This window comes from Tachyglossus aculeatus, chromosome X4 (assembly GCF_015852505.1).
Source record: "Tachyglossus aculeatus isolate mTacAcu1 chromosome X4, mTacAcu1.pri, whole genome shotgun sequence".
Lineage (NCBI taxonomy): Eukaryota > Metazoa > Chordata > Mammalia > Monotremata > Tachyglossidae > Tachyglossus > Tachyglossus aculeatus.
In genome coordinates, this window is record NC_052098.1 from 46,118,573 (window position 1) to 46,190,661 (window position 72,089).

The window sequence follows — 72,089 nt, forward strand, 5'->3', positions numbered from 1 at the left end:
TTCTGCCAGGAGTGCTGAGCAGCTAACGGGCAGTCGAGGGGTTGTATCCCAGGGAGAAAGGATCGGCTCTCCAATTCTCTTGGGTTTCGTTTGAAACCCACTTGCCTTGGCTCCCCTGGGAGGCCCCTGATCCCGAGGGTCTTAAGGAGACTGCTCAGTTCTGGACCCGCCAATCCAAGGATCCTTTGGGATCTAGGCCGTCCCGGAGGGGCCTGGAATCACTCCAGACTCCCAGGGGCCTTTGGAGAACCCAGGACTGGATCGGTTCCAATGTGAACCCAGTGGATTCAGATGGGACCGACCCTTTGGTTTCTCCCGCCCGATTCTGCTCTCTCAGACCCTAGCTGGGGAATAAAAGCAACAGTATGAATCATGGATCCGGCTACGCTTCTGATATTTCCATCGGCTTTCCCCCTCCTTCCTCACCTCGCTTCTCTTCTACAACCCAGCCCTCGCACTTTGCTCCTCCAGCGCTCACCTTCTCACCGGGCCGTGATCTCGCCGCCACGTCCTGCCTCTGGCCCGGAATACCCTCCCTCCTCAAATCCAAGAATCGCTCTCCTCCCACTCAAAGACACATTTCCTCCAAGAGGCCGTCCCAGATCAAGCCCCTCCTGTCATTTATTTATTTGTACTGATGTCTGTCTCCCCCGCTCTAGACTGTAAAGTTGTTGTGGGCGGGGAATGTGTCTGTTTACTGTTGTATCGTACTCTCCCAAGCACTTAGTACGGTGCTCTGCACACAGTAAGCGCTCAATTAAATGAATGAATATTCCAGCGGAGAGAGTGCATGAAGACAGTGACTGGCTGTAGCTTGTGGAAGAAGGGCTGATCAAATGGGGTCCTGAAATGTTCTGAAAAGTGGAGAATCTTCACGCTTGGCCCCTGGATTTGGCGGGCCAGACGGAGACCGCCACTGGGATTTGCCTGGCCTAAACCAGGTCGATAAGTCGATAGGAGCCAGCGGCGAAGTCTGAGCCACGAGTGGAGAAACCTATTGGTGTGAGTTGGAAGGATGGGCTCTTTACTTACCCAATCAATTGTATTTATCGAGTGCTTACCGTGTGCAGAGCACTGTACTAAGCGCATGGGAGAGTACAGTAGTACAGAGTCTGGACCTGTTCCCTGCCCACGTTGAGGTTACAGCTGGTTGCACTGCCTTGCAGCCTGAAGTACGACGCTTGGGTTGAGGATGGCTTTCCAAGTGTCCGGTGCCCTCAGGGCGTCTTGATTCTCTGCTCTCTTCTTGCCAACGCATCCCCACCCCCCAATCCTACCCCCCCATTTCTTCTAGGGCCTCTCCCCTTTCTCAAACAGTCTCACCCTATTTTTAGGGACGATGAGTCGTACGTGGGTGGGGTTGACAGGGCAGTTCAGCAAGGATGGAGTCCAGTGGCGAGTGGTGTCTTCGCGGCTGAATCACGTAGCCCTCCTCCAGGCTATCCTGCCCTCACTTTGGTTTACCTAATCCGCTCCTGCCCTTCTTCCATTAGTCCCTCCCTGCCCACCCACCCCATTTCCCATGATTACCGTACTCATCTTTTTCTCTCCTCTAATCCCCTGCTGACAAATCACTCTCCTTGACTAGAATTCAATTTTCGGGTCTAGGAATTCTGTCCGTCTCAGATCCAGCTGCTGTTCCCAAGCATGGACTCTCAGGTTGCTGACCCGGGGTTGTTGTTGGAGGGGGAGGGAGTAACCAGCTGGTGACAGGACTAAGAGACCTCAGGAACGTGAGTTTCACATCCGTTGGGCGGAGGGGGCTGTTATTTTATTTGTACATATTTATTCTATTTATTTTATTTTGTTAATTTGTTTTGTTCTCTGTCTCCCCCTTCTAGACTGTGAGCCCGCTGTTGGGTAGGGACCGTCTCTATATGTTGCCAACTTGGACTTCCCAAGCGCTTAGTACAGTGCTCTGCACACAGTAAGCGCTCAATAAATACGACTGACTGACTGAATGAATGAATGACCAATGCAAATTGTTGGGATTAGGCACATTTCATGCCATAATTCAGATCAATGTGCATATTCCTTTAGCCACGATCTAAAAAACCTAATAGTTGCTAGGCACTTCGCAAATATAACATGTACTGGATGATAACGAGAAGCAGCGTGGCCTCGTGGATAGAGAACAGGCCTGAGAGTCAAAAGGACCTGGTTTTAAATCCCAGCTCCGTCGCTTGTCAGCTGTGTGACCTTGGGCAAGTCACTTAACTTCTCTGTGCCTCGGTTACCTCATCTGTAAAATGGGGATTAAGACTGTGAGCCCCACGTGGGGCCACCTGATCACCCCAGCACTTGGAACAGTGCTTTCCACATAGTAAGCACTTAACAAATGCCATTATTATTATTATTATTAACAAATGCCATTAAAAATATATATCTTGGTATAACACAAGCTTTCTGTCATGCCATAAATGACTGCAGATTTGGAGTTCATCTGGCAGGCTGCAGAATTGTTCCTAGAGATTATTTTGGCCTCGAAAAAAGTCTACAACCTTGTGGAGCACAATTGAAACTGATCCCATGCCCCACAGACTTCCATGTAACCCGAACGCCATGAAATTACCCGTTTGCCTCCAGGGATTTTTTGATTTTAACCCAGAGACTCCCTTGTTACAAAATGCAACCGATTTCCAATTTTCCTTCTCTGGCTCACCTCTAGAAAAAGTTGAACGAAAAGTGCAGAAGAACCCCGATTCATAATGTGAAGAGAAAAGCAGGAAATGCTGCTTAATGAGAGTTGACCAAAAGAACAAAAACGCCCCTGGAATAGAATAGAAAGCCATTTCGGTTAACGGACCGGTAATAATAAGAATAATAATAATAATAGTCGTGGTATTCTTTAAGCACTTACTGTTTGTCAGACACCGTACTGAGCGCTTGGGTGGATACAAGCAAATTGGGATACAAGCCCACATGGGGCTCACAGTCTTCATCCCCATTTCACAGATGGGGGAACTGAGGCCCGGAGAAGTAAAGTGAAGTGAAGGTCACACAGCAGACAAGTGGCAGAGCCGGGATTAGAACCCGGGTCCTTTTGGCTTTGTCCACTCGGCCGCATTGCAGCCATGCAGCATCCATGGTCTCAAATCCCCAGAATAATAATGTGCCTGAGAAACAGAAGTTGGGTTATTTATTGTTCATTCATTCAATCGTATTTATTCAGCGCTTACTGTGTGCGGAGCACTGTACTAAGCGCTTGTTCTTGGTACAACACATTTTTAAATGACACTGGACACGCTACGAGTACATACTCCCCTCCCCTGGTGCCTGAATAGCACAAACTTGCCATTGTCCATTACTGAGATTGAGCCTTTTCCTAAACGAATGATTACCAAACTAATTTTGGGATTAAGGACTTGAAAACCACACTTTCAAAATCAGGACTCTCCCTGGCCGCTCCCTTTTTTTTTTCAGGTCTAGCCCAAGATAATCAACCCAGGGCCAGTGGTCCCCAGCTAACCTAACTCTCCACATACCCGCCGACGAGAAAGAGTCAAAGAATGGGAACGTAGTGGGCAAACTTGGACAAATAGTGGACAGATAATGGTGATGCGAGAGGCGATTGAACTAGACGGACAAACTGCTTTGAAAAATCACGCTTTCTCCAAACTTCTCTTCAGCATGTAAAACTGGGCTTGACCTGGCCCAGATTTATCAGGAGCAGAAGTTCAGTGTTTACGCTTAGCAGGAGGGCTCTGCCTCTGTGGTGGGTAGGTAGCCACTCACATGGCCATTTAGTCAATACACTCAGAGTCTAGAAAAATATTGTCAACAAGAGGACAGGATTAAAGTCTACAAAACCGTGAAGGGCAAGGACAGGGTGATCACGAAACTGTCATCCATCCAAACCCACCCCACCAGGATGAGGGGGCATTCATTCAAACGTATTTACTGAGCGCTTACTGTGTGCAGAGCACTGTACTAAGTGCTTGGAAAGTACAATAAAGCAGTAAGGAGAGACAATCACTGCCCACAACGGGCTTACAGTCTAGAGGGGCAGCTAGACTGTGAGCCCGTTGTGGGCAAGGAACGTGTCTATTAACTTTGTTGTATTGTACTCTCCCAAGTGCTTAATACAGTGCTGTGCACACAGTAAGCACCCAATAAAGACCACTGATTGATCGATTGATTTGAAGCTTGAGGGTCATGCGTTCAAAGCACGTTAAAGGAATCGCTGCACACAGCAGCTGCTAAGCATACAGATCCACTATCACAGGGAGCTGGGGAGCTGAAAATATTAGCGGGCTCACAAGGGATTTGGATAAATTCGTAGATGGACTCACCATAATGGGTTACTCGAAGGGAAAATCGGGATGTAGAGGGGAAGGTGAGGGCTGTTAGGTGGCCGATCCCTAACCGCGAGGATGGCTGTCTGGGGGGGCAACTATCGTATGGTTCCCCCAAACACTCTGTTACTGCTATCAGGGACAGAAACTGGATCAATCAATCAAATGTATTGGGCGCTTACTGTGTGCGCACACACAGTAGAGTAGAACGGAGTTGGTAGACTCGTTCCCTTTCCCACGACAAGGTTACAGTCTAGAGTACCAGATTTGACCTTTGTTCTGACCGAGCATGGCATTTCTCAAGGCCTCTCGTTCTTTGTTCCCCCGAAACGAAGAATGCCATGAAAACCAAATACAGTGAGTGTAGACGGGAGAGGTAAAACATATTTCCACTCTCTGATTCTCATTTTATCTAAGCCCTGGACATGTACTTTCACGGCTGCTCTCTTGACCTAGCTATCCTTCAGCTGTATAGCTAGGAAGCCTGTCGAGAGGTCAACTCGAGAGATTTGGGTTGCGTGGGCAAACAGCCAGAGGGCAACGGGGCTTTGGAAACCGTAGCAAGATGGTCAGCTCTCCGGCCCTGATCTGGGTTTATTCCTGTCCGGCACAGAGAGAATATTGAAATGACTCACTTGGACATCAGTGGAAGCTTATTCCTCGACGTGATGAGCTTTCCAAAATTTCTGGGGTTAAGAGATGGCTGTGCTTGGGATTTAATAAAATCCTTTCCTGCCAATTTCCATCAGTTTCCAAAAGATCTGTACCCGGGAGATCCCTGAATAAGCCCGAAATGAATATTCATAGTTGTTCCCTACAATCACAATAGAACAACACTGTTTTCCAACCTGTTCACAGTGTACTACCGGAGGATTTCCCATTAATCACATGGCAAGGTTTTTACTACCGAGACGGTTTCAATAGATCGTCCCTAAACACGTCAGGGGAAAAGAACACCATTCCAATTCCCGTGATTTATTTGCCAAAGTTCTAGAGGTTTCAGGAAGGAAAAGAGTTTCAGGGTTCAGAAACCACGGTCTTTGTCCCTAAGGCTTCAAAGCCGTTGTCTTCCGAGGCCAAATCTGGCTGAGGCAGAGGAGACGGGGAGACCGGGCAGTTCTTTACAATCCCTCCTCTTTTCACTTTATCTTTTCACAGCCCAGAAGTGTGCTCTCCTGCATCCCTGCCTGGCTATCGACCCTCTCCGATTCTCTGAAGTACCAGCGCTGGCGTTTCCTCAAGAACCTGTGTGGTCTCCTTGGACAGAGCAGGAGCCAAGGATTCAGAAGACCTGTGCGCTGCCATTTGTCTGCCGTGCCGCTTGGTTATGTCAGTCCACTTCTCTGTGCCTCAACTGTAAGATGGGGCTCTTGCATATCTTTAAATGATATTACAAATTATGTATTTATATTAACGCCTGTATCCCCGTCTGAGTTTGTAAGCTCGTTTCGGGCAGGGCATGTGCCCACTAAGTCTGTTATATCATGCTCTCTTTGGTGCTTAGAACAACGTTCTGTGCATTGAGAAGCAGCTCGTGGCTCAGTGGGAAGAGCCCGGGCTTTGGAGTCAGAGGCCATGGGTTCAAATCCCGGCTCTGCCAACTGTCAGCTGTGTGACTTTGGGCAAGTCACTTCACTTCTCTGTGCCTCAGTTACCTCATCTGTAAAATGAGGATTAAGACTGTCCCTGTGGGACAACCTGACCACCTTGTAACCTCCCCGGCGCTTAGAACAGTGCTTTGCACATAGTAAGCGCTTAAAAATTGCCATCATCATTATTATTATTATGGAAAGCGCTCAATAAATACCATTGATTAATTTTGAAAAAGCCAGTTTCATGTCCTCTTCCTCACTGCTTTCATTTCCAAATTCGGCAGCTGCCCTGCTCTAACTTTCCTCCTAAACAATAACTCTGCCCGTGACTATCTAATAGTCCGCTGCCATCTCCAAAGGAAGAGTTTGGTGATTTAATAATGCCAGTGAGAGGTGGCACGCCTAAATCTTGCTTTTGTAATCAATCATCAATCGATAATACTATAAAGTTCCTACTATGAGCAGAGCATTGTACTTGGAACTTGGAAGAGTACAATAGGCATAAAAGACGCAGTCCCTGCCCTCAAGAATCTTATACACTAATTAATCAGTCGATGGTATTTGTTGGATGCTTACTGTGCGCAGAACACTCTACTAAGCACTTGGGAGACTATGCTATAACAGTGCAACAGGCACATTCCCTGCCCACAGCGAGCTTACAGTCTAGAGGGGGAGGCAGACATTAATACAAACAAATAAAATTACAAATATGTACATCAGTGCTGTGGGGCTGGGAGGGGGGTTGAATAAAGAGAGCAAGTCAAGGCGGCACAGAGGGGAGTAGAAGAGGAAAGGAGGGCTTAATTCATTCATTCAGTCGTATTTATTGAGCGCTTACTGTGTGCAGAGCACTGTACTAAGCGCTTGGGAAGTACAAGTTGGCAACATATAGAGACGGTCCCCACCCAACAGTGGGCTCACAGTCTAGAATCAGGGAAGACCTCTTGGAGGAGATGTACCTTCAATAATTGTCTTTTGGATATGAATAAATACGGATATATATCCATGTATGGATATAAATTCAATAAATATGACTGAATGAATGAATAGAAAGAGGGAGGGCATTCCAGGCCAGAGGCAGGACATAGGCGAGGGGTCGGCATTGAGATTGTTGTATTGTACTCTCCCGAGTGCTTAGTACAGTGCTTTGCACACAGTAAGCACTCAGTAAATATGATTGAATGAATAGATGAGATTGAGGTACAGTTAGAAGGTTGGCATTAGAAGAGAGAAAAGTGAGGGATATATATATATATATATATAATGGCATTTATTAAGCACTTACTATGTGCAGAGCACTGTTCTAAGCGCTGGGGAGGTTACAAGGTGATCAGGTTGTCCCACGTGGGGCTCACAGTCTTAAACCCCATTTGACAGATGAGGTAACTGAGGCCCAGAGAAGTGAAGTGACTTTCCCAAAGTCACCCAGCTGACAATTGTTGGAGCCGGGATTCGAACCCCTGACCTCTGACTCTAAATCCCGGGCTCTTTCCACGAGCCACACTGCTTCTCTAAGGCTAGGTTGTAATAGGCGAGTAGCAAGGTGAGGTAAGAGGGGACAAGGTGATTGAGTGCTTTGAAGCCGATGGTGAAGAGCTTCTGTAAGATGTGGATGGAGGTGGATGGCAACCGCTGGAGGTTCGTGAGGAGTGGGGAAACATGGACTGAACGTTTTTGTAGAAAAATAGCCCGGGCAGCGGAGTGAAGTATAGATTGCAATGGGGAGAGACAGCTGACGGGGAGGTCAGCAAGGAGTAATCAAAGCGGGATAGGAGAAGTGCTTGGATTAACGTGGTAGCATCTTATCAGCACCACGATCGATCAATCAGCGTTATCTATCGAGTGCTTACTGTGTGCAGAGCACCGTACTAAGCGCTTGGGAGAGTACAATATAACGGAGTTGGTGGACAGGTTCCCTGGCTACGACGAGATGAGACGCTGTAGTACGATTACGAATCTTTGCGGGAGACTGCCAAAGTATGGGTTTGTTCTTTTGACTGCGGTAGTGGTTTTTCAACTTTAATGAAGGACGTATCCAAGTTCGGTTAAACAGCAGCCTTCTCCTTGCCTTCGCTAAGTACGGTGTAGCGGTCCGACGCCCTATCACCACCTCTCCGGCAGGATCTTCAAGTCTTTTAAAAGAGCATTTCTTGTCTTGAAAATTGAGGCAAGACTTCTCAATCCCCAGAGCATAACCTACTTTGGCATCTTGCAAGGATGCCTCAGATTGACAAGGAGTCAAACAAAGCCAGCTTTTTCCCCGGTGGCATGTAGCTGTCGTGGGAAGGCTGTGACCTAATCGGTCAGTCGGTCGATCGTATTTATTGAGCGTTTACTGTGTGCAGAGCACTGTATTAAGTGCTTGGGAGAGAACAATGAAACAATAAACAGACACAATCCCTTCCCACAACTAGCTTAGGTCTGCGTGGAACTGAGGGAGGTCCTTCTCTGCCTCAGTCAATCAAGGGCATTTATTGAGCACTTTCTGTGGGCAGAGCACTGAACCGAGCGTTTGGGAGAGTACGATAGAAGATGACCCCGTCCCTACCCTCACGGATCTTATAATTTAGCTGGGGAGGCAGACTTAAAAAGAATTTGCAAACAGGAGGGAGAAGCGCGCAAATAGAAGATGTAAAATGGACTGTACGGAAGTGCCGCGGGAAGTAGTGAGTGTCGAAATGCTAAGCTGCTGTGAAAACGTTGAGTTGATCGTAGGGGGACTGGGACCTGGGGAGAAGAAAAGGGAATCTGGGAAAGCCTCCGGGACTAGGTGGGATTTCTGAGGTGCCTCCTCAGATACTTCCTGTCCAAGTTGGAGTTTCTGATTTCTGATTGACGGCCCAATTCCTCCCAGTCGCCTCCTAGCAAGAAGCCTACAGCCATCTCAGGGGTGGGGCGGTCGGGGGATGGCGAGGCAAGCTTAGTACAGTGCTTCGCACTCAGTAGATACTCCGTATTCATTCATTTATTCGAGTGTATTTATTGAGCGCTTACCGTGTGCAGAGCACTGTGCTAAGCACTTAAATAGCATTCAATGCTCCATAAATAGCACTGATTGATTGAGAATGGAGGAGGCAGGGTTGGGCTCGGCATAATAGCATGTGCATGCAGCATCATGATATGATGACATGATAATGTGACATCATACCCTAGACACCTCAGTACACTGCGACATTACCCCAGACCCCACCAAATCCCTGTCTGCCCTGCTTTGCGATCGACGTTCGAGTCCTGCGGATCGTATGTATGGAAGTTCTCTCTCTGCTGAATTTTCTGAGTAGAGAGGGGACGGGACTCCTAGGGGGAAGGCAGAACACCGCTGCAAAGAATCCCCCTCCCATTGCTCAGTACGTATCTCTTTCACCAGAGGAAGTTACAGTCCTTTCCCTGGGGCAACAGTCTCGCTGAGGCCTCTTAGCCAACTGATTCCTGTCCCGGCATTCTCCCCTCTGTGCCGCCTGCAGAGGAGAATCCTGAAAAGAGGGGTCACAGAACGTGCTCTCTGCTTGACTGCGTGCAAAGCGAGCCCACCATCTTCAGGAAATCAGTGCCCTTATGATCGTTAAATATTTCCATGCCAGGTAGATAGCAGCGCTGAGGAATTTAAACGCTTACCTTTTGTTGGTTTACAATTGCGCTCCGCCACAAAATCCGCAGCATCCCACTAGGTGAATTCCCAGCCACAGGTGTGGAAGGAGCAGATTTTAACCCGCTGGGCCTCTCGAGCTTCGTTTCAGGGGACTGCATCTAACTGGAGTCGATCTGAACCAAAAAAAAATGTGACTCGCCGTGTAGTTTATGGAATCGGCCAGAATGATTGGATCCCCTCCGGCTCGGAGTTTGGCATTTCTCCCAGAAAATAGAAATTGCGGGGAAGATTCAAGTTGGGCAAATCAGAATTGGATGATGTTAAATGCACTTGGGTGGCCAAATGGGATAGTCTACTTCAATGACATTCAGAATGTCTCAAGTTGGGCAAATCAGAATTAGATGATGTTAAATGCACTTGGGCGGCCAAATGGGATAGTCTACTTCAATGACATTCCGAATGTCCTTGGTTTCCACCTTGAAGGCCCAGGCATGAAGGGTGAGAAGAAACGAAGAGTGTTTCCTGGCGATCATCTGGAAAATAGCTGCTCTGAGGGTGTGTCGGCTTTGTTAACGTGGGTCTGGAGGTGAGGAGCTTGTTTTGTTGTTGGATTTTTTTTTTCCAGAGTAGGGAATTAAAGGCTGTGGAAAGAAAACACAATGAGATCACATGGAATGATGAGGGAAATGAATACACTGCTCAACCTGCAGTCCTGAGCGAAAGCCCCCGCATGCTCAGATTCTATAGTAACAGCACTAGTATTTCTCAAGTACCTACTGCTTCCAAGAGAAGCAGCATGGCTCAGTGGTTTTGGAGTCAGAGGTCATGGGTTCAAATCCCGGCTCCGCCAGTTGTTGGCTGTGTGACTTTGGGCAAGTTACTGAACTTCTCTGTGCCTCAGTTACCTCATCTGGAAAATGGGGATTGACTGTGAGCCCCCCACGGGACAACCTGATCACTTTGTAGCCTCCCCAGTGCTTAGAACAGTGCTTTGCACATAGTCAGTGCTTAATAAATGCTATTATTATTATTAGTATTACTGCATGCAAAGCACTCTAACTAAGGGCTGGAAAAAAATGCTCAGATAAGAATTAGACATGGTTTCTGGCCCTCCAGAGGCTCACGATCTCAGAATAGATGGGAGGGAAAGGGACTGGCTCACGAGGGAAAGATCGAACAATAAAACCCCCTAATCACCATGATAGTGACAAATTCAAAAAAAAAAAGCCAAAAAAAGTGTTAGGATACTGTGACTAAAAGAGCCAAGTTGCAGGTTCCTCTCCATTCAGAGGCTAACAATCACAGCCACGGTAGACACTGTAGCTTTCACAACAATCTACACTGGGGCAGGTGACACGGACAAGGGGGTGAATAATGATAATAATAATAATTGTGGTATTTGTTAAGTGCTTACTATGTGCCAGTCACTGTACTCTATGGATGCATCTCTCCCAGAATGACCCACTGCCATTTGCCATCGTCCTGGTAGTGAATCCATAGAGTTTTCTTGGTAAAAATACAGAAGTATTTTTGGTGTACTACAAATACTACAATACTACAACAATACAGAAAAATACTGTTGCTTTCTTCCGCGCGGTACACTTTGCCATCGACTCTCTTCCACATCGCTGCTGCCCAGTACAGGTGAGTTTTGACTTGTAGCAGATGGCCTTCCACTCGCTAGCCACTGGCCAAGCTAGGAATGGAATGGGTAGGCCTCTGCTTGACTCTCCCTCCCATAGCCGAGACTGGTAAAGTACTGGAAACTCTCCAGATGTGATCCTGAGAGGGGTCTCCACCCTCACCAACTCTGAAATCCCTCTGTCTGACCACAGCCTCTTCACTTTCCCCCTCTCCCTCATACCTCCTCCCCGTAAATCCGTCCTGTTCCCCCACAGAGACCTCCAATCTTTTGACCTCATCCAATTTTCTCAACTCATCTTGCCCCACTTGGCCTCCATCCCCAAACTACCTTCCCTTGGTGACCAAACTGACGCTCTCAACACCACTGTCTCTTACTGAACTCAACTCACTCGCTCCCCTAATCCTTCGTCAATCTCGTACCACTCTCCCACAGTCCCGGATCACCCGCACAGTCCGCCTCCTTCACTCTTGTGCTCGAGCCTCAGAGCACCGCTGGTGAAAATCTAAATATCAGGCTGAATTCGTCCACGTCAAGTTTATCCTTTCATGCTCTAACTCTGCCCTCTCCTCTGCCCGGCACAATTATTTCTCCACCCCTTATTGACACCCACGCCCATCGCCCTACTTCTTCTACTACTAATAATCATGATAACACTAATGACGTTTCTTGAGCACTTACTATTAGAGCCGTTGGGAGCATTTCAGGGGCCAGTCTCTTGCCCAGCCACCAAACTTGTCCATCACTGTAAAGAAGAAAAGTGATAGCTTTTCTCAACGGCATTTATTGAGTGCATACTGTGTGCAGAGCACTGTACTAAGCACTTGGGGGAGTACAATACAGCAGAGTTGGTAGACTCGTTCCCTGCCCACAATGAGCCTACAGTCTAGAAGAGGAGACAGACAATAATATAAATGAAGACTTTATAGGTAGCTACATAAATGCTGTGGGGCCGAGGGTGGGGTGAATACCGAATGCCCAAAAGTCACAGATCCAAGTGCATAGACAATGCAGAAGGGAGAGGAAGAGGGGGAAAAGAGGGTTTAATCGGCGAAGGCCTCTTGGAGGAGATGTAGCCTATTGAAACTTCCCCTTCTTCTGGCACCTTCTCAGTGGGGAGAGACAAGGCTGCCTTCAGCTACTGGGGATTCTTCCCTCCAATTCCTCTGAGGAGATGAAATCTTGTGCAGGCAGAAGGGAATGCACGGGGGAGGAGGATTAGCTCGTGGCCAGACCACTGCCCTCGCCACCTGGGGCAGGTAGCTAGCCAAGAACACAATGCATTGTTTCTAAAGTACTCTAGACTCCTTGGAAGAATGACCCAAGCCCTGAACGAACTGAAAGGAATGTGTGGTGTTCCTTGGAATTTAGCAGTAAGGAAAAGGATGGGTGGTGAGAAGAGCTAGCCTTGCCTGGGATCCTTTGGTAGCCTTCTGGTGCCTTTAATGGCATTTTAGTGTGAAATGTTTTTAAAAAGGCAGTGTAACATCAAAGTGATTGTCTGTCAGCCTGTTCCTTTTAAAAGGGCATGGGGCTTATTCATTCATTCATTCAATCGTATTTATTGAGCACTTACTCTGTGCAGAGCACTGGACTAAGCGCTTGGGAAGTACAAGTTGGCAACATATAGAGACGGTCCCTACCTAACAGTGGGCTTATGAAAGCAGAGGTAAGGAAGCCCAAATACTGAAGGTAAAAAGCAAGTCATGGTATGTAGGCGTTAGGGTAGCATGAAACATGTGATTATGTGGCAGGAGGTATGGATTTGAATCACAAAATGTGTGGCCATTTTTCTCAAGAAAAGGCTCAGTGAAATAGATCGAGTGACAAATATGCTGGTTACTCTCCTTTAACCACAGAAATCTTGACTGAGTATCAGGTCTTTGTTCCCCTTTAAAAGGCAGTTAATTGCTAAGGATTATTTTTTCCCTGTTTGTCCATGCACTCTACTGCTAGAGTGGATTTGATGAATCATATAATTGAACAAGAATATGTGTCATTATGTAAGGTGGAAAAAACTGATTTGAATACCACTCAGGCACCTTTAATTCTTATTTATTCTCACTTGTGGGATGCCTCGAAGGTTTCTATTTTGCTAACACTGAAAAAAAATCATCTGGTTGGAAGGCTTTTGGATGAGACAGCCATTCTAATTCAATGCCGTGAATAGCGGCACCCTTCTTCTGGCTGCTTGCCCCTGAAAATTCAGAGTGCCAAAGGATACCAGGAACATCGGCAGAAAATTGCTTTTGCGTTAACAGCCGCGGGGCCACTTCTTGAACGATAAAGTCACAGGCCGTGGGGCCCCTTTGTCCATGAACTACTTTCGTGGGAGATCCTTCTGGAAGCTGGCAAGCTTTTCTGTGGCATCTGAAGGAGCGAGGCCCTTCTGGCTGGATTTCTGCTGTCCCCCTTTTTGTTCTTGTCTGAGAGTGACCTGGCCCTTAGAACGCCAAACTGAAAATAATGGGCTCTCTTCCCATTTCAGCTGCTTTCCTGTGATGTGACTTTCAATAAGTCACTGAGTGTCTCTCTACTTTAACTTTTCCTCTCCATTTTACAGATGACTGGTCCCTTGACAATGTTTTGAGAATATGGTGTGTATGTGTGGCGGGGGCGGGCATGGGGAGATATGTGCAAGTGATTTCATTACCCGACAACTGACTGAGGTTTTCCATATGTGCAGTGTGCTGGTGGGGCTAAAAAATCTATATGTGACTACCAGACTTTACCACACCGAATATATATATTCATATATATATAGGTTCAAAGATTGTCCTTTGGTTCACTCCTATAGTCACTGGTTTCTTGACCTATTACTGTTGGTGGCTCGCTTTCTCTTCAATCCGCAGGCCAGCCGGGCTCGTCTCTGACTCCTACGTGCTAGGTTGGCCTGTCTCTACTGTTGTTTCCACGACTATACTTCAGTATGTCCTTTCTTCTACTGCTTCTGCTTGCAGTTGCTCTGCTTCATCTCATCAGAGAGCAGCTGCTTGTATATCCTGCTGCCACTCATTTTCGGCTAATGTCCGGCTAGTAGAGTTGTAATGTGACAAGCTCATTTCAATTCCAGTAGATTAGTGGATCTCCTTCCTGGGCATTTTCTGATAAATACTGGACTACAAGGGACAAGAAGTCCAGTGGGATGGCTATGATGAGGACAACTCTTGCTTCCTTGTAGATTGAACCCTATGACTGCTCTGTAGATCTTCGGTTTGGACCAGAAATGATTGCCTGATTTGACTCACGCTCCTATACCGGCCTCCCAGAGGACAGGCTTATCTTCCTTTTCCTCCTACTTTGCCAAACAGTGTTACTGTTGGACAGTGTGCTGCCTAGGTAGCAGGATTCAGTGGGTTTTCAGCCTGTTTGGTTGGGTGGAGGCTTTAGAGGACTGATTAAAGAATCGGCTTAGCACTATGAACTGACATGTCTTCCCAAGTGAACTTTTCAATACTCACTGTATAGATGTAAAGAAATATGACTCGGGGACAGGAGGGGAAATAGGTAAAAAAAAATTGGAGGGGGCCCAAGAAATACAGTCAGGATCCTAAGGGAGCCTAGGACGAAAAGATTCGAGAAGTGAATGAGGCCCTGGAGGTATGTGCTAGCCTGTAGACAACCGGGACACGGATCTTTTTAAATAGCTTGAGTTCTTGAAGACCCTTTAAGCATTTACTTTTATTTATAGCATCTGTTGCTTCACGAATTTTCCTCAAGCACTTCTTGGTAAGTTATTTATACGGTACTTGAACGATGATGCACGAAAGCCTCAGCTGAATAAACAGAGACTAATAGCCTATTGGCTCTTTCCGACAAACACTTCCGTCTGTTTAAATCCAACAGCATTTGGAGCAGATTTCATCCTCCCTGGTTCATTCTGCAGATTAACCGGTGAAGGTGACACAGCCGCATCCCGTATCTGACGGGTAAGCTATGTGAGTGTTTTCAAGAAAGGTTACTAAGGAAAACTGTGCCGGCTATTTTCCCAGACTTTCATGAAGAGACTTTTGCGGGGGGATTTGGAGGAAAGCACCAAATAAATGAGAGGCATGCAGGTGCCAGCCGTCAGGAATGATCAAAAGAATGCTGCGATCAACTCAGAAGTGCATGTTGGCTTGATGCGAGCCCCGTGAATAACTTTTGGCCCGGAAGACGGAGGACAGGTGTCTGTGGCTGTTCCCCGGACTGCGTCGATGGCTGGTGTGGAGATCTGCTCGCAAAGAGCTTCCTTCGTTTCCTGTGGTCTCTTAACCCTTCCTCCTCCATCTTCTGTGTCCCAGCAGGGTCAGTCAATGGAGCAGCTGGACAAATCCTGCTGCACAGTTATCTGGAAGATGGTTGCAGATGTGGATGGTGAATTTGGAGATGGCATGTCCAAGAAAAGTGACCCAGGGAGAAATGCATCCTGGATATTCGAGGGATGGGATGGGCCAGGTTGGTTTGGACTGCTAGTCAAGACGGCTGGAGAAGATTCCAGTCACAGTCACGTGGACCTTCATAAGCCTCTAATGTCTGCCCCAGACCTGGATTTTAATAGTGAAACTATGAGCCCTATTCTCCAGCCTCCACGTGCGGGTGAAAGACGCCAAGTGCACTTTGGTATGGTGAGTGGGGGAGAGAATTGCTCCTCACTATACAGGGGTGCTGCCATTACCTTGACTGGCAGAGCCCATCTGACTGGAACAGAGAATCTGAGTAACCCTTTGGCCCAAGCGTAGTCTCGGGGTCCAAAAACCATAGGCTCCCCGTGGGCTATGTGGGCTATGTGTGTCTACGCTCCCAGGCGCCTGGTACAGTGCTTGACACACAGTGGGAGCACTATAAATGCAGCTGATGATAATTATCTTAGCCCTACTGCTGGATCTCTCTGGCATGGGAGTTTGTTTCCTAAACTGGGAGTTGGTGATGGTGAGGAAGAATATCCTTGCATCGGTCCCACGTGTTGTTACCAGATGTGTTTAATGGCAAAGAAAATCTAGCTTGAATGCCATTCCCCAGTAGGCACTCCATCAACAATTATGAGCCTAATAATAACTACCGAGAATGCTTGAGATGGAATCCACTTTAAGCCACTCAACTGATAGGGACTTTTGGCTGAGGGAGTGTGCTATTTAACATGCCAATCATGGGAGTGAAGAAAGTCTCAACAACACGGGGCTCCACAAAGGGGCCGCTCTACAGGAACCATCGAAAGGCCACTCTTAATTAGATGGACAATAACTTCTCTGGGTTAGCACCACAAAAGCCCAGAAAGCAGTTCGGGAAGCCCTCAAAGAGACTCATCATAAAGGCTCAGCTCCAAGCTGCAAGTTATCAGTGGCTTCATCATTCTTGAGTTCAGTTTGCCTTGGGTATTTCAAAGCTGCCACACCCTTTTCCAGAAGCTCTGAGCCAAAGCATTAGAATAACACAGTAATCGCTCGATAAATACCATCGATCGACTGATTGCTCGATAACGCCGATAGGTGACCATGCGTCGTCTACATTTATCTGTGGCTTGATTCCGTTTCATGGAAGAAGAGAAAGATCAGAGTTTACTTGGCCTGACGGGCCTCAGGAGAGGGCAAGAAAAAAACAGCCTCCTGATAAGGCTGTATCTCTTTCCTGAGCTGTATTTCAAGGAATTCGTGTAATAAGGAGCACACAGTATTGCTGCTTTCAAATGAAGAGGCCAGAATAGAAAGAAATCCAGTAGCAGCCAGGTTAAGGGTACTGCGGTGGAGTAACAGTATCTCAAATCACCAAGTCAGTGAATACCATTTATTGAGCACCTACTCTTTGCAGAGCCCTGAACTAAGCACTTGGGAGAGTACAAAAAATTGAGAAGACACGATCCCTTTCCCTCAAAGACTAGCAGGGGAGTCAAGGATTTAAAATAAATTACAGAGAGGAGGGCCTAATACAATCGTCGTTGTTGTCTTACGTCGTCGAGTCGTGTCTGACCCGTAGCGAAGCCAGAGGCACATCTCTCCCAGGTTGCCCCACTTCCGTCTGCAATCGCTCCAGTATCCATAGAGGTATCCATAGAGTTTGCTTGGAAACTCCGGATCCGGAAGTGGTTTGCCGTTGCCTCCTTCCACGTAGTAAATGAGTCTCTGCCCTCGACTCTCCTCCGTGCCGCTGCTGCCCATCATCATCATCATCAATCGTATTTATTGAGCTCTTACTGTGTGCAGAGCACTGTACTAAGCGCTTGGGAAGTACAAGTTGGCAACATAACAAGTACAAGTACAAGTACAAGTTGGCAACATAACAAGTTGCCCAGCACAGGTACATAAGTAAATCAGTACAGCGGGGGGTTGTGAGTACTTATGTGCTTAGGTGATGTGGCGGGGCTAAAGGGGAAATCACAGAGAGACTAAGGTAGGGAGCTTAGCAATCAGGGAAGGCTTCCTGGAGATGTGATTTCAGAAGGGCATTGATGACCCGGAGAGAAGTGACCTGTTGGCTATTAAGTGGGAAAGAGTTCCAGGCCCAGGGGAGATAGGAACAAAGCTTAGTGAGTAGACTGGCTTGAGTGGAACAGAGAGTAAGAGCTGGGGTGTAATGGGAGAAGAGAACGGATCGGTAGAGGGTAGAGATCCGATCCAGTGCCTTAGAACCAACGATCTGGAGTTTCCGCTTGTGTGGAAAGGAATGGGTAATGACTGGAGCATTTAAGGAGTGGGCAGCTGGGTGCAGTACAAAATTTAGAAAAATGATCTTGAAGGAGAATATGCTACGCATGTCTAAGTGTAGACATTGAAGAATCAAGCCTGTGGCTGAAAGACGGGGCTGTTTTCCTAAGAGACCAAAGTTGCGGTCACCTGAGGCCATGTAAACTGAAAGGCTCGGGCAAGGATCATATAAGTAGAACATTCCTGAGCTGTTACAGAGCCAAATAGTGATCTGTGATTGCAAGTTCTGAGGTTTGCCCTGTACGATAAAGAACGAGGCCAGAAAGAGGCAAAGAGGGAATACAACTCTTCCCCACAAGATGGATGTACTGGCTTTTGACTGCTGCGTTTCTGGAGCCACAAGTTTAATGAAATGTGTGTTCTCCCATCCAAAGTGTCTGAAAGGATGCTCTCCCAGCACCATGCCCCCGCCCCCACCGCATCTGTCCCCGGCAAACACGTCCCCTGTGCAAGTGAGAAGATAATAATGTTAACCGTGTCACGCCAGATTTCTAAAGGGACTTTCTTGGCAGGAGTTTGCAGCTCTGATATTTAATGAGAGGAAGAATCTGGAGCCCCCAGGTTGAGGGCCAAGCTGAAGAAACATGACACGTGTTACTGAGAGATAGAGAGGAATGGCAAGCTGGGATTCATCCCAGGAGTCCATCCGTGGGCCCTGTGCTGTTTTACCCAGATCTCCTTCTGATTCCCACAAGGATTCCGGGGCCAAATTTCAGTTCTCCCCTGTCAGTCCTTCATTCACTGTCACTCTTATGGGTAGGCTACCAATGGGATCAACAGGCTTACCAAATTCCCCCTCTAGACTGTAAGCTCGCTGTGGGCAGGGGCCATGTTGACCAACTCTGTCATACTGTGCTTCGTTCAGTGCTCTGCACACAGTAAGCGTTCAAGAAATGTGGACTGATGAATCGAGAGCAACTGGGGCCAGGGCCGGCAGTTGCCTCCACAGCTTTTTGAGTTGGACTTCCAGAATTTCCCATCCCACATCTCTGACAAGACCTGAGAGTCTCCGATCTGAAAAGACCCCAAGTGGTGGCTTTTTAGCCTATTAGCTCTTTGGAGCCAGTATCCTCCCAGTCCCCATCTCCCACTAAAATTTCTCCCCCCTTTCACTCTCATGCTCAAAAGGTGGCACTTATGAGAGGGGTTGGTTGCTCAGGAAAATGTTTTTTTAATGTTATACAGACGTGACCCATGTACCTAGACCCTAAGAGATATATAGCTATATGTCCAGGAATACCTCACTGTATGGAGAGGTTACGCTTCTGGAAAACACGGTTGTATCATGAACGGCTCTATCATAAGGTACGTTTATCCTTAGGGGCTAGACAGTGATGATGCCAGTGGGCAATCTGGGGAGGCCAGGAACCAAACCCAGAAGGACAACTGTGGGGTATAGTGTTATGTGGCAGGAGAGGGATCATAGCTTTCCCAGTCGGTCACCTTCTGGGAACCTCAATCAGCGCTCTTTGTGGTGATCCAGACGGTAACCTTGTTCTCTTTCATAAGTAGAGTGATAGATATATTGTATAAATGTCTAGTCTCCAAAATCTCTGTACATATTTATCTCAGGTCTGTGTTTATCTATCTTATCTCCCCAGGTGATTGTCATTCTTGGGGACAATCTAACTTTGTCAAGGGTCTGGCCCAAAGTTCAATGCTGCGAACCCTGTGAGGAATCAGTAAACATTTGATGGTGATGATGATGATGATGATGGTGATATTCATGATCTTCATGGCAGCTGAGAAAATTTTCTCCAGGACAGCCTCCACTTATGTCTTCACTGCCATGTCGTGTCCAATAGCTGGGAGCTTCTGGCTCTGAAGAAATTAGGTTTCACTCCAAAACCTCTGGGAAAATAATATTACGTTCCCTTACGTCCTTCATTCTGTGCTGCTAAACATCACTGAAGCAGTGTTTAATCTTTGCTGAAGTAATTCAAAGCATAGTAGTCTTTCTGTGGAAGTTCAAATAATGGAATTTATTGAGCATCCCCTCCTTCTCTGGACTGTAAGCTCCTTGTGAGCAAGGATCGTGCTTATCAATTCTAGTGTATCGTCCTCTCCCAGGCACTTAGTACAGTGCTCTGCACACAGTAAACACTCAGCAAATGCAACTGATTGATTGATTTACATTCCCTGCCCACAAAAAGCGTGCAATCTAATGGCGAGCGCAGACGTAGACCTTAAAATATTTACAGAGAGAATAATCGGAATCAGTAATTGAATGTACAATTAAATATGCACGCTTACACGAGAACTAAAGACGGGTATCAATGGATGCGTACGTGCTAGAGACGGGTAATAGTTTGCTGTGAGTTGGGGTGATGGGAATTAACTGGGAAGGCATATTTGAGGAGGTGGACTTTTAGGAAGGTTTTGAATATCTCTCTCAGGCTGGGGAACAGTGTGACTGAGGGGCTAGAGGTAGGAGAGTCAAAAGCTAAGTATTTCCTGATTATCTTGTATCTAATCCAGTGCTTAGAACAGTGCTTGGTACATAGGAAATGCTTAACAGATACCACCATTATTATCACTTGTTATCGACAAGTAGGGTGCAAAATAGGTTAATCGGTGTAAATCGGCCACAGGGTTCTTGTACCCAGGGTGGTGACGCAGATAGGAAAAATGACTCGGATACATGAGTTCAGATAGAGCAGGAAAGAAGGAAAGTGGCTACCTGCCCGTTCGCCTCCCGGGAGAGGTACGAGCGACAAGCAGCCCCGATCCCATTCTCACTGTGTCTATTATTGAGTTACAGCAACATGGGAGCGGAGCATTTAGGAATTTCAGGAATCCGATTAGGACCGACAAGATGTTACAAATTCTCATTATTCTCAGTTCTCACTGCCTTGTGCAGGTTGCCGTTATCTGCCCTATGGCCTTGCATAGATACTTGTTACTTGCTACCGGCCTTGAAGACATCTGTTGCTGAGCCTTGCATAAAATACAAAAAGGAGTTGTTCTCACGGCCTGCACAAAATGGAGGGTTACTGTCAGCATACACAAAATGGAGTCAGTCACGTCAAGTCCGCTAGTGGACAACATCACTATTACTAATAGATAGCCTAGCCACAGTATACTCGGAGCTTGGCCCAGGGTGATGGCTAGTTGGGTGGAGAGGAAGGGACAGATGGGGGGAATGTCATGTGGGGAAAATGGGTAGGATTTGGCAGGAAATGGACTATGAGAGCTGAAAGATAGCCAGTTTGAAGACAATGCTGATGGCAGTCAAAAAGTACAATAGAAGCTGTATTATGATTATGATGATGATGATGATGGCATTTATTAAGCGCTTACTATGTGCAAAGCACTGTTCTAAGCACTGGGGAGGTTACAAGGTGATCAGGTTGTCCCACGGGGGGCTCACAAGATTATGAGTCTTTCTATGAGGCTATAGAGGTGGAAGCTTCTTCTGCTTAGTGGGACGGTGGTTTCTTAACTTGAGTGGGGAGTTTGTCCAACTTGGGTTAAACAACAACCTTCTTGTTGTAACAGGTTAACTCCCTCTGAAAACCTCTGTACCTTTGAGTTCCTCACAATGTCTGCTACTGAGGATGTGTTTCGGGACTAAGTGAGTAGCGTTTCCCTCCCCACTCCTTCCCCACCTTACCCTGTCCCTCTCACGTTCCCTGTGTACTGAACTGTACCATATTTTAATTTTTTTCACCTTTTTGTCTGACTTTCGTGGTCTCCACGGCAGCCACCTCCACTGCCCCTCCCCTTCCTCCGCCCTGCCATTTCTCCTTCTCCATCCGAGCGGAAGCCACGGGGTGGAGGCAGGGACAAATCGTAGCAGGATTTGGGAGGGAAATGGGCTGCAAACTAGGGAAAGGAAAATGGGGGTGGCGGGGGGTGATGGCAGTGGTGCTGCTGGGACCATCCCGAAGGTTAGAATTACAGATGAAGGAAAGAAGCAAAATACCATAATATACAATTCAGCAGGAAGGGAGAACAAAGGGTCAGAGACACCACTGGGAATAGGGAGGGAGGGAATGGTGTGAGGAGAGGAGGGGACGGAAAGGAAATTGACATACCTTCAGCAGAGCTTATATATGCCAGGGTAAATCCGCGAAAAATGAAGACTGTATCCCTGGGTTTTACATATTGTGGAGTAATCATTACCTGGTGTATGCCTATATTTATTTTTTTCTTCGGCTCAGGCCCTCCAGATATTCCTTTCCCTCAATCAGAGAAGCAGCGTGGCTCAACGGAAAGAGCCCGGGCTTTGGAGTCAGAGGTCATGGGTTCAAACCCCGGCTCCGCCACTTGTCAGCTGGGTGACTTTGGGCAAGTCATTTAACTTCTCCGGGCCTCAGTTCCCTCATCTGGAAAATGGGGATGAAGACTGTGAGCCCTCCTTGGGACAACCAGATCACCTTGTAACCTCCCCAGCGCTTAGAACAGTGCTTTGCACATAGTAAGCGCTTAACATATGTTATTATTATTATTTCGGGTGAAAGTGGTTTGCTTGTTTTTGTCCTGAAGGACCAAGACATTTGGGACCAGTGGTATTTATTGAGCGCTTACTGTGTGCGGAGCACTGTACTAAGCACCTGGGAGATTACCAAACAACGGAGTTGGCAGACACATTCCCGCCCGACCCACAAGGAGCTTAGCCAGAGGATATTTTAAGGAACAGGTCAATCATGAAAGGAAGCTTCTCCATGATGGAGCTGGGGTTCCACAGGCCGCACTTGGTTGAGGCTTTGGGGTGGGGACGGTGCAGGGTAAGAAGGGATTGAGTGGAGAAGCAGCGTGGGTCAGTGGAAAGAGCCCGGGCTTTGGAGTCAGAGGTCATGGGTTCAAATCCCGGCTCCGCCAATTGTCAGCTGGGTGACTTTGGGCAAGTCACTTCACTTCTCCGGCCCTCAGTTCCCTCATCTGTAAAATGGGGATGAATCCTGTGGGACAACCTGATTACCTTGTACCCCTCCAGCGCTTGGAACAGTGATTTGCACATAGTAAGCGCTTAATAAATGTCATTATTATTATCATTATTATTAATGGGGGTGAACTGGCGGGAGCCAGTGCGGAGGGAGGGGGATGAGGGATGTGGCTCCGCCACATTCATTCATTCATTCAATCAATCGTGTTTATTGAGCGCTTACTGTGTGCAGAGCACTGGACTAAGCACTTGGGAAGTACAAGTTGGCAACACATGTCTGCTGTGTGACCTTGGGCAAGTCACTTAACTTCTCGGAGCCTCAGTTACCTCATCTGTAAAATGGGGATGATGACTGTGAGCCCCACGCGGGACAACCTGATCGCCTTGTATCCCTCCTCAGCGCTTAGAACCGTGCTTTGCACATAGTAAGCGCTTAGCAAATGCCATCATTATTATTATGATGATTATGAGGGGCAGAGCTGGGAAAGGATGACAGAGATGGGGTCCGCACGAGGGTTGGCAAGGGGTTGGATGGAAGTACCCTGAGGAGGGCCCGCCTTTGGGGAGGGGGATGAGGTGGGATGCCGGGCTTCAGGGGGAACAGGGGAGGGGAGATCAGAGGGAGGGGACCGAGGTGTATGGTGGGCTGAGGACATGGAAGAAAGAAAGTCCTGAGCTGCAGGTTCCTCTAGTAGGGGTGGGCTCAGCAGCTCTCAGCTTGGAGGGAATCCATAGGATCTGAGCTACGATGAGCGAATCATTCAAGTCGTTGTTGATGGGTGACTGTTAAAACAGAGTCCGGTGGTCAGGGGTCCCCCCTCGGGTAGATCTTTGGTGCCCGGATGGAGGGAGAGGGGAATAATAATAATAATAATAATGGCATTTATTAAGCACTTACTATGTGCAAAGCACTGTTCTAAGCACTGGGGAGGTTACAAGGTGATCAGGCTGTCCCACGGGGCGCTCACAGTCTTAATCCCCATTTTAATAATAATAATAATGATGGCATTTCTTAAGCGCTTACTATGTGCAAAGCTCTGTTCTAAGCGCTGGGGAGGTTACAAGGTGATCAGGCTGTCCCACGGGGCGCTCACAGTCTTAATCCCCATTTTAATAATAATAATAATGGTATTTGTTAAGCGCTTACTGTGTGCAAAGCACTGTTCTAAGCGCTGGGGAGGTTACAAGGTGATCAGGTTGTCCCACGGGGGCTCACAGTCTTAATCCCCATTTTAATAATAATAATAATGATGGCATTTCTTAAGCGCTTACTATGTACAGTGCTCTGCACACAGTAAGCGCTCAATAAATACGATTGATTGATTGATTAATATATAATTAATATATACTAATATTATCGATAATAATAATAAAAAATAGATTTTTCAAGAGCCTAATGGGATTATTTGGAGACGTTTTGAAGTGTCTTGTGGAAGACACGGTTAGTTATGGAAGTAAAAGAATTTTATTAAAACGTAGTCGGTAGTTCAGACTCTTCTTTGCTAGCGGAAACACCCTTCTTCATCCCAGACCGAACAACTTCCCCTTCTCGATCTCTCTTCCCTTCCTGGGCTTCACGCTCCCCGGCCCATCATTCACTTCATTCACAATATACATTCACCTGTATATATGTGTATATGTTTGTACATATTTATTACTCTATTTTACTTGTACATATCTATTCTATTTATTTTATTTTGTTAGTATGTTTGGTTTTATTCTCTGTCTCCCCCTTTTGGACTGTGAGCCCACTGTTGGGTAGGGACTGTCTCTGTATGTTGCCAATTTGTGCTTCCCAAGCGCTTAGTACAGTGCTCTGCACATAGTAAGCGCTCAATAAATACGATTGATGATGATGATGATGATGATGATGCAAAGCACTGTTCTAAGCGCTGGGGAGGTTACAAGGTGATCAGGCTGTCCCACGGGGCGCTCACAGTCTTAATCCCCATTTTAATAATAATAATAATGGTATTTGTTAAGCGCTTACTGTGTGCAAAGCACTGTTCTAAGCGCTGGGGAGGTTACAAGGTGATCAGGTTGTCCCACGGGGGCTCACAGTCTTAATCCCCATTTTAATAATAGTGGTATTTGTTAAGCGCTTACTGTGTGCAAAGCACTGTTCTAAGCGCTGGGGAGGTTACAAGGTGATCAGGTTCTCCCACGGGGGGCTCACAGTCTTCATCCCCATTTTCCAGATGAGGGAACTGAGGCCCAGAGAAGTGAAGTGACTTGCCCAAAGTCACCCAGCTGGCAGTTGGCGGAGCCGGGATTTGAACCCATGACCTCCGACTCCAAAGCCCGGGCTCTTTTCCACTGAGCCACGCTGCTTCTCCAATGAGGATGCCGGCGTCCTCGGTGCAGGGGGGAGGGCGAAAGGGGCCCAGGGGGCAGAGGTCTCCATCTGGGCAGCCCCGGGCCTCTGATGGGCAGGGCTGGGGAGACGGCTCTTTGCTTAGTCCTCAGGCACCCACCTACAGAGGGTGACCGAAGGTCACGGGTTCTAATCCCCGCTTGGCCACACGTCTGCCGTGGGACTTTGTGCAAGTCGCTTCACTTGTCCGTGCCTCGGTTACCTCGTCGATAAAGTGGGGGTTGAGACCGTGAGCCCCACGCGGGACAGGGACTGCGTCCAACCCGATTTGCTTGCATTCACCTCAGCGCTGGGTACATATTAAGTACCTAGAGAAGCAGCGTGGCTCAGTGGAAAGAGCCCGGGCTTTGGAGTCAGGGGTTATGGGTTCGAAACCCGGCTCTGCAACTTGTCAGCTGGGTGACTTTGGGCAAGTCATTTAACTTCTCTGGGCCTTAGCTCCCTCATCTGTAAAATGGGGATGAAGACCGTGAGCCCCCCTTGCGACAACCTGATCTCCTTGTAACCTCCCCAGCTCTTATAACAGTGCTTTGCACATAGTAAGCACTTAATAAATGCCATCATTATTATTATTATCATTATATTAAGTGCTTAACAAATACCTTCATTATTATGATTATTATCCCAGGCCACCATGTCACGGTGATCACAGGCCTCCCTCAGTGGAGGGATGGGCTTAGTGGCGATGGCCGCAACCTTCTCCTTGCCTCAGTTTTTTCATTCATTTCATTCATTCATTCAATCGTATTTATTGAGCGCTTACTGTGTGCAGAGCACTGGACTAAGCGCTTGGGAAGTCCAAGTTGGCAACATAGAGAGACGGTCCCTACCCAACAGTGGGCTCACGGTCTAGAAGGGGGAGACAGAGAACAAAACCAAGCATATTAACAAAATAAAATAAATAGAATAGATATGTACAAGTAAAATAAATAGATAGAGAGTAATAAATCCATACAAACATATATACATATATATAGGTGCTGCGGGGAAGGGAAGGAGGTAAGGCGGGGGGATGGAGAGGGGGAGGAGGGGGAGAGGAAGCAGGGGGCTCAGTCTGGGAAGGCCTCCTGGAGGAGGTGAGTGCTCAGTAGGGCCTTGAAGGGAGGAAGAGAGCTAGCTTGGCGGATGGGCAGAGGGAGGGCATTCCAGGCCAGAGGGATGACATGAGCCGGGGGTCGATGGTGGGACGGGTGAGAACGAGGCACGGTGAGGAGATTAGCGGCAGAAGAGCGGAAGGTGCGGGCTGGGCCAGAGAAGGAGAGAAGGGAGGTGAGGTAGGAGGGGGCAAGGGGTTGGACAGCCCTGAAGCCCAGGGTAAGGAGTTGGCCCGTGGCTTGCTGGGGTGGTCATGGCCTTTCCCTCTGGCGCGACCTTGGGCTTCCGATGTGCAGAGGAGGGGCTGGAGGGCTCAGCGGACCTTCCTTCTGGCAGGTCCTAGTCCCCCCAACATGTGGGAGGGGGCTTGGGTGGGGTCTGCGACCCTTCCCCTCTGTGCGCGGCTCTGGAGGGGTTGCCTCGCCTCAGACCACTGGCATTGTCACTGCCGTCTTTAACAGCCCTGCAGCTGTTGCCGCCATCTTGGATAAGGGAAGCAGAAAGATCTGGGTTCTAATTCCGGCTCCCCCGTTTGCCTGCTGTGTGACCTCGGGCAAGTCGCTTCTCTCCCCAGGGCCTCGGTTACCTCACTTGTAAAATTCATTCCTTCATTCGATCGTATTTATTGAGCGCGTAGAGCACTTTGTGGCATTTAACCAAGTGTTGGGAAGCAGTGTGGCCTAGCGGTTAGAGCACCGGCCTTGGAGTCAGAAGGACCTGGGTTCTAATCCCTGCTCTGCCACTTGTCTGCTGTGTGACCTTGGGCGAGTCACTTCACTTCTCTGGGCCTCAGTTACCTCATCCATCCATTCATTCATTCAATCGTATTTATTGAGTGCTTCCTGTGTGCAGAGCACTGTACTAAGCGCTTGGGAAGTCCAAGTTGGCAACATATAGAGACGGCCCCTACCTGACAACGGGCTCGCAGGGATTCAGACTGTGAGCCCCATTGGGGACATGGACTGGGTCAAACCTGATTACTTTGTAATAATAATAATGATGATGATGGCATTTGTTAAGCGCTTACTATGTGCAAAGCACTGTTCTAAGCGCTGGAGGGATGCAAGGTGATCAGATTGTCCCACGTGGGGCTCACAGTCTTAATTCCCATTTTACCGAAGAGGGAAATAAGGGAACTGAGGCCCAGAGAAGTTGTGACTTGCCCAAAGTCACCCAGCTGACAATTGGCGGAGCCGGGATTCGAACCCCTGACCTCGGACTCCAAAGCCCGGGCTCTTTCCACTGAGCCACGCTGCTTGCAACTACCCCAGTGCTTAGCACAGTGCCTGGCACGTCCTAAACGCTTAACAGATACCATTAAAACAAGGGCCAATTGTCAGCTGGGTGACTTTGGGCCAGTCACTTCACTTCTCTGGGCCTCAGTTCCCTCATCTGGAAAATGGGGATGAAGACTGTGAGCCCCCAGTGGGACAACCTGTTCACCTTGTAACCTTCCCAGCGCTTAGAACAGTGCTGTGCACATAGTAAGCGCTTAATAAATATTATTATTATTACCCACCTCCACATCAAACAGAAACTCCTTATCTTCAGCTTTAAGCCATTTAATCCGCTCCCCCATTCCCACCTTACCTTGCTGATTTACTACATCCCAGCCCTGACACGTCACTCCTTTAACACCAATCTATTCACTCTTTTTTTTTTATGGTATTCGTTAATCAATCAATCAATCGTATTTATTGAGCGCTTACTGTGTGCAGAGCACTGTACTAAGCGCTTGGGAAGTACAAGTTGGCAACATATAGAGACGGTCCCTACCCAACAGTGGGCTCACAGTCACAGTTAAGTGCTTACTTCGTGCCAGGCACCGCACTAAGCGCTGGGGCAGAAACACAATAATCAGGTTGGACAAGGTCCATGTCCCACATGGGGCCCACGGTCTTAATCCCCATTTTCCAGTTGTGGTAACTGAGGCCCAGAGAAGAGATCTTGCCGAAGATCACCTAGCGGACCAGTTTCAGGTTCTTCCAACAGCCAGGCCCATGCTGTAACCACTAGGACTCACTGCTTCTCTACTCACTAACTCCCACCCCTTCATATCCGACAGTTCACCCGTCTTCCCACCTTCAGAGCCCTCCTAAAATCCCATCTCCTCCAAGAGGCCTTCCCCGACTAAGCCCTCCTTTCCCCTATTCACCCTCCCTTCCGAGTCGCCTATGCACTTGGATATGTACTTCTTAAGCGTTCGATATTCCCCCCAGCCCCACAACACTTATGTATATACCTGCCATTTCCTCGATCTGTAATTTACCGTTATCTTAATGGCTCCCCCGCTTTTAACGTCTGCTCTGTGGACCAGACTGTGTCTACCAACTCAATTGTTTTCTGCTCTCCCAAGCGCTTAGTCCAGTGCTCTGCGCCCTCAGTAAGCACTCCATATCACTGATTGATTTATTGAGGAGGGGGCATTGCTGTGGCCGTGATAACTTGGTGAGTGACTTGGCGAGGTCAAGAGCCATTCCCACAAGGACAACCGTGGGTGACAGCGATACGGTTGGGCGGAGAAAGATCCGTGCATTCATTCGATCGTATTCATTGTGTGCTCACTGTGGTCCAAGTTGGCAACATATAGAGACACTCCCTACCCAACAGCGGGCTCACAGTCTACAAAGATCACAGCTCCCACAGCCTTTTTTTGCCGTTCGCGGTGATACAGACAGTGACCTTGTTCCCCTTTATAAATGGAGAGATTGGATTTGTTATTTAAATGCCTAGTCAACAGAATCTATGTACATATTTGTCTCCGGTCTGTGTTGATTTTATCTCCCCCTGAGACTGTCATTCTTGGGGACCATGCCTAGTCTAACTTGGTCAGTGCTCTGACACAGAGTTCAGTGCTACGAACCCCCTTAGGAATCAATAAATATCTGATGGTGACGATATGGTGATATTAATAATAATAATGGCATTTGTTAAGCACTTACTGTGTGCAAAGCACTGTTCTAAGTGCTGGGGAGGTTACAAGGTCTTACAAATGATCTTAATGGCAGCTGAAAAGATTGTCTCCGCACCAGCCTCCACTTACCATCTTCACTGTCAGGTTGTGTCCGATACTAGTAGAAGCAGCTGGGAGTCAGGGGATCTGGGTTCTAATCTCACTTGCCTGAAGTGTGCCCTTGGGCAAGTCACTTAACTTCTCTTGGTACCTCAGTTTCCTCTTCTGTTAAATGGGGATTAAATTCCCATTCTCCTTCCCCGCTTAGACTGGGAGCTCCATGTAGAGCGGAGATTGTGTCTGATCTGATTATCTCGTTGCCACCCTGCTGCTTAGTAATAATCATAAATAATAATAAAATGGTATTTGTTGAGCGCTTACTGTATGAGCCAAGCACTGTAGTAAGCCCTGGGGTGGATAGGAGCAAATCAGGTTGGAGTCAGTCCCTGTCCCCTGAGGGGCTCACTGTCTAAATCCCCATTTTACAGACGAGGTAACCGAAGCACAGAGAAGTGCTGCGACTTGCCCAAGGTCACACGGCAGACAAATGGCAGAGCCGGGATTCACACGTAGTAAGTGCTTAACCAATACCGCAATTATTATTGTTATTAATATTTCCTTTAGGGGAGCGGGGGTGGGGGGGGGGTGCGTGGGAGCAGTATTGATTTCTTTAGTCCCGGCCTAATTTCTATCAAGGTGCGGGCCTTTGGGCTGGGATAACATTGCTTGCTTGCATTAGGAGATCCCCAGGGACAAAGAATATCATTGTCTAACAGCTGAATAACTCTGAATGAGCCCCAGCCAACTTTCTTACAAAGCTGGCGCATGATCATGGCAAGTAAGATGCGTTGGGCCCGAGCCACCGTAACAGACCAACAAATTCCAGCAAACCAATTCACTTAATAAAACAGTGGAATTTATTGGCCTTGCCGTTCCCCTGAGCAGAAAAACCCCGAGAACACATGCAGAGGAGATAAATAGGTGTGTGGCCAGGAGCTGAAACAAATGAGGAGGCTGAAACACGGTCAAGCGAAGCCAGTTATCGTCGTAGCGACAGGCTGGCTCCCACATCACAGTGAGTTAAACATCCACTGTGGTTTGCCCCGACTTTCTCTCGTGGGCACAAGAGCTCTTCTGGAGTGCTTATCACATGCCCCTGTCGAACGAGTACTACCTGAGTCGCTCCCCCGTCTCAGGCCTCAGGAAGGTACAGCCGACATGGTGTTGGCAATGTGCGGCGTGCAGCGGAGGTGACTACGATTCCTTACAGAGTGTGTTTCCCGCTGGAATATATGCTCGAGTTTGTGAAGCTCTCACACCGACTCAGCAAGGAAGGGAAGCCTAGGTGTCCAGGGGGCATCCGGCCTAACAGAAGCGTAGCCAAGAGCCCCGTGCCCACACGGGCAGTAATACTGAAGCAAGCGATGGGAAGCGGGGGGGGGCTGATGGCTAATTGGCATCGTAAATTCAAATTCTGGAGCCCCTTCTGAGGATTTCGCAGCTCCCGTACCCAGCGTGGGCCTCCAGTCCACTTCAGAGAGGAAATGAGTGGGGCAGATGGGCGTGGGTTATGCTCTCTCCAAAGCAGAACTGATCGCGACCGACAAGATGTCTTAAAGGGAAGGTACTGCGGGAATATAATCCGTTCGGTCACGGCAAGGGAGCACACGGGCCCTTTTCGTGGACACGAGGGAAGTGCTGGAGGGAGCCGTTTCAGGGATGGGAAGCTGGGGAAAAAAGGGAGGAAGGAGATAAAGTCCCACCCTCTCTCTGCTGCCTTCCTCTCCAGCCTGCCTGGCTGCCTGTGCCTATGGAGCCCCAGCCCTGGATTATCACCCCGATCATCCTGAAGGCAGCGATTCTCACCCCAATAATAATAATAATAATAATGGCATTTATTAAGCGCTTAATAAGTGCAAAGCATTGTTCTAAGCACCGGGGTAGATACAAAGTAATCAAGTTGTCCCACGTGGGGCTCACAGACCTAATCCGTGTCTTACAGATGAGGTAACTGAGGCCCAGGGAAGTGAAGTGACTTGCCCCAAGTCACACAGCTGACGAGTGGCAGAGCTGGGATTTGAACCCATGACCTCGGACTCCAAAGCCCGGGCTCTTTCCACTGAGCCACGCTGCTTCTAATTTTTGGAGTCCGGGGTCATGGGTTCGAATCCCAGCCCTGCCAATTGTCAGCTGTGTGACTTTGGGCAAGTCCCTTAACTTCTCTACGCCTCAGTTCCCTCATCTGTAAAATGGGGATTAAGACTGTGAGCCCCCCGTGGGACAACCTGATCTCCTTGTAACCTCCCCAGGGCATAGAACAGCGCTTTGCATGTAGTAAGTGCTTAATAAATGCCATCGTTATTATTATTATTATTCTCAGCTCACAGGAAGGGCAAATGGGGGCAGGACAATTTAAGGGTTTGTCCAGGGTCTCCCGGAGAGTTGGTCACAGAGTCGCGATGAGGCCTGATCCCGTTTAATTATTTCTCTCAGGAGATTCCACTGCCTCCTGTGTCTGGAGGCTTCCCTGCCACTATCTGTGGGGTTTGGGAACAGGGAGACAAAGAGGGAAGGGTCTGGGAGAAGTCTGCGCCTCGCTAAAGTCCGACCCACCGCAAGCTTTCCCAAGCACTTGGTGCCGTGGTCTCCCGCAGGAAGCACTCGATGAGTACTACTGATTGAATGAAGAAATCATAGCTTCTGGGTGACCTTAGATCATATTCCATCAGTTAAAAACATCGCTTTACGGAGCAGTCACCGGCCTTTTCCTCCGATCGGTTCCCCGGGGAAGGCGCTGTAGTCCAACAGGGTCTTGGTGGGCAGGGGGAATGAGGGGAAACTGGGGGCGGGGGGCACGCGAGGGGCAAGAGAAAGGTCTGACTGACCCTCCTTGCTTGCCCCAGCCCCTCTTTGCTAATACTAGCTAGACTGTAAGCTCCCTGTGAGCAGGGAACATTTCCCTGGAACAAATGACATGGTTCCTTCCCCGTTAAAAAAACCTTAATACTGTAATGTAATGGGCAGCTTCAAATTATTAACAAATAGTGGGAGCAGGGGGGAAAACAACGATAAAATTTGTTGTCACAAGACTGTGGAAACGACGGAGGAGACGAATTAATACTGGCATTTCCGACATCTCTGAGTTTTCACCCTCTTTCAGGTTTGTGACACTGGAACCGACTTTACGATGCCAGGCTTGTAAGGTAGGTATTACATAAAGCTTCATTCATTCACTCATTCATATTTATTGAGCGCTTACTGTATGCGGAGCACTGTACTAAGCACTTGGAAAATACAATATGGCAATAAAAAGAGACAATCCCTTTCCACAACGGGTTTACAGTCTAGAGGGGGGAAGACAGGTATCGATATAAATAAATAGTATTATAGAGCTATACATATATGGATTAGTGTTGTGGGGCGGGTTGGGGGAGAGCAAACGGAGCGAGTCGAGGTGACGCAGAAGGGAGGGGAAGCTGAGGAAAGGGGCGCTTAGTCTGGGAAGGCCTCTTGGAGGAGGTGAGCCTTCAGTGGGGCTTTGAAGGGGGCAAGTGTGATTGTTTGGTGGATTTGAAGAGGGAGGGCGTTCCAGGCCAGAGGTTGGTGGGCCAGGGGTCGATGGCAGGACGGGCGAGAATGAGGCACAGTGAGAAGGTTAGCACCAGAGGAGCAGAGCGTAGGGGCTGGGATGTAGAAGGAGAGAAGGGAGGCGAGGTAGGAGGGGGCGAGGTGATGGAGAGCTTTAAAAACACTGGTGAAGAGTTTTTGTTTGATAAGGAGGTTGATCAAACCTCCGTAAAAAACTGGAGATTTTTGAGAAGGGGGTGGTGACATGCCCTGAATGTTGCTGTAGAAAGATAATCTGGGCGGAGGAGTGAAGTGTGGACTGAAGTGGGGAGAGGCGGGAGGTTGGGAGGCCAGAGGAAGCTGACGCAGTAATCCAGTCGGGATAGGATTCATTCATTCAATCGTATTCATTGAGCGCTTACTGTGTGCAGAGCACTGTACTAAGCACTTGGGAAGTACAAGTTGGCAACTTGAGAGATTGTACTAGCGTGGTAGCGGTTTGGATGGAGAGGAAAGGACGGACCGGCCCCCTCCCTCCTCACACTTCTTGCCATTTCTCCCTCTGGTGCTTGCTCTTCCCCTCTTCCCATCCCCTCACCCCACAGCCCGTGAACCCCGAACGTATCTACCAACTCTGTTTTGTTATACTTTCCCAAGTGCTCTGCACACAGGAAGCGCTCCATAAATACCAGTGACCGACTGAGTGATTGGGACCGCTCAGAGTCGGAAGGCTGGAGTGGGGGTGGGATGAGGGAAGGAGCTGGAAATAGTCGGAGCAGAGGTGACGGGAGCAGCGACAGCACAAGTGCTGGGATTGCCACGAAGCACCCGCCTTCCCTCACCACTCCCCCATTCCCATTTCTCCCCCGCTCTTCCTGCAGCTGCAGGAGATGCCAAATGCCCAAAAAACTCCAGAAAAACCGACAGCCAAGACTCCTGAGAAGACTCCAGCCAAGGCCTTTCAAAAAAGTTCAGATCATCTCAAAAACCCCCGGAAACCTTATTCAACCAGACCCATCCTTGAACCCAATTTTTTTTTTTGGTCAAAAATGAAGGGTTTTAAATTTCTCTAGTCATTCAATCGTATTTACTGAGCGCTTACTGTGTGCAGAGCACTGTACTAAGTGCTTGGGAAGTACAAGTTGGCAACATATAGAGACGGTCCCTATCCAACAGCGGGCTCACGGTCTAGAAGCGGGCTCACAGTCCTGTTAACCTCCCCAGCGCTCAGAACAGTGCTCTGCACACAGTAAGCGCTTAATAAATGCTGTCAGGTCATTTGTTGGTAGAGGTAATACATATTGTACAGTTCAGTACTGTACTATGATCTCTATGTACTGTATTTTAAACTTTCTATGTGATTTTTCTGTCAATACGATTGCTATTTACCATCTAAAACCAGTAATACTGCTAGATTACTCATCTATAATTGACTATACAATGCTGGGTAATTCTGGTAAAAATCAAGTGTCTGACTCTGGTTCCGGAACCAGTCTCCCATTGGTAACATTATTCCGGTGGGGAAACTAGGTTGGATTAAAGACACAATTTTTCAGGAAACCAAATGGGTGATACGTCCAAGGACCCCCTGAAAGTGAGTGCATGCACAGACATGCTGGGGATGGATGTAAGTACATAAGTTTCTGTTGAGGAGGGGTTAAAAAAAAAAGCAGCTGGATCCCATAGTATCTTACTTGCGCCAGTGGTGTTGACATCTCTCACGTTAGGCTGGCTGGCCCGGGGGGCAACCGTAAAACAGTTCTTGCAAGATTTCTTTTACTCTCGTCAGGGACAGAAGAATGGGCTGGCGAGGCCGTCAACTGACCCAAAAATGCCACTGCTTAGGGTCTGATATTCTGCTTTCTACACAGACCCGTGATGATCTTTGAAAATACGATGAATACCCACCTGCCTGGGTCGAGCTTGGGTGCGACTACTTGGAGGCCAGAGGAAGGACTTGATGACCTCTGGATAACCTCTGGATAACCTCTGACATTGAGCCTGGGATTCCAGGCCATGGGATCAGGGATATTTGGGCAGGGGTATATGCTGACATCCATAATTGTTAACTAGACTGTAAGTTCACTGTGGGCAGGGAACGTGTCTATCGACTCGGTTGCATTCTACTCTCAGAAGGCGTGGCTTAGTGGGCAGAGCACGGGTTTGGGAGTCAGAGGTCGTGGGTTCTAATCTCGGCTCCACCACTTAGCTGTGTGACTGTGGGCAAGTCGTTTCACTTCTCTGTTCCTGTTACCTCATCTGTACAATTATGGCCTTGTATCTACCTCGGCGCTTAGAACGGTGCTTGGCACATGGTAAGCGCTTAACAAATACCATCATTATTATTATTATTATTAAGGTCGTGGGCCCTAATCCTGATTCTGCCACTTGTCTGCTGTGTGACTTTGGGCAAGTTGCTTCACTTCTCTGTGCCTCAGTTCCCTCATCTGTAAAATGGGGATTGAGACTGTGAGGCCCTCGTGGGACAGGGACTGTGTCCAACCCCATTTGCTTGTATTCGCCTCAGCGCTTAGAACAGTGCCTGGCACGTAGTAAGCACTTAATAAATACCGTCAGTATTATTGTTATCACTCTCCCAAGCACTTAGTACAGTGCTCTGTCCACAGTAAGTGCTCAATAAATACCACTGATCGATTAACTCGCATCGGGAGCCGGGGGTGTATCGGAAGAGCCTAGTGGGGCGAAGCGGCTCGACCCGCAGTGCAGGTCAGGGCAACGGGAGGTGAACCAGGATAACGGATAGGCGGTTAAAAAGGCAGGTGGCAGATTCATTCATTCGTTCGATCGTATTTATTGAGCGCTCACTTTGTGCAGAGCACTGTACTAAGCGCTTGGGAAGGACAAGTTGGCAACGTAGCGAGACGGTCCCTACCCAGCAGCGGGCTCACAGTCTAGAAGGGGGAGACAGACAACAAAAAGAAGACATATAAACCAAATAAACTAAATAGAAGAAATATGTACAAGTAAAATAAGTAGAGTAATAAATATGTACAAACATATATACATGTGTCCCACTATCCCTCCCCTCTTGATGGCCTCTTCTATTTAGCCGGTTAGCAATGCAAGCTTTCTGTTTGCTCAGTTCTTTCGGCTCTTATTAAATGGCATCATAATCCTTTTAATAATAAGTCCGTTACTTCTTAAGTGCGTATTATGTGCCAAGCACTGTTCTAAATACTGGGGCAGATACAAGTTGGGGTCATCAGTTGGCCGGCCCGGCTCTGTCAGTCATTTATCGAGCGCTTACTGCGTGCAGAGCACTGTACCAAGTGCTTGGGAGAGTACGGTACAACGGAGTCGGGAGATCCGTTCCCCGCCCACAACGGGCTTACAGTCTAGCGCTCTGCACACAGGAAGCGCTCAATAAATACGATTGATTGATTGATTGATTGATTGATAGAGGAATCAGTCTACTATCAACGCAGTCAGTCGAAGAAGTGACCGTCTTTCAAGGACTCCGAGGCGGACTAGCCCACTCTGGGACTTAACCCTTAAATGAAGCTCTGCTTTCCACTCCTCGTGGCCTAGAGGGCTTGGTCGGCCCCTTACCAGCTGGGTGACTTTGGGCAAGTCACTTCACTTCTCTGTGCCTCAGTTACCTCATCCGGAAGACGGGGATTAAGGCGGTGAGCCCTCGTGGGATAACCTTGTATCTATTCCAGAGCTTAGAAGAGTGCTTGGCACATAGTAAGCGCTTAACAAATACCATTATTATTATTATACCAAAGCACTTCTAGGGGCTGCCAGATGCGGAAGTAATAATAATAATAATGGCATTTATTAAGCGCTTACTATGTGCCAAGCACTGTTCTAAGCACTGGGGAGGTTACAAGGTAATCAGGTTGTCCCACGTGGGGCTCACAGTCTTCATCCCCATTTTACAGATGAGGTAACTGAGGCACAGAGAAGTTAAGTGACTTGCCCAAAGTCACACAGCTGACAACTGGCAGAGCCGGGAAGTAGCTACTGCATTCAGTGCCATAGCAAATGTCAGCAGTGCCTGGCTCCTCCACCCACTTCTAATAATAATAATGATGATGGCGTTTATTAAGCGCTTACTATGTGCAAAGCACTGTTAATATTAATAATAATAATAATAATGATAGTATTTGTTAAGCGCTTACTGTGTGCAAAGCACTGTTCTAAGCACTGGGGAGATTCACGGTGATCCGGTTCTCCCACGTGGGGCTCCCAGTCTTCATCCCCATTTTCCAGATGAGGGAACTGAGGCCCAGAGAAGTGAAGTGGCTTGCCCCCAAAGTCACACAGCTGACGATTGGCGGAGCCGGGATTTGAACCCATGACCCCTGACTCCAGAGCCCGGGCTCTTTCCTCTGAGCCACGCTACATTGCTCAACCCTGGACAGATGGACTGCTTGGGGAGGGTTTCTAGGTGGTGGAAAGGGGAAATTGAGGGGAGTGAAAGCAGAAGAGGAGTCAGGTGGGAGCAGAAGCGACAGGTTGCCCAGCCACCTCCGCATCAAACCTTTTCACCATTGGCTTTAAAGCACTTCACCAATCAATCAATCAATCAGTCGTATTTATTGAGCGCTTACTGTGTGCAGAGCACTGTACTAAGCGCTTGGGAAGTACAAGTTGGCAACATATAGAGACAGGCCCTACCCAACAATGGGCTCCCTCCTATCTCACCTCGCTATTTACACCCCAGTCTGCACACTTGGCTCTTCTAATGCCAACCTTCTCAATAATAATGATAATAATAATAATAATAATAATAATAATGTGTCTAACTGTGAGCTTACTCATAATGCTTACTATGTGCCAAATGCTGGGAATGACACAAGATCATCACACAAGACAGAGTCCTGTCCCAGAGGGGGCTCACAGTAGGAGGGAGAACAGGTACTGAATCCCCTCTTTACAGATGAGGAAACTGAGACCCACAGAAGTGAAGTAATAATAATAATAATGATGGCACTTATTAAGTGCTTACTATGTGCAAAACACTGTTCTAAGCGCTGGGGAGGTAACAAGGCTGTCCCACGGGGGGCTCGCAGTCTTCACCCCCATTTTCCAGATGAGGGAACTGAGGCCCAGAGAAGTGAAGCGGCTTGCCCAAAGTCACCCAGCTGACGATTGGCGGAGCCGGGATTTGAACCCATGACCTCTGACGCCAGAGCCCGGGCTCTTTCCGCTGAGCCACGCTGCTTCTCACTATGCTTCAATCTCGCCTATCTCGCCGCCGACCCCTAGCCCATGTCCTGCCTCTCACCTGGAACACCCTCCCTCCTTAAATGTGACAGACAATGAGGCCTTCGCAGGCTAAGCCTCGCCTTTCCTCTTCTCCCCCTCCCTTCTGTTTCGCCCTGACATGCTCCCTTTGTTCTTCCCCCCTCCCAGCCCCACAGCTCTTATGTACATCTCTGTAACTTATTTATTCAATTCCATCGTATTTATTGAGCGCTGACTGTGTGCAGAGCACTGTGCTAAGCGCTTGGGAAGGCCAAGTCGGCAACACATAGAGCCGGTCCCTACCCGACAACGGGCTCACAGTCTAGAAATGGGAGACAGGCGACAAAACACGCAGACAGGTGTCAAAATCGTCAGAATTAAGGTCTGTATTGAGGCCTAGCTCCTCGCTCCCCCAGACTGTAAGCTCACTGTGGGCAAGGAATGTGTCCGTTTATTGTTGTAGTGTACTCTTTCAAGCACTTAGTATGGTGCTGGGCACACAGTAAGTGCTCAATAAATACGATTGAATGAATGAATGAATGAAAGGTGGAGTAAGAGAGAGAATATTTCTTCTTGCCAGACAGTAACCCACTATGCTCCGCAGGCTCCGGGACCAAGATTTTTGCCCTGCTTCCTTTGCCCCTCGTGAAGGAAGCGGACTGGGGGATGGTTCTGTCTAGATCACAGCCCGCTGTTGGGTAGGGACCGTCTCTATATGTTGCCAACTTGTACTTCCCAAGCGATTAGTACAGTGCTCTGCACACAGTAAGCGCTCAATAAATACGATTGATTGATTGATCACAGGCTCCAGGAGTCTATTACAACAGTCGGAGAGGAGGTGAGCCAAAGAAGGCTTTAAGACCAGTTGGACAAGGCCCTCCTCCCCCTCTCCATCCCCCCCGCCTTACCTCCTTCCCTTCCCCACAGCACCTGTATATATGTTTGTACGGATTTATTACTCTATTTTATTTGGACATGTTTATTCTATTTATTTTATTTGGTTAATATGTTTTGTTTTGTTTTCTGTCTCCCCCTTCTAGACTGTGAGCCCGCTGTTGGGTAGGGACCGTCTCTATATGTTGCGAACTTGGACTTCCCAAGCACTTAGTACAGTGCTCTGCACACAGTAAGCGCTCAATAAATACAATTGAATGAATGAATGATAATGATTTCAACAGAGAGCCTGGGCGTGATAATAATAATGATGGCATTTATTAAGGGCTTACTAGGTGTAAAGCACTGTTCTAAGCGCCGGGGAGGTTACAAGGTGATCGGGTTGTCCCACGGGGGGCTCACAGCCTTCATCCCCATTTCACAGATGAGGGATCTGAGGCCCAGAGAAGTGAAGTGACTTGCCCCAAGTCACCCAGCTGGCAATTGGCGGAACCGGGATTTGAACCCGTGACCCCTGACTCCAAAGCCCGGGCTCTTTCCACTGAGCCACGCTGCTTCTCTGTGCCATTGGGAGGAGTGTGCTCAGAAATATTGAAGCAGCAGGGTCTGGTGCAAAGAATATTGGGCCCGGGAGCCCGAGGACCTGGGTTCTAATCCCAGCTCTGCCACTTGGCTGCTGTGTGACCTTGGGCAAGACACTTAACTTCTCTGGGCCTCAATTACCTCATCTGGAAAATGGGGACTGTGAGCCCCATGTGGGACATGAACTGCAGCCAATCTGATGAGCTTGTATCTACCCCAGCTCTTAGAACAGTGCCTGGCACATAGGAAGTGCTTAACAAATACCCAAGCGCTTAGTACAGTGCTCTGCACACAGTAAGTGCTCAATAAATATGATTGAATGAATGAATGAATGAATGGAACAGTATTTTTGCACACAGTAAGCGCTCAATAAATAGGATTGAATAAATGAATGAATGAAATACCATTTTGAAAAATATTGTTCCATTCATTCATTCATTCAATCGTATTTATTGAACGCTGACTGTGTGCAGAGCACTGTACTAAGTGCTTGGGAAGTACAAGTTGGCAACATATAGAGCATGTAGCCATCTGCAATTCCATCTGAGGGGTCAGGAAATCTCACCCTCAAAGCAGGGTATATCGTGGCCCAGTGGAAAGAGCCCGGGCTTTGGAGTCAGAGGTCGTGGGTTCGAATCCCGGCTCCGCCACTTGTCAGCCGTGTGACTTTGGGCAAGTCACTTCACTTCTCTGGGCCTCGGTTCCCTCAACTGGAAAATGGGGATGAAGACTGTGAGCCCCTCGTGGGACAACCTGATCACCTTGTATCTACCCCAGCGCTTGGGACAGTGCTCTGCACATAGTAAGCGCTTAACGCCAACATTATTATTATTATTAGGTATATATATTTGAATATACTGGACCAGCCAGCTCTGGATTACCTCCAAGGTGGGAAGGCAGAGTTATTATCCATTGAAAGAAGCAATTTCCGCGTATCCCATTCCTCCCCTCCCCTCATCCCAGGAGACAAGGCTTCTCCCACTAGGTTTTCTCTCTTAGGGGAGGAGGTGAGAGAGCTTTCTTCATTACGTTCTCCTCTCTCTACTTTTTCCCTAGGCCAGGAGAGCCTTTCTACGACTCCTTCAGCCCTCAAATGCAAGACACCAAACGTGTTCCCTGCCCCTCCACTTTCCTCTCAATCAATCAATCAATCAATCAATCAATTGTATTTATTGAGCGCTTACTGTGTGCAGAGCACTGTACTAAGCGCTTGGGAAGTACAAGCTGGCAACATATACAGTCCCTACCCAACAGTGGGCTCACAGTCTAGAAGAGGGAGACAGAGAACAAAAACAAACATACTAACAAAATAAAATAAATAGAATAAATAGGTACAAGTAAAATAAATAGATAAATAGAGTAATAAATATGTACAAACATATATACAGGTGCTGTGGGGAAGGGAAGGAGGTAAGATGCCGTCCCCGCCCACAGCAAGCTTACAGTCTACAGGGGGAGGCAGACATCAGTAGAACCAAATAAAGGACAGATGAGACTGAAAACTCTTCGAGGGCGGGGATCACGTCTACTTACTCTATTGGACTCTCCGAAGCTCTCAGTACTCATTCATTCATTCAATCGTATTTACTAAGCGCTTACTGCGTGCAGAGCGCTGTACTAAGCGCTTGGGAAAGTGCAGCAAAAAAGAGCGAGAATCCCCGCCCACACCGAGCTCAGTTCGGACCGCCGGGCGCCAAAGCCGGAATCAATCAATCAATCAATCGTATTTATTGAGCGCTTACTGTGTGCAGAGCACTCTACTAAGCGCTTGGGAAGTACAAGCTGGCACAGGGCGTCTTCCAAGCTGTTCACATGGGAGCAGCCAGCTGGACTCAGGAGAAGCAGTGTGGCCTAGTGGAAAGAGCGCAGCGGCTGATTGCCTTAATCAGAGGACCTTGGTTCTAATCTCAGCTCTGCCGCTTTCGTTCATTCATGCATCCAGTCGTATTTATTGAGCGCTTACTGCGTACAGAGCACTGTACTAAGCGCTTGGGAAGGACAAGTTGGCAACTTATCCACTGGGTGACTCTGGGCAAGTCACCTCGCTTCTCTTTGCCTCAGTTCCCTCATCTGTAAAATGGGGATTAGTCATAATAATAATGATGATGATATCGGTTAAGACTTCAGCACGTGCCAGGCACTTAAGACTGTGAGCCCAGTGTGGGGCAGGAACTACGTCCAACCCGATTGGCTTGTGTCTACACTAGCGCTTAGTACGGTGCCTGGCACATAGCAAGCACTTAATAAATACAATTCAAAAGCGAAGAAACTCCACATCTAGGCACCCGCTGTTTTACCAGAGAAGGTGGTGACGGCAGTCGCAATCAATCAATCAAGCAATCGTATTTATTGAGCGCTTACTGTGTGCAGAGCACTGTACTAAGCGCTTGGGACGTACAAGTCGGCAACATATTGACACGCTTTGGATTCCTTCTGCCACTATCCCGGTGAGACGTCCCGTAATTACGGACAATGAAATATTTCTGTGGGGTTTTACGAACACGGCCGATTCTGTCATGATTCTACGGACCGGCCGGGAATTTACAGGTGGTTGCCAACCCTGCCCTGCCCTTACCCACTCTCCGATGGAGGGGCTAACGAGTGCCGAAATGGAGGGAGGAGGGAAGGGTTTAACAGAAGGAAGGAGGACGAGGAATGACAGCAACAACGGGAACAACAGCCTTGACAATCCACAGGCTGGTTTAGCTGTATCTGGTCTGATTCACCGGCTCCCTGAACTGCGGGTCCCCGTGTTAAAAGGGGTTTTTAATCCGAGCTCGGATATGGCAGCAGCTCCCGTCTTGAAATAGACGCGTATAGAGAGAGAGAGCTGTCCTTCCAGCTCCAAGATAATGCTCCTGATGGAGACATTATCAGCGTGGGCGGGTTGGCTGATGCGTGATTGATTGATGCGTGACTGACAACGCGTTCCTCGTCTTGTACGTGTAAAGTTTGCTCCGTGCTGTACTTGTAACGTTTGTTTTCCACAGGGCCTGGTGCTGGTTTCTTTTCTCCTTCTCGTGTCAGGAGTTTCCTGAAGCCTGTTCCCCTTGACAGTCCCCCCCCATTTCTGTCTGCCGCTTGCCAGCCTGACCAGTCTTCTGCGGCTGCTGCTCTTTTCTAGTCCCGGCCCCGCCACTTGGCTGCTGTGTGACCTTGGGCAAGTCACTTCACTTCTCTGGGCCTCGGTTTCCTCATCTGTACAGAGGGGATTCAGAAGCGGCGTGGCTCAATGGAAAGAGCCCGGGCTCTGGAGTCAGAGGTCATGGGTTCTGATCCCGGCTCCGCCAACTGTCAGCCGTGTGACTTTGGGCAAGTCACTTGACTTCTCTGGGCCTCAGTTACCTCATCTGGAAAATGGGGATGAAGACTGTGAGCCCCCTGTGGGACAACCTTGTTACCTAGTAACCTCCCCAGCGCTTAGAACAGTGTTTTGCACATAGTAAGCGCTTAATGAATGCCACCATCATTATTATTATTACTTCACTTCTGTGGGTCTCATTTTCCTCATCTGTAAAGAGGGGATTCAGTACCTGTTCTCCCTCCTGCTGTGAGCCCCCTGTGGGACAGGACTGTCCCCTCTAGACTGTGAGCCCGCTGTTGGGTAGGGACCATCTCTATATGTTGCCAACTTGTACTTCCCAAGCGCTTAGTACAGTGCTCTGCGCACCGTAAGCGCTCACTAAATACGAATGAATGAATGAATGAATGGCTGCGTCTGATGTGATGATCTTGTATCAGTCCCAGCATTTGGCACATAGTAAGCATTATGAGTAAGCTCATAGTAAGACTGTGAGCCCCACGTGGGACAACCTGATCACCTTGTAACCTCCCCAGCGCTTTGAACAGTGCTTTGCACATAGTAAGCGCTTAATAAATGCCATCATTATTAGTATTATTATTATTTGTGGGCAGAGAACGTGTCTACCAGCTCCGTTGTACTCGCCCAATCGTTTAGTACAGTGCTCTGCGTGCAGTAAGCACCCAATAAAAACGATTGACTGATTCCTGCTGCTACTGCTGTTCCTGCTAACCTCAACCGTCCAAAGCTAGGTCACTCACATCAATCAAACAATTGACCGATCAATATTTGTACTGAGCACCCACTGGGAACAGAGCACTATTCTAAGCACTTGGGAGAGGGCAACAGAATCAGTATGCCTGGTATTCCTATCCTCGAGGAATTCACAGTCTAGAGGGAGAGAGCCAACACTTAAATACATTACAGAGAGGAGGCAATAATAAAGTGTAGAAGATAGGTACATACGTACTAGAAGGAGATTGGGATAATTTAGGTGTTTAGGAGGCACAGGAGGGTAGAAGTGGTAGCTGTGGGGAGATTGGACAGTGCTCTGCACACAGTAAGCGCTCAATAAATCCGATTGAATGAATGACTTGGGGAAGGGAGATTAGCAATCAATTGGGGAAGGCTTCCTGAATGAGATTTGGTTTGGGAAGGGTTTTGAAGATAGGGAGAGTAGTGTTCTGTGGAATATGAAGGGGGACGGGAGATGGGCGTGAGAAATTGGCCGGTGGTGGGAGAGATGGGGAAGAAGACACGGTGAGTAGATTAATTTGCGAAGAACCAAGAGTGTGAGCTGGATGATAATGGGAGAAAAGTGCGGCTAAATGAAGGGGAGAGAGCTGAGTGAGGTTTTTCAAGTCAGGAGTTTCTTCTTTATGCAGAGTCAAATGAGCAAACATTGAGGGTTGTTGAGGAGGGGGGAGACATGCAGATTTTTAGAAAAATGATGCGGACAGCAGGGTGAAGTAAGGACTGGAAAAGGGGAGAGACTGGAGGAAGGGAGGTCAGCGAGGAGGCCGATGCAGTGGTCACGGTGGGGATATTACAAGTGCTTGCACCCCCATGGTTGGCCGTTTGGAGAGAGAAGTCCAAGTCCAGGAGGGTCCTGGAAATGTCGTGGAGTTAAAACTGACAGGATTTGATGAGGGGCAGAAGAGGGAGGAGTCATGGATAACGCTCAGGTTGCAGACTTGAGAGACGGGGAGGATAGTGGTGCTGTCAACTTTGATGGCAAAGTTAGGAGGAGAGGAGGATTTGGGTGGGAAAATGAGGAATTTCACTTTGTACCTATTGAGTTGGAGGGGGCAGAGGAACAGCTAGGTAGATATGCCCTGGAGGCCCGGGGGGAATGAGAGACTGCAGAGAAACGGAGAGCTTGGGTCTAGAGAGATAGATTTGGCAGTCATCTGCAGAGAGAGGTGGCAGTTGAAACCATGGGAGAGGATGAACTCCCCAACGGGAGAAGTGAGAAGAGAAGAGGATGAAGGACAGATCCTTGAGAGGGTCAGTCACAGTTAATAATAAGAATAATGGCATTTATTAAGGACTTACTATGTGCAGAGCACTGTTCAGGTTACAAGGTGATCAGGTTGGCCCACGGAGGGCTCACAGTCTTAATCCCCATTTTCCAGATGAGGTAACTGAGGCCCAGAGAAGTGACTTGCCCAAAGTCACACAAAGACAATTGGCGGGGCCGGGATTTGAACCCGTGACCTCTGACTCCAAAGCCCGGGCTCTTTCCACTGAGCCCCGCTGCTTCTCTGGATCCGGAGAAGGAGCCTGAGGGAAGCGACTGGGAAGGATCGGCTAGAAAGATAAAGAGAGAACTGGGAGAGGACTGTCAGAAAAACCGAGACAAGATAGTCACCAGGAGAAGCGAATTATCCGCCGCGTTGAAGGGCGGCCGGTTTCGACTTTCTTCCATCCCCTCTGTTTCGGTTAAATACGACTTTGAATTCCAAGCAGCCTCAGTGGAAATTCTACCTTGGGAAGGTCGGCTGACTGATACATTTTACCATTTCGCTGTGATTAAATTTAAATTTGATTTCAAGTGTAGAAATGGACGTTTTGTCCTTTCGAAAGGACTTCTGATCCACTTGACATTTTGCCCAATGTCCACTGACTAGTTGATTTAGGCTGGAAGGAAACAAAGTCAGCCACGAGAGCCGAGCCAATAGTATCTGTCAACAAGCTGTACCTGATCACGTGTAAAAAGACACTTTTCATTTCCAAGTTCCTAAAGGGCAACGTGACACTTGTTTGGCTTGAAGGCCACCTGTGCTGATGGCGTGTGTGTGAAGGGGAATGGAGAAGAAAGGTCCCAAGTCATTCCCTAGTAAACAGTGGCATGACCCATAGTTAAAAAAAACGGAGATGGAGCGACCAAATCCTCTCCACCTGGATCAAGGCTATCGACAGTCGGGGGGACGGGGAGAGAGGCCTGGGAGACAACTGCATTTCCTCGTCCTGATGTCATTTTGCCTTCTCCTGGCCTTGGCATCTCAACTGGAGAAGCGGACGACGAAGCAGAGAAGCGGCCTGGTCTAATGGAGAGAACTCGCGCCTGGGAGTCGGAGGATCTGGGTTCTAATCCTGGCTCTGCCACGTGTCTGCTGTGTGATCGGGGGCAAGTGACTTCACTTCTCTGGGCCTCGGTTACCTCATCTGCAAAACGGGGATTCATTCCTACTCTCCTCGCTGCTTAGATTGTGAGCCCCATGTGGGACAGGGGCCGCATCCAACTTGATTAGCTTCTATCTACCCCAGTGCTTTTCATTCATTCATTCATTCATTCAATCGTATTTATTGAGTGCTTACTGTGTGCAGAGCACTGTACTAAGCGCTTCCTCTCAGGGTCGCACCTGGAGAGTTTCCAGCACTCTACCAGTCTCGACTACAGGAGGGAGAGTCAAGCAGAGGCCTACCTATTCCGTTCCTAGCTTGGCCAGTGGCTAGCGAGTGGAAGGCCATCGGCTACAAGTCAAAACTCCCCTGTGCTGGGCAGCGGTGGCATGGGAAAGAATATTATTATTATTATTTTTGGTATTTGTTAAGCACTTACTATGTGCAAAGCACTGGGGAGGATACTAGGTGATCAGGTGGTCCCATGTGGGGCTCACAGTATTAATCCCCGTTTTGCAGATGAGGTAACTGAGGCACAGAGAAGTGAAGCGACTTGCCCAAAGTCTCACAGCTGACAAGTGGCGGAGCCGGGATTTGAACCCATGACCTCTGACTCCCAAGCCCAGGCTCTTTCCCCTGAGCCACGCTGCTTCTCTAAAACATTCATAGTCGGCAGGATAGAGGGCGGAGGTTCAAGTTTACTGCACAGAAGGAGGCAATAATAATAATAATAATAATAATAATGTCATTTATTAAGCGCTTACTATGTGCAAAACACTGTTCTAAGCACTGGGGAGGATACTAGGTGATCAGGTTGTCCCATGTGGGGCTCACAATATTAACCCCATTTTGCAGATGAGGTAACTGAGGCACAGACAAGTGAAGCGACTTGCCCAAAGTCACACAGCTGACAAGTGGCGGAGCCGGAATTTGAACCCATGACCTCTGACTCCAAAGCCCGGGCTCTTTCCCCTGAGCCACGCTGCTTCTCTAAAACATTCATAGTCGGGAGGATAGAGGGCGGAGGCTCAAGTTTACTGCACAGAAGGAGGCAATAATAATAATAATAATAATGTCATTTATTAAGCGCTTACTATGTGCAAAGCACTGTTCTAAGCGCTGGAGGGGTTACAAGGTGATCAGGTTGTCCCAAAGAGGGCTCACAATCTTAATCCCCATTTTCCAGATGAGGTAACTGAGGCCCAGAGAAGTTAAGTGACTTGCCCAAAGTCACACAGCTGACAATTGGCAATGGTTAACCACTTCCACATTTTTTACCAAGAAAACCTCTTATGGATACACTACCAGAACTATTGCAGACGGAGGTGAGGCGTTCTGGGAGAGATGTGTCCATGGCGCGAAGCAGCGTGGCTCAGTGGAAAGAGCCCGGGCTTTGGAGTCAGAGGTCATGGGTTCAAATCCCAGCTCCGCCAATTGTCTTTGTGTGACTTTGGGCAAGTCACTTCACTTCTCTGGGCCTCAGTTCCCTCATCTGTAAAATGGGGATGAAGACTGTGAGCCCCCCGTGGGACAACCTGATCACCTTGTAACCTCCCCAGCGCTTAGAACAGTGCTTTGCACATAGTAAGCGCTTGATAAATACCATCATTATTATTATTATTATTAAGAGCACGGGCTTGAGAGTCAGAGGACGTGGGTTCTAATCCCGGCTCCACCATTCATTTCCTGTGTGACCTTGGGCAAGTCACTGAACTTCTCTGTGCCTCAGTTACCTCGTCTGTAAACCTGTGAGCCCCAAGTGGGACAACCTGATAGGCTTGTATCTACCCCAGTGCTTGGCACATAGTAAGCACTTAACAAATGCCATCATTATTATTTTACCTATCCCAGTGCTCAGAACAGTGCTTGGCACATATTAAGCGCTTAGCAAGAACCATAATTAAATAATTCATTAAGATGGAGGGGTGGCCTAGTGGATAGAGCAAGGGCTTGGGAGTAAGAAGGAACTGGGTTTTAATCCTGGCTCCGCCACTTGTCCTCCCACTCTGCTGTCTGGATTATCTTTCTCCAGAAACTCTCTGGGCATGTCACTCGGCTCCTTAAAAATCTCCAGTGGTTGCCCGTCAACTTCTGTCAAGCAAAAACTCCTCGCTATTGACTTTAAAGCTCTCCATCACCTCTCCCCCTCCTACCTCACCTCCCTTCTCTCCTTCTCCAGCCCAGCCCACACCCTCCACTCCTCTGATGCTAACCTTCTCACCGGGCCTCGTTCTCGCCTGGCCCGCCGTCGACCCCCGGCCCACCTCCTACCTCTGGCTTCCCTCCTAGACTGTGAGCCCACTGTTGGGTAGGGACTGTCTCTATATGTTGCCAACTTGGACTTCCCAAGCGCTTAGTGCAGTGCTCTGCACACAGTAAGCGCTCAGTAAATACGACATTGATTCCCTCCTCACATCCACCAAACTAGCTCTCTTCTCCCCTTCAAAGCCCGACTGAGAGCTCACCTCCTCCAGGAGGCCTTCCCAGACTGAGCCCCCCTTTTCCTCTGCTCCTCCTCCCCTCCCCATTGCCCCGATTCCCTCCCTCTGCTCTATCCCCCTCCCTGCACCACTTGTGTATCTATATATATACACATATTTATTATTCTTTTTATTTTATCAATGAAGTGTATATCTCTATAATTCTATTTATTTATATTGATGCTATTGATGCCTGTTTACTTGTTTCGATATCCGTCTCCCCCATTCTAGACTGTGAGCCCGTTGTTGGGTAGGGATTGTCTCTATTGGTTGCCAAATTGTATTTTCCAAGTGCTTAGTACAGCACCCTGCACACAGTAAGTGCTCAATAAATGCCACTGACCGGATGAACGAACTCCGTTATATCGTACTCTCCCAAGCACTTAGTACGGTGCTTTCCATACAATAGGCGCTCAATAAATACGATAGACTTTACAGAGGAGGAAACTGAGGGGAAGAGAAGTGCCTTGCCCAAGGTCACACAGCAGTCAAGTGGCGGAGCTGGAATTAGAAGCCAGATCTTTTGAGTCCCAGGCCCAAGTCCGTGCCCTTTCCATTAGACCACATTGTTTCTGGATCAGAACACGGGAGAGAATCTCCTCTGGGGCCCCTGTTCTAGGAAGCAGGGCAGTCTGTGAATTAGGGAATGACCACGCTAGTTGGGAATCCTGGATGCCAGCTGCAGGATTGATTCCGATCATCCAGAGTCCCAGGAACATTCAGCAACAGTCAAGGGCCTTAAGCCAGGTCGTTTCTTGTTTCTCGCAGTTGAGCTGGTACGTATGTGCTCCGACAGGAGTTGGCACACGCACACGGATTTGTTTACCATGAATCACGTCAGGGGGAACCTTCTCTGGGAATCTTTAGGGTTAGACACGTTACCCGAGTCAGCGGGTTCCCTTAACTCGCAAAAATCGGGGTTCGAAATGCGCCTGGCTGCTTCTCTGGGTGTAGGTGCTCATTAGTAGATGCTTTTGTGATGAAAGCTGAAACGCGACGACACGTGTGGAGTGGGGATGGTCCTGCCAGGAGAGGATTCCTGTGGGCAAATGGAGCAGCCTCTCCTTGGGAGCGAGGACTCCCTGAGCAATTAGTCGGGTCTGCAGAGATCAGCTAGCTGAATGATTTGCTTTTGAAGGCACCTGCCTGACATTTCGTTATCATGCTAAGTAATCGACGAGAGCCGGGAGGCAGGTGGTAGCAACCTGGCCTAATACGGATTTGCTCAGCACTTTCCATAGCTTTGGCCAAGCCCCTTTCCTTCTCTGGGCCACCTAGAAAAAGGATGGAGAATGTTAATCAACAAAGAGAGCTGTATTTAAGGGCACATAATAAAAGCATCCAGCAAATGCGAGGCAGCGTAAAGTGGGTATGAATTCAGAGCTCAACATAAATATTAATCTCCTGTCCGGAAGACTCCCAAATGCCATTCTTCACTCTCTTTGGATTTCTTAGTATTTGAGATGCCCGTAGAGCAGAGAGGCAGAGCGGGTATTTGATCCTTTGCCAAGTCCTTTCAGAGGCTCAGCAGCACAGAAGTCGTGTGGCTCAAGGGGAGACAGAGTGGGTGGTAAGGGATGGCAAACAAATTACTGGCAGTAGATTAGCTATATTGAAATTGTTGAAAAAGTCATCACCTAATGTGTTTAGTTGCCAGAGATCACTCATTCCTCCGTCAGTTGTATGTAATCAGCAGAGTAGCTGGAGCACAATTGTATTTCCACCATGCCTGCCTCTCCTGGAGCTGCTCTAGCGTCTGTATTTGCTTCATTTGCCGATGGGTTTAGAGGTTCACAGAATGGAGCAAGAGATGGACTAATGGAAAATGCATGGCGTTGAGAGTCAGGCGATCTCTCCTTCTGCCACTTGCCTACTGGGTGGCACTGGATGAGTCACTTAGCCTCTCTGTGCCTCCGTTTCTGCTGTAAAACAGGGTTAAAATACCTTGCTCTCCCTCCCTTCCTAGATTGTGAGCCCCATATAGGGCTCTGTGTCTGATCTGATTATCTCGGATCTACCCCGTGACAGTGCTCTTGTTAAGCCCTCTACTATGTACTAAGCGCTGAGGTGGGTTCAAGATAATCAGATTGGACACCAGTCTCTGTTCCACATGGGGCTCACACTCTAAGTAGGAGATGGCCATCCGACGTTTAATCCCGGTTTTACAGATGAGAAGACCGAGGCCCAGAGAAGTTAAGTGACCTGCCCAGTGTCACGCAGCGGGTGAGTGACAGAACCGGGATTAGAACTCAGGCTCTCCGACCACCAGGCCCGTGCTCTTTCCGCTAGGTAACGCTAGTAATAATAATAATGATGGCATTTATTAAGCGCTTACTATGTGCAAAGCACTGTTCTAAGCGCTGGGGGATACAATTCATTCATTCATTCCTTCAATCGTATTTATTGAGCACTTACTGTGTGCAGAGCGCTGTACTAAGCACTTGGGAAGTACAAGTTGGCAACATATAGAGACGGTCCCTACCCAACAGTGGGCTCACAGTCTAGAAGGGGGAGAAAGACAACAAAAAAAAACACATTAACAAAGTAAAATAAATAGAATAAATATGTACAAATAAAATAAATAGAGTAATACATCCATACAAACATATATATATATATATACAGGTGCTGTGGGGAGGGGAAGGAGTTAAGGCGGGGAGGATGAGGAGGGGGAGAGGAAGGAGGGGGCTCAGTCTGGGAAGGCCAAGGTAATTAGGTAACAAGGTAATTAGCTTGTCCCACATGGGGCTCACAGTCTTAATCCCCATTTTCCAGATGAGGTAATTGAGGCCCAGAGAAGTGGGGTGACTTGCCCAAAGTCACACAGCTGACAAGTGGCGGAGCCGGGATTTGAACCCCTGACCTCTGACTCCCAAGCCTGGGCTCTTTCCACTGAGCCACGCTGCTTCTCTAATAATAATAATAAGAAAATAATAAAGTGATAATAGTGATAATAATAATAGTGACAACAGTAATAGTGATAATAATGCTAGTAGAAATAATAATAGTGATAATAGCATTCCATACCTAACTTACTGGTTCTAACCCGCTGGAGTGTTACTTCATGGCAACATTACACTGAGCATACAGATGGACACATATTCCTCCTCATTCATTCATTCATTCATTCAATCGTATTTATTGAGCGTTTACTGTGTGCAGAGCACTGTACTAAGCTCTTGGGAAGTACAAGTCGGCAACATTTAGAGATGGGCCCTACCCAACAACGGGCTCAGAAGGGGGAGACGGACAACGAAACAAAACATGCGGATGGGTGTCATCAGAATAAATAGAAATAAAGCTAGATGCGTGTCATTAACAAAATAAATAGAATAGTAAATCTATAGAAGTAAAATAAATACAGTAATAAATGTGGACAAACATCTATACAGGTGCTGTGGGGAGGGGAAGGAGGGAGGGATGGGGAGGAGGAGAGGAAAAAGGGGGCTCAGTCTGGGAAGGCCTCTTGGAGGAGGTAAGCTCTCAGTAGGGCTTTGAAGGGAGAAAGAGATGTGCCCTCATTCAGACCCAGGGAGATATCTCTGCCTTACCTCCTTCCCCTCCCCACAGCACCTGTATATATGTTTTTACATATTTATTGCTCTATTTTACTTGTACATATTTATTCTATTGATTTTATTTTGTTAATATGTTTTGTTTCGTTGTCTGTCTCCCCCTTCTAGACTGTGAGCCCGCTGTTGGGGAGGGACCGTCTCTAGATGTTGCCAGCTTGGACTTCCCAAGCGCTTAGCCCAGTGCTCTGCACACAGTAAGTGCTCAATAAATACGATTGAATGAACGAGCGAATGAATATCTCTCTCCTCTCTCGCTCGCTCTCATTTTCTTTCCCTTTCCTTTCTCTGTCTCCCCTCATTCTTCCTCAGCTGTGTCTAGCTCTAGCTGTGAATCTCAAGCTCGGAATGCAACCCTGGCTGAGGCTTTTAATGGAGCCCTGGTTGAGTCTTTATCCCTGGCTACATCTCTAAACACACCACACCGCGGCTCAGTGGAAAGAGCCCGGACTTTGGAGTCAAAAGTCATGGGTTCGAATCCCAGCTCCGCCAATTGTCAGTTGTGTGACTTTGGGCAAGTCACTTCACTTCTCTGGGCCTCAGTTACCTCATCCGGAAGATGGGGATGAAGACTGTGAGCCCCACATGGGACAACCTGATCACCTTGTAACCTCCCCAGTGCTTAGAACAGTGCTTTGCACATAGTAAGTGCTTAATAAATGTCATCATCATCATCACTGTTTATTGTGTGATCATGGGAAAGGCACTGAACTTCTCTGTGCCTCAGTTTCCTCATTTGTAAAATGCAGGTTAAAACTGTGAGCCCCTCCTGGGACAATCTGATTACCTTATATCAACCCCAGAGCTTAGGATAGTGCTTGGCACATAGTAAGTGCTTAACAAATACCGTTATTATCCCCTCCTCTCCCCCCCACCTTACCTCCTTCCCCTCCCCACAGCACCTGTATATATGTTTGTACGTATTTATTACTCTATTTTATTTTATTTGTACAAATTCTATTTATTTTATTTTGTTAATATGTTTGGTTTTGTCGTCTGTCTCCCCCTTCTAGACTGTGAGCCCGCTGTTGGGTAGGGACCGTCTCTAGATGTTGCCGACTTGGACTTCCCAAGCGCTTAGTACAGTGCTCGGCACACAGTAAGCGCTCAATAAATCCGATTGAATGAAAGAACGAATGCATCTCCGTGTCCCTGGTTGTGTCTCTTGTGGTGACAGTGCATCTCTGGGCCCCTGACAGCACCTATGAGTCACAGCCCAGATCTTTGGAAGCAGCTTGGCCTATTGGAAAGAGCACAGGCCTGGGAGGGTACAACATTGTACCTGCTGTGTGACCTTGGTCAAGTCACTTCACTTCTCTGTGCCTCAGTTCCCTCATCTGCAAAATGGGGACTTAACACCTATCCTCCCTCTTACTTAGACTGTGAGCCCCATATGGGACCTAATTAGCTTGTTTCTACCCAAGCGCTTAGTACAGTGCTTGGCACATAGTAAGCACTTAACAAATACCACCATTATTATTAACATTATTATTCATTCATTCATTCAATCGTATTTATTGCAGAGCACTGTATTAAGCGCTTGGGAAGTCCAAGTCGGCAACATCTAGAGACGGTCCCTACCCAACAACGGGCTCACAGTCTAGAAGGGACAGACAGACAACAAAACAAAACATGTAGACAGGTGTCAAAATCGTCAGAACAAATCAAATCAAAGCTAGATGCACATCATTAACAAAATAAATATGTACAAGTAAAATAAATAGAGTAATAAATCTGTACAAATATATATACAGGTGCTGGGGGAGGGGAAGGAGGTAGGGCGGGGGGATGGGGAGGAGGAGAGGAAAAAGGGGGCTCAGTCTGGGAAGGCCTCCTGGAGGAGGTGAGCTCTCAGTAATAATAATTTTGGCATTTGTTAAGTGCTTACTATGTGCAAAGCACTATTCTAAGCACTGGGGAGGGTAACCCGGCTCCGAGAAGCCTCTCTCCTATTTGTGCCTGGGCTCAAAATGAAAAATTAGTATCTCAGGTGCCCCATTTCTTGTTTACGGGATAGGATTCACCAAAAAACGGACATTAAACGTGTTGGAGATTCCAAGGACTGGATCCTGCCGCTGAGAAACTAGCAGATGCTTGCAAACCATTTGTGAGGTGAAGACAGGTGGGCAGGAAAATCACTGGGAAGAGGCGGCTCTGGTAAGTGCAGAGACATCAGACCATATGGAAATCTGGCGGAGGGGAGTCAGAGGGGATGAAGTTGATCCGTCTTACTGCATCTTTAAGGGGAGAGGTAGCAGCAGAAGGGATTCTCCTCTCCCATCCCTCACTTTGTCCTAACCCATGTCTTTATGTGATCCTCCCCCATTCCCGAAGCTCCTCCCAGAAGCTCTGCCTAGTAACCCGGTAACATGGAACCTTCCAGAGACCGCGGGACGAGAGTTGGCAGGTTGGATTAAGGGTCATTCATTTATTCAATCGTATTTACTGAGCGCTTACTGTGTGCAGAGCACTGTATTGAGCGATTGGGAGAGCACAAACTAACAATAAACAGTCGCATTCCCTTCCCATAACTAGCTTGCAGGCTAGAGGGGGAGACGGACGTTAATATAAATAAATACATAAATAAATAGTACATAGGTGCTGTGGGGCTGGGAGGGGAGATAATAATAATAATGATGATGGTATTTGTTAAGTGCTTACTATGTGCAAAGCACTGTTCTAAGCACTGGGGAGGTTACAAAGTGATCAGGCTGTCCCATGGGGGGCTCACAGTTTTAATCCCCATTTTCCAGATGAAGGAACTGAGGCACAGAGAAGCTCAGTGACTTGCCCAAAGTCACACAGCTGACAGTTGGCGGAGCCGGGATGTGAACCCATGCCCTCTGACTCCAAAGCCCGGGCTCTTTCCACTGAGCCAAAGGGAGCAAGTCAGGGGGATGCAGAAGGGTGTGGGAGAAGAGGAAATGGGGGGTTAGGGAAGACCTCTTGAAGGAGATGTGCCTTCAGTCAGGCTTTGAGGTGGGGGAGAGTAATGTCTGTCGGATTTAAGGAGGAAGGGTATTCCAGGCCAGAGGCGGGGTGTGGGAAGAGGGGCCGGCGGTGAGATAGACCAGATGGAGATACAGTGAGACTAGCAAGGTGAGATAAGAGGGGGCAAGGTGAAAGAATGCTTTGAACCCAATGGTGAGGAGTTTTTGTTCCATGCGGAGGTGGATGGGCAATCGCTGGAGTTTCTCGAGGGCTGGAGAAGCACGGTCAAACTTTTCGTAGAAAAACGATCCGGGCGTCAGGATGAAGTATGGACTGTAGTGGGGAAAGTCAGAAGGCTGGGAGGTCAGCAAGGAGGCTGATACGGTAATCAAGGAGGGATAGGATAAGTGATTAGATTAACACATACTTGGTCATGGGCAGGAAACACCGCTGGTTTGAAACCTCAACGGCTCCTGCATTAGCGACTGATGCTACTGTGGATCCTGAAGGACTCAGGATGCAGCTAGGCTGTCACTACAGAGTCAAGCTTTCCACTATTCTCTCTACCGTGCTTTTCCCCAGCAAGCACACTGGGGGAAAAAAAAAATGCTCTGGGGTGTTCGCGTTCCATAGCCAAAATAATGTGCTCTTTCCAGAATAAGTGCTCTGGGGGTGGAAGCCTAAATTTCCTCAGCCTCCCTCCTTTTGCTAGCAGAACAGGAACATTGCTCCAGTTTCTCTGGTTTTTCCCTCTCCTGTTTTTCTTAATTGCATCAATTTTGCTATTGTTGTGCAAGAAAAATTTGCAATTAACCTAAAAGACGTTCCGCCAGTTACATTGATATCCAGTGATGGAATTTCGACCCACATTCTAAAGATGTAGTTCGAATGAGCATTTAATACTAATCAGTTTGCTAAATCCTAGAAATGTCATTACTAATTCCGAGAGCAACTAATTATATACCTGCTACATTCTTTTATTTTCCCTTTGGAACAGACTTAGATGCAACATTTTCAAACTTCACTTAAGGATTCTAATTTGGGCCGCAAAAACCCATCCCAGAATAACCGAAATATTTTTGCCTGACTGCAAATGTGTGGGAGGTTGAGGGAGGGAGAGAGAGAGTGTGTGTTTGTGCATGTGAGTCTATATAGCTAAATGTCTCCCCCTCCTCTCTGTTCCAGAGGGGTGTAAGGTAGATACAATTTTGGTCTGTTCTCACATGGCGTATCGAACCATGCAGAAACCAAGTGGAATCTATTCTAGTCCATCTCTCTGCCCCCAGCAAGTTGGATATCTAGCCTATTCTTAAAAATATCCAGGGCCTAAAAATAGGCTGACCACATGTCCTGGTTTGGTCAGTCCTCGATTTTTTTAGGCTGTCTTGAGCTATTTAATAATTAAAAAATACACAAATGTCCCAGATATGGGACTATTCTGTCTGGCTAAACATTTCAGTTTACCTTGCACCAACCCATTTGGCTCTTGCTCACCTTAAACGCCTGGATTTCTGCGTTTGGGTAGGGGTATTCTCAGAACAGCTGAGAATGCTGGGGGGCATTCAGCACAGCACTCGCTTCCTCACGGTTCCTTCTGGCTTTTGACTCTTGCCAAAGAGGCGAAGGTGCACGAACCAATATCCCAGTTTCCAACAAAAATAAGAAGGTCGGCCCCTAGAATGGACCCTTTGAACTCGATTAAAGACGTGAGAACCAGATAAATCATCCAGCTCATGTGACCTGGGCTAACTTTATGAGGCTGAGAAACAACTCCCCTGATACTTTCCAGGGACTTGGGAATGGCAAACAAATGGGGCATGGACCATGGGAAAGCAGGGGCTCACCGCTGGAGAACCTGGTGCTTTTTCAGCGTTGATATACTCAGGCTACTAAACTACCACTTCAAAGTCACAAGGTAAAAGTGACATTTCAAAAGCCAACATGGATGGGTTTTAGCCCCGACGGACTGCACGCCTCACCTTCCAACCTTTTATTTCTCCCATCTTCCTTTCTCTTGGTTCTGTTTCTGTCTTCGTTTCAGTGTGTGGCTCTCACTCACATCCAGCCACCTAGTTGCATAAACGCCCGTACGCACGTGCCTTAATCCAGTAATGAAATGTCATGGAAAATGCATTCCCTTCCTGATTTCCCAGGGTAGATTAGCAGCCCTGCCAATTCTCTGTGGGATTAGGCGGTGGTATCTCTCCTGCTGCTTGCAGAAAAGAGCCAGAGAACTACAGGTATAGCCAGTGTGTGGGAGAGGTGGAGACTGGGGGAAAGAAAGAGAGAGAGACATGAAGAATGGAGAGACAAACACAGAGAAGAACATATTTCTCTTGCCCCCCCGGGTTTTTCTTCTTCCTTCACCCCTGCTTTTCATCCTCTCTCCCCTTCATCTGTTTGCCCTTCCCTTCCCTCTTTACTACTTCCCCTCCTCTGCTTTTCACTGCCCCCTAAAATCCCCCACCCCAATCCTTTCTCTGCTTCTCCCCACCTTACTGACTCACAAAACGTTGAAGAATTACTGCATTTTTATGTTGAATAATTGCGTATAATCAACCCAGTACCAGAGGGCAGCCGCAGCCTGGGAATACATCTGAACAAAAGCTACCAAGGAAAGTAGTTTTTGAGCTTTCCCAGCCTTATCATGATCCTTCTCTTGCCCTTTAGCTGCCTCCTCATTGCTGGCTATATTTTGCCAGCCTCCCTCCTGTAGTGGTATTTGAGCCGTTTCACCGGTGATCTATATTCTGTACCACAAAAAGCTTTGCTCAGAAAAAGCAATAAGAATGTACTGATTATTCCCGACTTTAGAAACCCACTCACTGTTCTAAGAAGAGGCGTTGGGGCCGTTGATTTCCCTAGCTGCTGCTCAGACTGGAGCTCTGCTCTTTGTAAGCTCAGATGGGTTACTCCACAGAACAGTTCCTTTCAAAATCCATTTGTAAGAGTGAAAAATCAACGTTGCTCTCTTCACGGAGAGTCCTCTGTTAACACCCCATGTAAAGTCCAGTTGACCGGGGTTCCACCAAACCCATCTTTCTCTTATTCATCATTTTGGGAACACTTTCGCTGGACCATATTTATTCCGCAGCCCTGGGAGGATTTTCAATACTAGCTTATGGAGTTAAGCTCACTGTGGGCAGGGACGGTGTCTAAGAATTATAATAATAATAATGATGGCATTTGTTAAGCGCTTACTATGTGCAAAACACTGTTCTAAGCGCTGAGGAGGTTACAAGGTGATCAGGTTGTAACCTCCCCGGCGCTTAGAACAGTGCTTTGCACATAGTAAGCGCTTAATCAATGCCATCGTTATTATTATTGGAATCAGGGGTCATGGGTTCAAATCCCTGCTCCTCCAACTGTCAGCTGTGTGACTTTGGGCGAGTCACTTCACTTCTCTGGGCCTCAGTTCCCTCATCTGGAAAATGGGGATTAAGACTGTGAGCCCCCCCGTGGGACAACCTGATCACCTTGTAACCTCCCCAGCGCTTAGAACAGTGCTTTGCACATAGTAAGCGCTTAATAAATGCCATCATTATTATTATTGGAGTCAGGGGTCATGGGTTCAAATCCCAGCTCCGCCAACTGTCAGCTGTGTGACTTTGGGCCAGTCACTTCACTTCTCTGGGCCTCAGTTCCCTCACCTGTAAAATGGGGATGAAGACCGTGAACCCCCCGTGGGGCAACCTGATCACCTTGTAACCTCCCCAGTGCTTAGAACAGTGCTTTGCATATAGTAAGCACTTAATAAATGCTATTATTATTATTATTATTATTATTATTATTATTATTATTATTATGGTATTTGTAGTATGGTAAAGACCAGGTGGGAGAGGCCAGGAAATTCCCTCAGCCTGGCATCATAGCTGATGGATGATCACACTGTGATGCAACCAGATAGTCCATCGTACCTGCTAGAATCGTGCGGCATTAAGCCTGCCCCTGGTCTCCGCAGGAGTCCGATCTTCTCCAGGGAATTTTCTCGGGATGGCTCACGTCTCCCCAGAGGAGCACGGGGCTGGCACCAGGAGAAGCCGATGCCTCATAGTCTGGCATTAAGGTCATGTCAGGACTGGGAAAGGGGTGGAGATGAGGCGAGGATCGATTTGATCAGGCGGCTCCTACACTTAGGCCTCACACTGGCGTGCGCGGCCTGGTTCTTTTCTCAGCTCATACTCTGCTCCCGCACAGCCGCTCCCGTGCTCCCTCTATGAATCCCTGATGTGTGGAAAGTTCCAGAAGAGCCCGGTGTTTGGTGTGTGCTTAAAAGCGTGACCTCGAGGTTACAGGATGTTGGCCTTGAACAAGAGAACCCTAGTCTGGGATGAGACTGTGTCTGCTGTGATTACACTGCGGCTACCCCAGTGCTCGGCGCATAGTAAACACTAAGCGCATAGCAATGTTATCATCGTCATCGTTATTATTATCATCGTTATTACTCTGCTCCGGTGATCTGGCCGTTTGGTTAATGACTGTTTGTTGTTGCTGGGTGCCCGTGTTTTCTATCACGGCGAGTGATAACCGTGACCAAGCCCGCTGACTGACTCACCCATCCAGCCGTGGACTCTCAAAATAAGGAAGTTGTTAAAAGGTCAAGGTCCTTGTTAGGAATGTCTGCCGGAGGTGGTTAGCGAGGCCCCTGTGAATGCATCGCTGCCACACACTTGCTAATTGTACGCACCTATGCCACTTCTTTTTAGCATTGTCGAGGCAACTCCTTCAGGCTCTGCAACAGCTAGACCAATATGACCCTCAGAGGCACGCGAAAGACTCCACCTCTCCAGACCGTTTCCCATTTACGTAGCCAGATGTGGGAGGCCCAGATCCACCATGAGCCAGCAGGAAATGTTAACTACCAGGAAGTCGAAGCCATTCCAGGGAGGAGATTCTCGGGCTGAAAGAATTTTGAAATCCTGGAATCCTTCACATGGGAAAGCGTAATCGGCAGGATCCGATTTGTAAAACCCCGTCCGCACACTAACCCGCCGTCTCGTGTCCGAGGCACCCAAGTTGAACTCGCGGGTCGACTTTAGCCGAGGAAATGTAGAAGCAGCTGCTCTTTGGAAAGCTGATCTGAGGGGTGAGAAGTGCCAGCAGTTCTGCAGAGTCAGGAACTGGATCAGCCGTGAGCATTTCGGGGGGACGACCTTGCTGCTGGGGTCCTTGAGCTCTTTCCACGTGGAACCAGAGGGGTTGCCTCAGTTTGAGGAGACACCCTGCCCCTGTTCGCTTCACTACTGAGGAAGGCCCGACAGTTCCCGGGATGGTTCCCAAGCTGGGAGTGAGGCCAATGGGGAACAGGGAAACTCATTCCACCAATCTCCTAGAACTAGCAGGGACTCGGGAGCTACCATCTGTTTTCCATGGAAATACACGGGTCTGAATGTGGTTTAAGTTGATAGGGCATGCTTTCATAACAGCTGGTCCATCGGTAAGCTATTTAATAATAATGATGGCATTCATCAAGCACTGTTCTAAACGTTGGGGTAGACGCATGTTAATCAGGTCAGACACGGTCCCTGTCCCACACAGGATTCATGGTCTAAATAGGAGGAAGACGAGGAATTGAGTCCCCATTCTACAGTGGAGGAAACCAAGACTACGAGAAGTAAAGGTCACAAACATCAGGTGAGTGGTGGAGCTGGGATTAGAACCCAGGTCTCCTGATTCCCAATCCTGTGCTCTTTCCCCTAGGCCAAGCTGCAGATATTCCTTGCCCTGGGTGAGAAGGCTAGTGGCTGGGTTGAAATCATTTCATTTATCAGCATTATCTACTGAGCGACTGCTGAGTGCAGAGCACTGGTCTAGCCACTAGCCTTCTCACCCAGGGCAAGGAATATCTGTGCTGGATGTTCCCCCTGGAGAGGGGATGATTTTTTAAAATTGTGTGGGCTGGTTCATTTTTTTTTACTTCTTCATAACGATTACAGTCACCCTAGAAAACATCAGCACCCGGAAAACAGGAAATGTGGCTGGTTATTTATCCTTGGAAGCCAAATTCTTAGTTAACCTCCAACTCGTTTAGCTTCATTCTCCCCAGTTAGTGCTCACGCGCCAGACCAGAAGCTGACCCTTGTCCATTCAATCGTATTTATTGAGCGCTTGCTGTGTGCAGAGCACTGTACTAAGCGCTTGCACTGTTAATACAGCTCTGTAGTCTAGTCATTCCTGGTCCTTTCCGTCCCAGGGAATTGCTTAGGATAAAGTTCCCGTTGCCCGAATAGACACGATGACTTGAGCATTTTGCGGCTCCTATAGCTACTTCACAGACTTCAGCGTGGCCCGTTGGAAACGGGCCAGAGGACACTACTTCTTTCTTTCCTCACGTGGAGTTGAGGCATTGGAGGGGCCCAAAGAAGAGTGAGACCAGAATGGGAAGAAGAGAAGGAAACCAGAGAACTGAAGCTGGAGCAGAGCAAGAATGTGCACATTGTGTGATTTGGAGGGGGGTGGTACGGGGTAGAGAGGAGATACCAATGCCCCCTCCCCTCCCCAGCCCCCACTGGAGAAGTCTAACCTCCTCCCCGATTTACTGAAGCCCAGTCAGGATTCAAGAAAGGGAGCTATGACTGGAAAAGAACGGTTTCTAAATATAAGTTCTTTCAAATTCTTTCTGCTGTTCTATAATAAGCCTTAACCTTTGCGTGCTCTGCAGCCTGCCTTTGTAGTGCGTTCAAGGGGCAGCAGACAGCTGGAGGGAAAGGCCGTAACCATGTGGATGTTTTTGCTAACCATCGTGGCTTTGTCATTACAAAAGTGAAGCTGTTGGATTGATCTAGAATATTGAAGGGAGGGGTGGGCGATTCCATGTATCAAAGCTGTGATCAGTCGGGGCCGCTTTAAACATGTGGAGGAACTCGTCCATATCCAGAGGCCTTAGATTCTGCTTAAAACTAAGCCGTGGAAGGGATCCTGGCTGCTGCGGAGATTGGCGTGAGATTTTGTCCGAGCAGCTCCTATCGATCGTGATGGTATTTGTTAAGCGTTGACTGTTTGTCAAACACCGTTCTAAGCTCTGGGGTAGACACAAGATAATCAGTTGGACACAGTCCCTGTCTCACATGGGGCTCACCGTCTCGATCCCCACTTTGCCGATGAGGTGACTGAGGCACAGAGAAGTGAAGTGACTTGCCCAAGGTCACACAGCAGACAGCAGATCCAGGATTAGAACCCAGGTCCCGTTGACTTTGATGATGATGGTATTTGTTAAGCCCTTACTATGTGCAAAGCACTGTTCTAAGCGCTGGGGAGGTTACAAGGTGATCAGGTTGTCCCGTGTGGGGCTCACAGTTTTAATCCCCATTTTACAGATGAGGTCACTGAGGCCCAGAGAATTGAAGTGACTTGCCCAAAGTCATACAGCTGACAGTTGGCGTAGCCGGGATTTCAACCCATGACTTTCAGGCCCGTGCTCTAGTTCAGGCCTCTCACGTGATAAATCTCCCTTTCTCCCTACTAACATTATTAGCACCCACTTCCACTATTTGGATTCAGGAGCTAAAGAATTTTTATCTTAGTGAGATCCTCTCAATCAATCAATCAGTGGTATTTATGGAGCACTTAGTATATGCAGAGCACTATACTAAGCCCTTGGGAGGGTGCCAGCAGCGTGGCTCAGTGGAAAGAGCCTGGGCTTTGGAGTCAGAGGTCATGGGTTCAAATCCCAGCTCCACCAATTGTCAGCTGGGTGACTTTGGGCAAGTCACTTCACTTCTCTGGGCCTCAGCTACCTCATCCAGAAAATGGGGACTAAGACCGTGAGCCCCCCGCGGGACAACCTGATCACCTTGTAACCGCCCCAGCGCTTAGAACAGTGCTTTGCACAAAGTAAGCGCTTAATAAATGCCATCATTATTATTACAATGCCACAGAATTAGCAGACACGTTCCCCACCCGTAAGGGGCTGAGGAAAATCAGATTTCCTGTGGTGATTACTTGTTCAGCTTCTCCAAGGATTTTCCTCCCTTCCTCTTAGATTGGGCAGCCCTTTAAGAGGTAGGGACTGTGTCTGACTTGGTGATCGGCCAGAGTGCTTAGCTCAATGCTGGGTGCCTTATAGGTACTTAATACCATTGCTACTATTGTTCTCCTCCGGGCCACATTTTCTTGGGGGGAGTAGGAGGGCTCGAGCTGGTTGATCCCAGGAGGGACAGTTGAGACGCTGGCAAAGGCGGGTAGTTACCCGCTGGCATTTGCACTAAAGATTGCCAAACTCTGACTTAGCATAGGCCTCTGTCCTGCATCCTGAAGAAACATCCTTCATCCTGATGGGGCAGGGATCAATCGATCAATCAATGTTATTTATTGAGCGCTTACTGTGTGCGAAGCACTGCACTGAGCATTTGGGAAAGGACAACAGAGTTGGTAGACACATCCCCTGCCCACAAGGAGCTTACGGTCTACAGGGGGAGACGGACACGAACATAAATGCATAAATTTCAGATATGTATGTAAATGCTGTGGGGCTGAGGGTGGGGTGGATACCAAATGCCCAAAGGGTACAGATCCAAGTGCATAATGATGATGATGATGACAGCATTTGTTAAGCGCTTACGATGTGCAAAGCACTGTTCTGAGCACTGGGGGGGATACAAGGTGATCGGGTTGTCCCGCGTGGGGCTCACAGTCATCATCCCCATTTTACAGATGAGGTAACTGAGGCTCCGAGAAGTTAAGTGACTTGCCCAAGGTCACACAGCAGACACGTGGCAGAGCCGGGATTCTAGACTGTGAGCCCACTGTTGGGTAGGGACCGTCTCTATATGTTGCCAACTTGTCCTTCCCAAGCGCTTAGTACAGTGCTCTGCACACAGTAAGCGCTCAATAAATACGATTGAATGAATGAATGAATTCGAACCCATGACCTCTGATTCCAAAGCCCGGGCTCTTTCCACTGAGCCACGCTGCTTCTCTAAAAAGACTAGTCAAGTGAAGCAGTGGGAGTGGAGAAAGAACAAAGAAATCTGTGACTGTGATCAATTAATTATAAATTCCACTGCACTCGGAGACAACAATAACGATGTTGGTATTTGTTAAGCGCTTACTATGTGCCAAGCACTGGTGATCAGGTGATCAGGTTGTCCCACGGGGGGCTCACGGTCTTCATCCCCATTTTCCAGATAAGGGAACTGAGGCTCAGAGAAGTGACTTGCCCAAAGTCCCGCAAGTGGTGGGGCCGGAATTGGAACCCACGACCTCTGACTCCCAAGCCCGGGCTCACGACACAGAAGGAAGCTCCGGGCATAGAGGGCTTAATCAGGGAAGGCCTCTGAGAGGAGGTGTGACATCCCTAAAATCCACCCTTTTCTCTCTCGATCCAAGCAATCAATCAATCAATCGTATTTATTGAGCGCTTACTGTGTGCAGAGCACTGTACTAAGCGCTTGGGAAGGACAAGTTGGCAACATACAGAGACAGTCCCTACCCAACAGTGGGCTCACAGTTTAAAAACACTTATCCTAACCTGTCTATTATATCAGCCTCTCTGCTGATCTCCCTGTCTGCTGTCTCTCCCCACTCTAGTCCACACCTCACTCTTCTGCCCGGATCGTTTTTCTAAAACAAAATCCGGTCCGTGTTTCCCCACTTCTCAAGAACCTCCAGTGGTCGCCCATCCACCTCTGCATCAGAAAGAAACTCCTCACCGTCGGCTTTAGAGCACTCAATCACCTCAGTGGACGGAGCCCGGGCTTTGGAGTCCGAGGTCATGGGTTCAAATCCCGGCTCCGCCAATTGTCAGCTGGGTGACTTTGGGCAAGTCACTTCACTTCTCTGGGCCTCAGTTCCCTCATCTGGAAAATGGGGATGAAGACTGTGAGCCCCATGTGGGACCACCAGATCACCTTGTAACCTCCCCAGCGCTTAGAACAGTGCTTTGCACATAGTAAGCGCTTAATAAATGTCATCATCATTATTATTATTATTGTTCAAATCCTGGCTCCACCAATTGTCAGCTGTGTGACTTTGGGCAAGTCACTTCACTTCTCTGGGCCTCAGTTCCCTCATCTGAAAAATGGGGATGAAGACTGTGAGCCCCATGTGCGACAACCTGATCACCTTGTAACCTCCCCAGCGCTTAGAACAGTGCTTTGCACATAGTAAGCGCTTAATACATGTCATCATCATCATTATTATTATTATTATTCAAATCCTGGCTCTGCCAATTGTCAGCTGTGTGACTTTGGGCAAGTCACTTCACTTCTCTGGGCCTCAGTTCCCTCATCTGGAAAATGGGGGTGAAGACTGTGAGCCCCCCCGTGAGACAACCTGATCACCTTTTAACCTCCCCAGCTCTTAGAACAGTGCTTTGCACATAAGTGCTTAATAAATGTCATCATCATTACTGTTATTATTATTATTATTATTATTATTATTATTATTATTCAAATCCTGGCTCCACCAATTGTCAGCTGTGTGACTTTGGGCAAGTCAGTTAACTTCTCTGGGCCTCAGTTACCTCATCTGTAAAATGGGGATTAAGACTGTGAGCGCCCCCGTGGGACTACCTGATCACCTTGTAACCTCCCCAGTGCTTAGAACAGTGTTTTGCATATAGTAAGTGCTTAATAAATGTCATTATTATTATTATTATTATTCAAATCCTGGCTCCACCAATTGTCAGCTGTGTGACTTTGGGCAAGTCACTTCACTTCTCTGGGCCTCAGTTCCCTCATCTGGAAAATGGGAATTAAGACTATGAGCCCCCCCCCCACCAACCCCATGGGACAACCTGATCACCTTGTAACCTCCCCAGCGCTTAGGACAGTGCTTTGCACATAGTAAGCAATCAATCAATCAATCATATTTATTGAGCGCTTACTGTGTGCAGAGCACTGTACTACGCGCTTGGGAAGTACAAGTTGGCAACATCTAGAGACGGTCCCTACCCAACAGTGGGCTCACAGGCTAGAAGGGGGAGACAGAGAACAAAACAAAACATATTAACAAAATAAAATAAATAGAATAGATATGTACAAGTAAAATAAATAGAGTAATAAATATGTACAAACATATATATAAGCACTTAATAAATGCCATCATTGTTATTATTATTATTCTCTGTGCCTCAGTTACCTCTTCTGTAAAATGGGGATTAAGACTGTGAGCGCCCCCGTGTTACAACCTGATCACCTTGTAACCTCCCCAGCGCTTAGAACAGTGCTTTACACATAGTAAGCGCTTAATAAATGCCATCATTATTATTATCATTATTATTCTCTGTGCCTGTTACCTCTTCTGCAAAATGGGGATTAAGACTGTGAGCACCCTTGTGGGACAACCTGATCACCTTGTAACCTCCCCAGCGCTTAGAACAGTGCTTTGCACACGGTAAGCGCTTAATAAATGCCGTCATTATTATCATTATTATTATTACCTCACCTCACTACTCTCCTACTGCAAGCCAGCCTGCCCACCTCGCTCAGGTGATGCTAACCTACTCGCTAAACCGCGGTCTCGTGTGTCTTGCCGCTGACCTCTCGCCCCCATCTCGCCTCTAGCCTGCAACTCCCTCCTGCTTCACGGCCAACAGACCCCCACTCTCCCCCCTCTCCAAAGCCTTACTGAAATCACATCACATCTTCCTCAACTAAGCCCTCATTTCCTCTTCTCCTACTCCCTTCCGCACTTGGATTTGCACCTTTTATTCACCCCACCCTCAGCCCCATAGCCTACCCGTAATTTATTTATATTTATACTGATGTCCGCGTCCCCCTCTAGACTATAAGCTCCCTGTGGACAGGGAACGTGCCTACCAACTCTGTCCTATGGTGCGCTCCCACGTGCTGAGTACAGCGCTCGGCACGCGGTAAGTGCTCAATAAATATGATTGTTTGATTGATTGCAAGGTAGGAGGAGGCAAGCTGAGATTCCGGGGATCATCACTCCAGGCAGACTGGGTCCAACGTGAAAGCCCGGTAGATTTGTCTAGTTTGTCTGTCTAAATTTAATATGTATTTGTGCGGCATCTTCCCTCCCAGAGAGAGAACTGGTCAGGTGCAATACACCGTAGGGCTTTGGGGATGAGGGCCTGCCTGGCTCCATCAATGGCCCCGGAGAAGGCGTGGTGCGGAGGAGTGAAGAGATTGGAAATGCCAGTTTGAAAGAGCGGAGGTTAGGAAGGCTGAGCAGCCTTGCGTGCTTTTTCCAGCAAAAACAGGCAGTTGGTTATGTTCCGCATAAATACGCACTGAAGGCTTTGTGCGGAGGAGCACCGTCCGTCAGGGAATGAAAATGAGCAACCGTCTCAGTTCTGTTGGTCTCATTTGAATTTCAGGCGTCAGAGTCTTTGCATCTGATGACATCCTGTCACTGTCTTTCTTAATGAACCTGCTGTTCTCTTCGGAACTCAACAATATTGTGTTCCCGAGAGGAGAAGGAATCAATTTTCACCAAAAATGCAGTGAAATGCTGGGTTGGGTGTGTCTACAACCATTTTATTATCCCCCTATGGTGAAAAGCAAAGCTTTAAGGAGCCGCTATAAAATGGATCCTGGGTCTGTCCCTGGGCTGGGTGTCCCCTCTAATTATTTGTGGAATTAAAACTCAACCCAAAATGGTCACTGATATATAAAACACGGTAATTTGGATCTGTAATTGAAAAACCTTATGGTCTTTTCATTTTTTTATGGTATTTAGTGCTTACTATGTGCCAAGCACTGGGGTAGATCAAGACAATCCCATCAGATACAGTCCTTCTCCCAGACAGAGTTCACAGTCTAAGCGAGGGAGGGTGGGTTTATTTTATCCCCATTTTACAGATGAGTAAACTGAGGCGCAGAGAGGTTAAGTAACTTGGCTGGGGCCCCACAGCAGGCAAGTGGTAAAGCTGAGACTAGGACTCAGATCCCTCTTTCCACTGGGCTCTGCTGCCTTTATTTGGTCTCTTACGGGATTCATCCAGTTGTCCTTGTTCAAATCATATATGTTGCCAACTTGTACTTCCCAAGCGCTTAGTACAGTGCTCTGCACACAGTAAGCGCTCAATAAATACGATTGATTGAAATCATGGTATTTGTTAAGTTCTTACTTGTGTGCCAAGCACTCTACTAAGCACTGGGGTAAATACCAGATCATCAGAGCCCACATGGGGAGAAGGAGAATAGGAAATGAATCCCCATTTTACAGATGAGGCACAGAGAAGTTAACCGACTTGTACAAGGTCACACAGCAGACAAGTGGCAGAGCCAAGATTAGAACCCAGGTCCGTACAACTCCTAGGCCCTTGTTCTATCCACTAGGCCATGCGGCTTCTCTCGACAGGCATATGAAAGTTCCACATCTAAGGATGCTAATTGCACATCCACTAAGCCAAGGAAATTTGACGTCGTTGGATATGTAGATCCTCTTCTGAATCGAGACCACACAAACTGTCTACATTAGCCAGGCTGACAAACAGCTAGTCAAAGATGCATTTGGTTCTGGAACGTAAAGACCCTACTGGGTTTTTTTCCCTACATTCAAGAAGCGCTTTTCCATAGAGCAAGTTATATCCCTCCCCTGGTCCCCAAGTCATTGGGAAGTATTATTACTTTCATGGATGAAAAAATGCCCCTCAGAATTACTACTGGGAAATGAGAAGCAACTTCCTCCTACACCTAACTAGTGGGGAGCAAGGAAAATGAGAAGCAGAATTGTCCAGTGAAGAAAACCCTGGATGCGAGGAGTCAGGAGCCATCTGCCATTCCCCAGCCACAGCTGCATTAAAGATAAGGAGGACTAGGAATGAGTTCCTGTGGCTGATGTCTCCATTGATTAGGCTAAAGCAGGTTGTGCCTCCAGCCCCTTATTTTTGATCTTGGGGGTCTACCAGCTGCTGTATTTCCCCCCGAACCCTCTGTCACAGAGCCCTCTGCCACAGCAAGATCCGGAGAGATTGAAATTTTAAGCTGAAATATTGCCTAAATACTGAAAACAAGCACACGAGGACATAGCTTCAAAGATCAATCAATCAATCAATCATATTTATTGAGCGCTTACTGTGTGCAGAGCATGGTACTAAGCGCTTGGGAAGTACAAGTTGGCAACATATAGAGACAGTCCTTACCCAACAGTGGGCTCACAGTGTAAAAGGGGAGACAGAGAACAAAACCAAACATACTAACAAAATAAAATAAATAGAATAGATATGTACAAGTAAAATAAATAGAGTAATAAATATGTACAAACATATATACATATATACAGGTGCTGTGGGGAAGGGAGGAGTTCCGTGGCGGCGGCGGCGGTGGTACTTTATTTCAATCACTGCCGAGTGATGAATGCCATTTAAAGCTGAAATGTTCGTTATTTGAAGAACGTATTTCATTCAGTCGTATTTATTGAGCGCTTACTGTGTGCAGAGCACTGTACTAAGTGCTTGGTAGACGCGATCCCTCTGCCCACGAAGGGCTCACAGTTTGTAGGGGGAGACAGGCATTAAAATAGATTAGGGGTAGGGGAAATAGTTGAGTCGGAGATGATTTACATTGAGCACTGTGGGACTGGGGTGATCAAAAGTGCTCTAGTGTGTCTATGGGCAGTAATAGAGGGGAGGATCCGACGTCTGACTCCCTCCACTTGGCAGGCCACGGGATTCCAGGGTGCTTCCGGGTGGCATCTTATGTGGCTTCACCAGGAATCAGCCAGGAATGCTGATGCTCCTTCCACCCTCTGTGAAAACTGCAGAAACGTGGCACAGTCCTCAGGCCACCAGCCTGGATGTGCTCTGGGGTAGTACAGGTCTATTATCGGCGCTTAGAACAGTGCTTTGCACATAGTAAGCGCTTAATAAATGCCATTAAAAATAAAAAAATAAATGCCATCATTATTATTATGCTACCTCTCAATTGTACCTCTGTACTATAAGCTCGTAGTGGGAATGTGCCCACCGATTCTGGTGCATTGGACCCTCCCAAGCTCTTTAGTTGAGTGATCTGCGCACATCAAGCCCTCAGTAAACACCGTGGATGATGATCAGTGATTTTGCTCAGGACACATTTTGGGCCATTTTCTGCTTGTGATGTAGACTCAAGTCTCTTTCTCGGGAGAGGGAGTGGCTTGGGAATGTTTTCAAATCTCTTTTCCGAACACCGTATCTTTTTCTCATTGCCCATTCTGCCTCCTGCTCTTTTAGGAACAATAACAAAATTCTGCGTTTCATTTGTTGCATCCCAGAGTATCTCGTCTTACTTTACTCCTTGGGGGGCAACATTTCTGCAGGTCTCTGAAAATGCATTTGCAGAGAGAAAACACACAAACACACGCAGACATGTCATGCCACCACTCAGAGTGATTGCTATTCAGATGTATGAGCGGGGCTGAAAGCATCAGTAACTTTTCCATCCTGCGTTCTCCTGAGGACTGTGCTTCGCTCAGAACCGAAGAGCCGGGCTTTGTCACAGCACTTCCTCAAGGATTCACCAAGGAACCATGAGAGTGGCTGAGCTGGAGCAGAGTATGAGCTGAGGGAAGGGCCAGGCCCCGACCGAACGCCCCATCAGCTAATAATAATAATAATAATAATAATAATAATAATAACAATAATAATAATAGCATTTATTAAGCGCTTACTATGTGCAAAGCACTGTTCTAAGCGCTGGGGAGGTTACAAGGTGATCAGGTTGTCCCACGGGGGACTCACAGTCTTAATCCCCAATTTACAGATGAGGTAACTGAGGCCCAGAGAAGTGAAGTGACTTGCCCAAAGTCACACAGCTGACAGCTGGCAGAGCCGGGATTTGAACCCATGACCCCTGACTCCAAAGCCCGGGCTCTTTCCACTGAGCCACGCAGCAGGGAGGATAAATTCATGCACTGGGCATCCCCTCCATGCCCCAGCAGGAACATGCCTGGCAGGAATGAGAGAGTGTGACTCTCTATGGGATTTTGGTCTAATAGTTCTAGGAAAATGCCACTGCTGAGCCTGAAAGAGCCACAGAGACTAATTTGCAGGAACTGCTTTTCATTCGTTCGTTTTCCACAGACTGAGCTTTTCCAATTGCACAGTTGCATGAAGGCCTTGCTCTTGACTAAAAGTAAGACGCAGATAGAAGCTGTTACTAAAAAGGAAATAGCAGAGGAGGGGAGGGAAGAATTACTCCTCCCCCGCTACCCTTAATAAATGGGCATGGTATGTTGTCATAGCACCCATTCATTACTTAGGCTGCTTAGTGCCCCAAAAGGACATAATAATGATAGTATTTATTGAGCACTTACTATGAGCCAAGCACTGGGGTAGCTACAAGGTTATCACGTTGTCCCACAGTCTTAACCCCCATTTTCCAGATGAGGAAACTGAGAAGTGAAGTGAGTCGCCCAAAGTCACACAGCTGACGAGTGGCAGCACCGGGATCAGAGCCCACAACCTCCGACTCCAAAGCCTGTGCTCTTTCCACTAAGCCACGCTGCTTTTCGTACTCTGAGGTGGGGCAGGGAAGGAGCCGGGCAAAGAGGGTGGCCCTGCCCCATTCTTCCGTGCAGGTTCCCAATCTTAAAAGAGTCTCATGACTAGGGCTTATCCACTGATCCTGACGAGAGACTCCATCACTGCGTGCTGAGCCCTGTATTAGACATTTGGGAGAGAACGATGAAAGTTAAAAACCTAGCCCCTGCTTTCATACGCCCTACCACTTTCCTCTTCCTGCCCTCCTTTTCCCTTCCCCGCCTCTTTCTCTCTCTCTCCCTCTTCCTTCTTCATCTCCTTCCTTCTCCTTTTCTTTTTCCCTCTGCCCCGTTGCCTCTCTTTTCTCCATCTCCCACCTTTTCTCTTCCTTCTCCCCTCCTTTGGCCTGCCCTGCTCCACTTGCACCACTTTGGTGCTCTCCCCTGCTCAGAACGAAAAGTTGGCATCCCTGCATGGCAGTACTTTGAAAGAAGAAAGCTTACGAGTGTTTCGTTTTTCTTTTTTTCATAATAATTATGGTATTTGTTAAGCACTTCCTATGTGCCAGGCACTGATAAGAAGAATGACTCTTCTTTGGTCTTTACACTAAACATTATCCTGTTTTAAAATCCTGGCCCATCTAGAACACTGCACCTTTTCTTTAAATGAGGGCTGGCCACTCCCCTTTGAGTTTGCTCCCTGGAAAGGCCTCTCTACAGGATTTCCGTCCAGTTTTTCTAGGAAAATGCCACTGAGCCTGAAAGAGCCACAGAGACTGATTTTCGGGAACTGTTTTTCATTTGTTCATTTTCCATAGACAGAGCTTTTCGAATTGCACGATTGGACGAAGGCCTTGCTCTCGGCTAAAAAGAAGACTAAGACAGTAGCTGTCACTAAAAAGGAAAATAGCAGAAGAGGGGAGGGAAGAGCTACTCCTCCCCCGCTTCC

At 47.9% G+C, this 72,089-nt stretch overlaps 1 long non-coding RNA gene and 2 other non-coding genes across 3 annotated transcripts; 2 read left to right on the forward strand and 1 right to left on the reverse strand.

Annotated features, from left to right (window-relative positions):
- Nucleotides 1-11,130: 11,130 nt before the first annotated feature.
- On the reverse strand, nucleotides 11,131-11,268 carry LOC119948580. Its single transcript, XR_005456966.1, has one exon. It is a non-coding gene; the product is annotated as a small nucleolar RNA SNORA7 (small nucleolar RNA).
- Nucleotides 11,269-29,644: 18,376 nt separating this feature from the next.
- On the forward strand, nucleotides 29,645-34,618 carry LOC119947846. The gene is made up of 3 exons (XR_005456594.1): nucleotides 29,645-29,680; nucleotides 32,269-32,311; nucleotides 34,547-34,618. It is a non-coding gene; the product is annotated as an uncharacterized LOC119947846 (long non-coding RNA).
- Nucleotides 34,619-46,013: 11,395 nt separating this feature from the next.
- LOC119948306 lies at nucleotides 46,014-46,151 on the forward strand. The gene has a single exon (XR_005456712.1). It is a non-coding gene; the product is annotated as a small nucleolar RNA SNORA7 (small nucleolar RNA).
- Nucleotides 46,152-72,089: the final 25,938 nt, after the last annotated feature.